Source organism: Corvus kubaryi, unplaced genomic scaffold (assembly GCF_017639235.1).
Source record: "Corvus kubaryi isolate FWS band 111438036 unplaced genomic scaffold, C.kubaryi_AGA036_p1.0 37308, whole genome shotgun sequence".
Classification (NCBI taxonomy): domain Eukaryota; kingdom Metazoa; phylum Chordata; class Aves; order Passeriformes; family Corvidae; genus Corvus; species Corvus kubaryi.
This window is the reverse complement of record NW_024581096.1, coordinates 11,807,144-11,865,316: the sequence shown is the minus strand read 5'-3', so window position 1 is coordinate 11,865,316 and position 58,173 is coordinate 11,807,144. Positions and strand designations below refer to the sequence as shown.

The 58,173-nt window shown below is 38.4% G+C and overlaps 1 protein-coding gene across 4 annotated transcripts; it reads right to left on the bottom strand.

Annotated features, from left to right (window-relative positions):
• Positions 1 to 5,631: 5,631 nt before the first annotated feature.
• RANBP3L (RAN binding protein 3 like) lies at positions 5,632 to 36,369 on the bottom strand. 4 transcript variants are annotated; one of them, XM_042028484.1, is made up of 16 exons: positions 35,916 to 36,369; positions 26,708 to 26,766; positions 26,411 to 26,447; positions 25,734 to 25,811; positions 24,643 to 24,717; positions 22,776 to 22,850; positions 22,005 to 22,129; positions 21,390 to 21,493; positions 18,641 to 18,761; positions 17,138 to 17,237; positions 15,892 to 16,022; positions 14,844 to 14,964; positions 14,158 to 14,300; positions 12,599 to 12,791; positions 8,502 to 8,566; positions 5,632 to 8,151 (listed from the first exon to the last, which is right to left on the bottom strand). In XM_042028484.1, exons 1-15 carry the CDS (start codon positions 36,166 to 36,168, stop codon positions 8,520 to 8,522), a joined length of 1,662 nt encoding a protein of 553 aa, XP_041884418.1. In that variant the 5' UTR covers positions 36,169 to 36,369; the 3' UTR covers positions 5,632 to 8,151; positions 8,502 to 8,519. The 4 variants fall into 4 exon arrangements, with proteins under 4 accessions (XP_041884418.1, XP_041884419.1, XP_041884421.1 ...); XM_042028487.1 differs by lacking the exon at positions 5,632 to 8,151 and adding an exon at positions 9,411 to 9,479 and having other exon boundaries at positions 8,512 to 8,566; XM_042028485.1 differs by lacking the exon at positions 8,502 to 8,566.
• Positions 36,370 to 58,173: the final 21,804 nt, after the last annotated feature.

The following is a 58,173-nucleotide window of genomic DNA, read 5'->3' as shown; positions in this document are numbered from 1 at the left end:
TAAAAGAAAAAAAAAAAAAAAAAAAAAAAAAAAAAAATCGATCCTGAGTTACTTTTTAATACTGTAAGCAAGCTGTCCAGAATTTCTGTGGGGGTTTGCATCATTATTAATAACTGCCTGCACAGGCATCGACTGCCACAGACGGTCCTCCTGCACTGAAGCCTTCACTTAGACACGCATTTCTCATTACTCACCTTGTTCCTGATCTTCCCTGGGGGAAGGGATTGAAGCAGCAGCTCTTGCCTGTCAATGCAGCACTCCTCTACAGTGCTTTGCCAAGGGTCTAAGGAAATGACCGTAGCTGCAGCCATTCAGCCCTTCTCACAAGACAAAGGCTCTCTCCTTGCTGGTGGGTAGGAGGATTCTCTATCTACTGATTAGCTTAGCCTTGAAGGATACCGTCATAAAACAGATTACCAGGAGACCAGTTAAACACAACTAATTCCCTTGCTAACCAGAAAATGCCTCATTCTGTATAACCATTAACTTTTAGGTTGTACAAAGCAGTAGGAAATACAAGATCTTGGAGACCAAAAAGATATAGGAGATTTTGAAAATTTATGACTCTGTTCTGAATAGTATCTATTTTATAACTTGTTTGACCACTTAGCTGCTCCTCTAAGATTCTGTGTTTCATGTATTATCTATTTATATTGAATTGTTTTGATCTTTGAAAAACAAATCAGCTTCAACCACTAAGTTTGAATATGGAACAGTATTTTATTCTGAAGTCATGCAATTATCATGTTATGGTCTTTTGAATTAATTCCCACAGCAAGCTTGTAAGCATAAAATATGAAATATCTATTTTAAAATGTAAATTTAGATCAGTAGATGATACCTTAAAGTTCTGGAAACAATGCTGAAGCATGGGGCATGAAGTGATTAATCCATAGTTCCCCAAAGGAAGTCTCTGACAGACTAGCTCTTTGTCAGAGTACACAGATTTTCTGATACCCCATTGTCTTTGCAGAAAAGGATTTAAACTTTCTATAACATATAAAATAAAGTTTGTGGAATGTTACTTACAGTTTGCATCTTAATTTGGAAATGGACCTACTTAAAAAATGTTCATTAGACACTAATCCTTCCCATACTACAATTCTTGATTTGAACATATAAACAGGAAGAAGACATGCATATCTGTCAAATGACCCTTTACTTATTTTGAGATATATTCAGTTTGTGACATATGACATGTCTTCATGCCCCATTTTCAATGACTTTAAAACAATATACCCAGTGGATTAAGAGACAGATTCATTTATACAAAATTAAACTAATAAATATAAGCATTTAAACCTTGTATCCTTATATGACACAAATATGGACTAGGAGTGAATTCCCATTGTAATAACTTACGGAACCCCTGTCTGACCACAACCAGCTTTGGTTTGGGTACAGAGTACTTAAAAATTATTCATGGAAATGGATACTCAATACTGCCTTCAGTTAGAAAAATGCTTCAGAAAATGCCCATTTTAGGCACCAAGGAGTGTCTAAAATACATTATGTAAATTTCAAGACACAAATCCATAGAAAACCAGGCACCCTTAGCTCTTCTATATGCTTCAAATTATATAGTAAAGTTTAAAAAATCCCTACATAATACACAAGATAATCTATTCTGTGTAACAAAGTAACTGAAAAAATTTGTACATAAACAATAAATGGTTCCTTAAATTATTTCACTAGCTGCAAAACTGGCAGTGCACGACTGCGCCAGCTGTTTTACGTAAGATGATCTCCACATGTAGCCTATTTCCACCCAAAAGAATGTATATGTTGCTTCTAGTGCCATTACAATCTAAGACAACTATTCATTTCTACTCTTTCTTGAAGTCTGTGAATAATGCCTTCTTGTGATATTTTAATTAATAACAGGCATATAATTAACTTATCCAATTATTTGCATTGTGGTGCATCTAGGTGACCCTCAGTGCTACTGGTAACAGAAAATGATTGTGGTTAATTTGTGTTTAAAATGGTAATGCTATCAGTGTTAGCTGCATTCACAGGGGAGGAGGCAAACACACCATCACTGTAACATTTCGTGAACCCAAGTCCTTGGATTTTGAGGCCAGCTGACCACAGCTGTTAATTCTGATAATCCAGAGGAAAACTCCAGACTAATGCTTAGAGAACATGTCATTCATGTGACATGTCAGAGTCTTACAAGGCACATAGATGAATGCATTAGCAGGTGTAGTCCGATTGAATTTCTGATCCCAGATCCTATCTGTGTGCTTGCACTTTGCTTGCAAAGTATGTACCCTCATCGCTGATTACATAGTTGAGTCATATAATTTGTTTCATAAATTCCAAATTACAAAATCAAGGAAGAAGCTTAAGAAAAAGCATAATAAGTGCAGCTATTCTTATGAACGCAAATTACTGAATTTTTTTACACAAAACCAATGAGATGAGCAAGCTTTCTTGTCCACACTTTCATTAGAACATACTTTAATTTACTTTTCTACTTTTCTTCCCACTCTTTACTTGTGCAAAGCAAACTTACACCGTCCCTAGTATAATACAATTGACTTCAAATTTCAGAAGCAATTTGAATATGCTCAAACAGCTGCAGACACATTATTTTGTATTAATAACTTTCGTGTTTGTGAAACACAAACTGTTCTGATTTGAACTCCACTTTTTAGATAGACAACTGCTGTAGAATGGGCCATGCTTGCTTCTTCTAGATTTTCCTGCCAGCACACCCCCGCAGGCATGCTGTTTGAGCAGGGGAATTGTGAGGTTGTCATGGGTTAGCTAGCCTAGTCTCAGAAGTGATGTTCTCGCAAAGGAGTGCTTACAGTTTTCCCCATGACCTGACAGAACCTATCAGATGGCCAGTTTGAATATGGACAATTCTTTAAGCCACTTAAAATCATTCTGTGATCCACATTTAAGAATAGACAAACTTCCCCCCTAAGCTCTCTCTCATTTCCGGTGCTGGGACAGGTGGCTGCAGGCCCTGTGTGAGGGCCAGTGGGCCCAGTGCAGGCCCTGCTCGGGCCAGGCCAGGCCGGGCCACGGCCATCCTGGAGTCGATGGACCTGTTCCACCCGTGGAACCCCCCCCACCCCCCCCCCCCACTGCCTTGCTGTGGGCAGTCGGAGCAGTTTGGCTCTTCCCCCTCTCCACTTCGATAAGCCACATTCCAGCTGCAAGGCCAAGGTGAAATTAACCCTTTTATTGCTGTGAAGAGCTGAAAGCCTGAGGGATGAGAAAGAGGAGATGCTTAAAGCTGAAATTCTGTTGTGAAGCTATGATATATCAGAGTACCCATTGCAATTTCATGAAGATATGGGGGGGTGGAGTGTTCAGCTCGTAAGCAAAAGCACCTGCACTCAGATAGGCAGATGCTGAAGCAGCTGTAATTTCATGAGAAGTTGGACAGGGAGAGATGGAAGCGATGAGGACTTTTGCTCCAAATGGGAAAGGAGAAAACCTCAGTTCCTAGAGATGCTCCCAGAGATAGTCCTAACGATGAAGATGAGGAGGACCCTTTGCTCCCAGGGAAGGAGAAGGGCCTCTGTTCTTAGAGATGAAATGCTCCCAGAGATGGGTGAAGAGAACTTTTGTTTCTGAAGGGCTCAACCTTAAAATTGTACCCCAAAATCCTTCAAGAGTGGACCCTCGAAAGCAGTTGTGGGAAAAGCTGCAAGTCGGGGGAAGGGACTCACATGCGAGCAGAGAGACTCCTCTTCCAATGGACTGAACAGAGTTATTTGGAAGTGGGCAGCTGTCTCGTTGTGATAATGTTTTCATAGCATGAGGAAGAAGAGACTTCTCTTCCTAAATGGACTGAACAAAGTTATTATGGAAGTGATAAACAGACTGAACATCTTAAGGGGTGTCTTTTTACATTGCCAGTGGGAGAAGGGAGGAAGGTGGGGGAGGAGGAGAGTTCTGAAGGTGTGGTATAATTTTTTTTCCCTCTTTTAGGTCTGTTAATAAACTTCTTTATATTCTTTCAAGTTTCGTGCCTGCTTTGCATTTCTCCTAATTCTTATCTCACAGAAGGTAAATAGCAATGAGTATTTTGGACCAAACCACTACACTAAATTGGTGTTTCCGCCCGGTTACAAACCAAATCCGCTACAGAGGTCAGCACAAAGGCCTCTCAAACCCAGCTAAGGGAAATGAGGATGCTCTTTCCCTCCGTGTCCATGTTGTACTGGGTGTCACTAACAGTGAAAGCAAATGTGCTATTAGTTTTTCCTATTTTCATTCACTTAATAGAGACATTACCTAACTTTAAACTTCATACGGTCTCCCAAAACTGTTTCAGAGGTCATTGAAGAGCATGACACAAAAACCTGAAGGACAAGATTTATGAAGAGAAGACGCGGTGCCGTCCGGCTAGCATGCTGTCCTGGCACCGGGCAATCTTCTGCCTGCTCCGAGCGGGGGCGCGGGAGGGCAGGCAAAGCTCCTGCTCGGGTTCGCCTTGCCCACCGATGGCGAGGGCACGGAAAGGAGGAAGGAGAAAAGAAGCGGAGGGACTTTTTCCTGGGCAGGAAGGGCTTTATTGGAGACAAAATCCACGCAGAAAACCGAAAAAGCGTGGCTTGCAGGGGGTCTTGTACCCCCACAATATGGGCGTGGAAAACACACAGTAACCAATGGAACATCAGCCGGGGGGGCTACCAAGGCGGGGAGATGGAATTACAGCAAGTGGGAGAAGGGGTAGGCGGGGAAGCGTAACAAGAGCCAATTAGCTACCGAGGAACATAGAACTCTCTGGAAAGACAACCAAATATGAGAAATAAGGGGAGGGGAGGGCTGCAGCCAATAGTAAGGCACAGATTTATATATTTTTCACAGCCTTTTGAATGGTTAAGGCTTTTGGGCTGTGGAAGCATCAAACCAATGGACCTTTTGGTTCACTTGATTCGGCTGATCATGGCTCACCACAACATCGAGATACAAACACCTCCAGAATGTGAAGTAGGACAATCAGTCTGTGCCATCCAAGTAGATTTTGCTAGAAATTCATAATCTTAGTAGAAAATATTTGTATATATATAATTATTATTATGAACAGTTAGTTCTCCCTCCTTGGGGAAATTACTACTGCATGAATAAATACCAAGATCTTCCAGCTCTACATCCCTTTATAAATCAGTCACTGGAGTTTGTCATAAATAAATGCTTATCTGGGAAAAAAAAACTAATGATTTCTGGTTTCATATGAGTTTGGGTCATGTCCCTACACCTCTCTTCAGGCCACAGGGACTCATCCTTCCATGGTCTGTTTCTCCTCCCTCCCAGAAAATGCTGCAGCTTGTACAGAAGCAGGAATGCACTATTCAGCCCCATCACCATCGCAGAAAATACCAAGCTTACCCTGCAACTTTTTCCTCAAAGGATGCCTTTCTCTGATTTCTGTCACTCAGCAACTGCCAATTTTGAAGAAGAATTTAAATTGCCTTAGAGCATTCTAGCTCCTGTCCAATTTTTTGAAACTGAACAGTGGACTCAACGTGGATCTGACAGATGGGTGGATGGAGTACACGACTGCTTACATCTTGTTTCCTTAGGAAAGAAGACTTGAGATTCTGCAGCAGGGAACTGTAGAAGCTCTAACTGGGACACAAAATAAGACTACTAGTTACACAGAAATTTAAGTGGTAAGAAAATTGTTTATTGTTGAGGCATAGAAATTGCTCTCCAGGTGTCATAAAATGACAAACTTTACATTTTTAAAACCAAGTTAATATATTACGTAATGGTGTACTTTTCAGTCTTGAGAAGAGTGAATTTTAATGCAGTGAGACTAAAGAGAACACATACTTAGGTTCTTAAGAGCAAAAATTTGTCCTCTATTACCAAAGCATCTGATCTCTTTAAAATAAACATCTCTTTTCCTCCTCAGCTTTTAGGAGATAAAGCTTCATGTTTGAGTGTGTGTGTACATGAGTGCATGTGTTTATATGTATACTTGTGTATATATTTAACGATCTTGGGAAGAGGCAGATCAAAAGAGCATTTATTTATAAACCTTGTTCTGTATGCTGTGGGAGCAAATTACAAAGTGTGAGTCCTGTGTCTGGAAAAAGTTCTGTTGTCCCTGCCCTGGAACCCTCCCTCATTTGCCAAGGATTTTACAGCTGTAGCAGCATTTAGAGGGGTATCATGACACTCAGGTGCTTCAATCCTGTTTCACAGAAAGCTCTGATTATCAGGACAGACTTTGAAATCAAACTCTGCATTCAGTCCATAGCCAGCTGAACTCCAGGGCAAACTTACCACCATGACCTGTTGCTAAATACATAGGGCTGCTGTGTTTTACAACTGCCTGAGTTTTTATAACATGGAGCTTTGTCCCTGACGATGAGTTGCAGCAATGAAATATGAAGGTCAGTGAAGTAAATATTGTTGTGGTCATGAGTGTGGCTGATAACAAAGGACACAATGTACAGCTCGTTATGGAAAGAATATTTTTGTTATTGGCAGACTGGAGTCAAAGAGAACCCCAGTGCTTCACTGTTTGACACAGGTGCTCTGTTGGGAAGCACTCCTTTTTTTCTGAAGGCAAAAATCAAGTTCCATTTAAACTTACTGTCATCCAGATGCCAAATCAGTGTCAGACAAGTGCCAATTTTGGCGGGCCATTTAGGATTCAGCATAATCCAGGTAACTAGTTCAGCTTCAGCTGGATGCTAATCTTGGCAGTGCACTGAGAATGCAGGAAGAAGCCAGCATTGTTCCAACTTCATACACATGTTCAGATGGGGAAACTGAATTTAACTTGACTGTTCAGGTGTGATGCAACTTTTTAGATTGAGAAATCGTTGCAATTACCTTAATTAAAAGGACTTGAGATATGTCAGAACATTGTTTCAGCTCTGAGGATGACAAACAATATACAAGGCAGCAGGGAAGTGGCAGTGGAGAGATTGCAGACATACTCTCTCTGTCTTTTGATAGGATGAAAACACGGAACATACGTGGTGGGTTTCACTGTGCATGGGCATATGAATGACCCTGCGAATCTTGATTCACAGGTGGTGTTAGAGAGAATTGGGGTTTTTTTCTCACAAAAATGTTTAGGTAGAAGGCAGTAATTTGTGGAATGACTTTTACAGACCAACTGTGTCTTGGCCACTGTTGGGATTATTGTGCGCATGAGGATGTGTAACATACTTATATGTATCAATGAACGATGCTGTTAGGAATAGCGACAGCTAAGGCGGAAGTAATCTCAAATAATCTCACACATTTAAGAGATTTTTTTAATGCAGCTATCCTATTGTACTGTGCATGCATTTATTTGTGTATATCAAATGGACAATTAATAGTGCAGGTGCTTGTTTTGCAGCTAGAAAGGTGTTCATGAGCAAGAAGATATACTTTTTTATTTTAAAGCTCATATGCCCCTTAGAACTGCCTTGTACTTCTTCATGGTGAATTCTTTTGGTGCGTACAGCTGAAAAATGTAGATCATGGTTCTTTTCCCTTAAACAAAATTCTACAGCCAGTATACGACTCCAGATATTTCCAAAACAAACATTAAATAAAATGTCTTGTAGGAAGGCTGGTTTCTCTAGGCCTTGGTCAGGCTAAACTGCCAGCCCAGGTTTTGCTTGTATGTTCTTACAAACAGGATGCTGAACTTTACCACACAATTTTAAATAAATGTTTTCAGTGAAGCCCAATTTAAAGCTTTCCAAATGTATCTTTTAAATAACAGATTAAAAGTAACAAATATCTGTTCACATATATTATTAGTTCATGCTTATGTGGTATTATGCATCAATATGATGAATAAGTACTTATTCCCTATAAAATTCCTTACTCTAATAATGTGTCTAAATATATTTAATTCTAAAATTGGAAGTCTTTGTAACAGTTCTTGACTGTTGGAAGCCATGGTATTATTCACAGCTCAGTGCAAAGCAGGCTGCCTGAAATCCTCAATAGTGCATCTGAAGTTCTTTCTCAATGTGTTAAACTTAAACGGTCTCTAAAATTAATCTCTACTTAAAAGTCATAAAGTTACATGCATCTGATTTCCTCCCCCCAGGGGCTGATGAGTCAATTTAGACATTTTGAGAAGATGAGTTCCCAACTGAGCTGGTGTAACCTCTGGCAGATATCATGAGCAGACAACAGACTGCCTGCGGTTCCATCTAGAATGATCTGAAAAAGAATTTTTAAAAAAATCTTGCTTATTTGAGCATTTCATGTTTTGAAACAATCAAGCATTTCATAATACCAAGGCAGTAGGTTAAAGTTTGGATATGATCAGTTCCTGGTTTAGGTAAATAGCTAACTAGATAACACAGGATTATTGACAAATATTTGAGCATGTGAATCGTGAATGAAGCCTGTGACCCTCCATGTCAATAAAGACAAGCACATAAACACTAAGGAATCTGATGTCTAGTAGGGCAGTGTACCTGGGATGCAAATTATCTCACTCTATGGAGGATACACTGTCTTAAGACTTCATTACAGATGCTCAGAAAACTGTGAGAAATCCAACATACCTTCAGACAGCTCATTGGTTATGACAAAGTGGTTTTGGCGCGTAATCCCTGTGACTCTGACTCATCTGCAGAAAGTAGGTAGAGCTGACTAATAATACCCGACACATAATATCACTATCACAGTATCTGCTTAAAAATTGCTGCTACCATCTGGCCACCCCTAAATACTTACTAAGAGTTTTAAATCTCTTACAGGTGAAATGAAAGACTGTTTGTCAGAAATTAAATCTGATTTTCCCCCTTCTCTTTCCTGATACGAGAGCATTTAAAACCAATCACAGAATGTCATTTTTCTCTGCTTTAGATATTACTGATGCCTGCTGAAAAGAATACAGACACTCAAACAAAGAAGTTAATTCTTAACTTTTCCTTTTTCCTCATTTTTAATCACTAACAGGTGTGTGTGTGTTAGCTTTATGGTTTGGAATCCTTAACAACTGATAAGAATTTAAATGAAATTGACAAGAAATGACAAAGATGGCAGCTTTTCAGGAGTCACTGTGGTGTTGCTGAAGAGTAGTTCCTTTAAGAATTTTAAAAGTGCTTTACTTCAAAATAGAAAGCAAGCTCTTTCAACATTTTAAATCTTGATAAACTCCAGCAGATGAGAGAGTCCTAATGAAGCTGAGATGGGAAGTGCATATATAGTGGACCAAAAAATGTCTCTAAAATAAAACATTTTTCATTTCTGCAAATGCATTTCCTTTTGCATTTCTGTGGTATGATGCTATCTGGCTCTCAGACCAACACAGTACTGGTGTTTGGAGACTACTGGCTCTCAATACCAGTAGTCTCCAAAGTCCATGCAATTCTTTGTAGATCCATATGGGATACACTCTTACGTCTTCGCACACTGTGATTTTCTCTTAAGGTCTATGGCTGTGTATGGAGACACTTCTTGAGACTTACCTAGTCCTAGATTCCAGAATCTTTGAATTCATTCTAATAGCTTCTAAGATAAAATTCCAGAGAAGACACCTCAATCAAAAGAGAGGATGCCTCAATAAGAATGAAGTTAGGAGATTTCAGATGGGTGAGGTGCAGTATAAGGAGTAATGCATAAAACTTTTCTTTGCCTAGTGACACTGTCGTCCTTGTACCTCCCATGTACTTTACTTGTTTGACTTTGGTCAGTCTAGAAGTTTACTGTTTAGTCTAAATTCATTTCCTCAGCTCACTTTATAGTCAGAGGGAAAAGATGAATACTTTCCAAAGAGTTATTGATCTCATCCACTCTCAAAATCTATTTAAAGATGAATTGTTCTATTTCTCTCCACTTAGATTTACAGAGCAATTTGTTGGTAAAAATATTCAGGCTGTAACTGGTGAAATATGATCTGGTAAAAATATCAGGCACAGCAAGTTTTTTTTTATGGACTTTATGAAATTATTATCGCCACTTGAAAGTAAAGCAATTCAACAAAGAATTTTTAAAATATTGGAATAAATGTCTATAGCGACCTCATAAAATCTTAGAAATATCTCTACTACCTTATACATTGTCTGTATACAGCATTAAGATACTGTAGATTAAGAATTTTCTATAAAAAATGCTTACAACAGTCTTGCAAATATACAGAATCACTTCAACATCTGTAATGTGTCACTTACTATGTATATCATACTTGCTTTCTTCTTCAGTTTTAAGCACTAAAGACAATTATTATAAAGATACTATAAAGATAAATATCCAATTTTTTATGTCTTTTACAGTGTCATGAAATACATAGCATCATCTAGGCAACTGTGTGAGTTCAGTTTAATAAGAAGGAAATTGCTATATTAAGAAAACTTTTTTTGTGGGGTTGAGACAAAACAAATAGAATGGAACGAAATAAAATGCAGGCATGTTTTGTAAATTGTATTTCTTGTAAAGAAACACTCCTTGAGGACTTACGCTTCTTAACATTTATATTAACATTATACTCTTAAGGAGAGATAATCTTCGAAACTGAGTTACATCAATAAAAAGAAGATGACTTATTCACATACGCCCTTCAATGAAAATGAAAGAATGAAAATTAAAAGATTTAAACAAGTGCTCTTAAAAAACAGGATCTGTTCTCTTGCATCTAAATGGACATTTCTATGCTGAAATTTAAAACTGACCTCTTCCTGTTCAAAACCCATAAGGCCTATTTTTGTTCCATTTTTGTAAATGGGAGTTCCAGGGACAATCATGACTGAGATTGAATGTCTGAAGGTAAAGAGCGACTTGGATACCAGTAACTGAAATGTGTGTGAATTAAAACCTTGTGGCTCTGAGAAGAGATTAAGATAGGCAGGAAATGCCAGAAGCCATTAAAAAACCATTTGAAAGGGATTGTTAAAACTGTTGTTACAAACTGGACATAAATGAGGGACAGATGCTTAAACTGAAAGGACAAGAAAAAACAGCACCTCACACATTTCAGAAACTGTTTGCTGTCTGCCATCTGAATATTTGTATCAGAAGTCTCTGGAAATCTAAATATCTAACTTGTATATCTGTGTTCCTACATTGCTTTGACATTCCCTTTCCCCTCTTTTTTTTTTTCTTTTCTAAAAGAAGAAAAAGTTCTTATCATTAGCAATTCTGGGAAGGAATCAAGCTCCCTCCAAAGCTTCTAAGTCACTAGCAACTGTGTGCAGTTTTAGGTCACCTCAATATAAGAACGATATAAAGGTATTGGAGTCTATCAGGAGGAGGACAACCAAGATGGTGAAGGGCCTTGAGGTGCAGATGTATGAGGAGCAGCTGAGGTCACTTGGCTTGTTGTCCCTGGAGAAGAGGAGATTGAGGGGAGACCTCACTGGCATCTTCGACTTCCTCTTGAGGGGAAGAGGAGTGGCAGAGACTGGGGTGACTAGTGACAGGACCCAAGGGAATGGCCTGAAGTTGTGTCAGGAGAGATTTAGGCTGGATATCAGGGAAAGGTTCTTCACCTAGAGGGTGGTTGAGCACTGGAACAGGGTCCCCAGGTCACAGCCTGACAGAGCTCAGCAAGCATTCGGACAATGCTCTCAGGCACAGGGTGGGACTCTTGGTGTGTCCTGTGCGGGAGTTGGACTCAATTATCCTTAAGGGTCCCTTCCAACTCAGGATATTCTATGGTTCTATGATAAAGGGGAAAATATTTGTTTCCTTAAGGAAACAGTACTTGTAGCTGTTACTGTTCATTACTTGATTCTTTATAAATAGTTGTTGAAAGGAAGATTTATAATATAAGGACAGTATGTTACTTAGCTGCAGAGGGAAATTAATCCCGTGAGCAACAACTCAAAAGTTGTCTCATGTAGTCCATCTGTTGGAAATTCACACATAATTGGCAGCTCCTGTATCCACTGTAGCAGTTTGACACAAGCAGTGAATTTGTCCCAGAAATGTGACTTGTCTTTTGCTAAGATAGAAGAGCTTTTAAGTCTAACAGCTGTTTCTGCCTTGCTTTCTGCAGATGTGACCGCAGTTCTGTTGTGAGTTGCACTAACAGAAGTGTTAAGTCCTTAATATCTTATATCTTATTTTAGTGGCATTTTTCCCTCTGAGGAACCTACATTTTTGTTATGGTGAAGAAAGCTGGCAAAACTGGTGTGTAAATGTTGCCCTGCAGATTTCCTAGTTGAGGTAGTTGTTACAGCTGATCAAGAATCAGTGTTTTAAATAAAGTTAACCATGACATAATAAATATCTTAGTAAACACACTGTACTCTAGGCTTTTAGTAACAAGCTAGTCTCTGATGTGAACGGACTTATCCTTCACTTACTCAAGGTAAAATCAGTATCTCAACATCTCTAGTAATTTCTACTGAAATATACTGAAAAAACATTTAGGTAATGCTTGATAATATAAAATTTCTTAAACCTCAAGCTTTTGTCAAGGGTATACCATGGCTATAAATATATGTAGATGCTTAAGCTGGCAAAACCGTACATTTTAGTAACAGTAAGTCAAAATACTGAAAGGAATTACCCTATTCTACCTGAAAAAGGGGTATCTGTATCAGATAAAAGTTATAGTCAGCATAAAAAAAAATTAAAAAAAGAAAAATCCAATTTTCATTACTTTAAGCAAATAGCCTGAAAGGATTACAGTATTTCCAGGAAAACTTCTGCTTACCAGATCCAGTGCTGCTCACTTGAGTTAGTTCTTCATCATCTTCATCATCACTATCACAGTTTAATGGCTGAAAAGCTGTTTCTGACTCTGTGTCTACTTGATGAGCATCTGGCTCTTGCTCAGCAAAGCTTCGCAAGGCCACAAGGCGATGATGTATTGCTGCAAACAGGTGTTCAGTGTCTTTTGAGCTTGCCTGCAGAAAATAAAATGCATACAATCCAAACCAACTGAGAAAAATCTCTATTTTTAAAATTTATTTTAAAAAAATAATGAAATAGTTGTATTTTGTCCTTTCTAATCAAAACAATCAATTTAAGATTCACACGTAATAATTAACATCCAAATATTAATGTAAATACAAATAATGTAAAGTTTCCTTATGTAGTCTGAGTTTTATGTGCAGCTGTTGATTATTTTCTTTATAGTTACAAGAAACATAAGCTTAAAAATTACTTTCCCCGAAGAATAGGTCAGTTTGTACGGAGCACTTGATATTCTGGATGACTCCTGAGTATGACTCTAGAAGTAAGAAAGCACTAACATTAACATATACAGTCGCCAGGTGGATACTGTAGGGATGCACACCAGCCTCTTCAACGACTGCAAAAGCAGCTTCCTGCAACCTCTGCCACACCCACACAGCTCTCATATATCGTGGTTTCCTCATACATGTCTATTTTTACTGCCCAGTAGTGCCAAGACGTAATTTACAGAATGTAAATTATACACTCTAGCAAAACAGGGCAGCACATCTGGAAATCAGGACATTTTTAATTCTCACATGCAGACCAGCAGTCCAGCACAGCCATAGTTAAGTCAATCCCTGTTAGGAAGTGACAGACTTACAGTACTTGCATATACAGTGCATGGTGCTTTGCTTGTGTAAGACATGTGACACTTCCTGGAAATGATGATTTATTTTTCTTTCCCAGCAAGCTGAATCCTTTCTAGAAGTATCTACTGGGGAAACTGTAAACATCCTTAAACTCATGCGGATGCTCTCACTTTCCAACTTGGGACATATGTGCTGTTTATTTGCAAATAAGTCTATGTCATTTCCATTTCCAATTTAGCCCTTGCTGGAGAAAACCAGAGTTCCCAAGACTATTGTCTTACATAAGGCAATATTGAAACTCTGTATTCTTCTCAACTGAGAAACACAGGTCCTACACTGGATAGATTTATTGCAAGTGCTGTGTTGAGAACCATGGCAGAAAGCTGCTGCCTTTTACCAGAGTATCTTAAAAAATTGTAACTACCTGTGAAGAAATTCTGACTGTATTGCTTCCATAAAAAAGCCATTTCTGCATATTACTGCAATGATATCCATTCCATTGGTGGTATGTGAACCAGTCTGGAAATGTCCTAAGGCCATATCACATCATCACCTGTTTTTTTGGAATATCATTCTAATGCATTCCATAATAAAACCCATGTAACATCTAAGCTGAGCATAGTCTGACAGAGCATGAAGGCCATTTGCCAAAACTAACCTTCAGCAACTCCTCAGAATTCTAGATGAAGTGGGGATTTGGCTGGAGCTGTTGGCTTCTACTCACCTGAGTTAAAAACACTTGAACAGAGTGGTCCTCTTGATCTGTCGCAGTGAAGCACAGACTCTTTCTGTTTGCTCTCTTTATAACCATTTGTTCCCAGAGTCGGGTGTTGAGAATCAGCCTCAAGCTACCTTGATTTCGCATAACTCAAATAAGAAGGTTAATAAGATACGCTGCAGCATTTCTCCAGCATTTGTATACAACTAATATTTTCAATTTCCTTCAATTATTCTTTTTAATTTGGTCTAAAACCCTGATAATAGTGAGATCTTTTTTTTTTTAGTATCCATATATATTCGTTTCTTTCAATATGTCTGGCACACAAAGGAAATAATCTGCTGCAACTGTGCAATACAGTACAAAAAATGACAGCACAGTAAAAAAAAACATTCCAAAAGTGTCTTTAAACAGTGCTGCTGAAAAAGCAGAACCAACAAAGAGCAAATTGTCAGATTGGTGACTGAGCTGAAGACACAGTGCAGCAGAGAAGTACACAGAACCTAATGACGTATGTGAGCCTAGTTCCTCAGTCTGTAACAGAGAATTTTATCAGGTAAAAAGATTCTCAGCAACTTGACTTAAATATAATTATCTTCTCAGATTTAACTGTTCTGAAATAAACTCTGGCCAACAATAATACAGGTTATTTGGCGTTTTCTGTATGGGATATTTCATTATTTAATTCTTACTTAGCCTTGACCGCAACAATCCATGCTTATTGCTAGAAGTGTCATTAAGCTTCAGGGATCCTCTGCCTCTTTCAGTCCAGGTTAAAGAAAGCTTATTAAATACGAAGAGCTTGCAGTTAATCTGAAAGAGAAATACATGACGAAAACTGCCAGCCAATGCTAGTTTTATTTGCTCTAAAGCTTTATGGTTCTAAAACTTCTGGTATGACTTTTTATACATCCATATGCACATGTAGAACAGTAGATATATAGATACATCACCATTATTACTTAAAATGAAATGGCTCCTAGATCTGTGCTCAACTCTTTTCACATCATAGAAAACATTCAGCATGAATCCCAGTTGACTTTTTCAATTATTTCCTCTTCATTAACTCTTCATCTATGATATCCACCAGTGAAGCTGAATTTGTTGCAGAAGTTGTACAACCTTATTTTCTCACTCATTACAAATGTTACGCAGCCCAGGATACCAGTACCACTACTAGAAGGGTACTGCTCCAAGTAAAACTTTTGTGTTCTGCCAAGACAGAAGAATTAATCAAAGATAAAATAGTGTTAAGATTTTTAAAATCATAATTGCTATTTGCTGAGAAAATAACATTCTGAAGATGAAGAATAGCAAGATATGCCCTTCCAGGTTGGAAAGATAATTGCTATTTTAGCTGAACTATAAAACAAATTACTTTAACAACACATTGCTATTTTCCACAAAAAAGTTTTTTCATAAACCCCATCTTTACTCAAATCACTTCCAATTCTGAGGTTTTGGTTACACTGGTATACTGTGTAGATGCTTATAAAATACCACTATAGAAGGACATTCTGAAAAAGACGCTGATCGAAAGGGACTATAAAATGAACAAATATAATATGAAAAAGAAAATACCAACCTACAGAAAAATAGGTTAGCTGAGGCATAGCTTAAAAAAAGCAAAAATTTAAAATATAAATTGAAGTTATTTTCAGATTATTGCATCTGCAACAGATCTAGATGTTCTTTTCAAGAAAAAAACTAGTCACCATCAGGGTTTTATGAAGTACACACCTGCAATACATTGTGTTCTGCTTCTTCTCCAGTTATAACTTCAACTTTATCTAACAGGATTTTCTCCACTGGCTTGGAAATACAAGCAGCTGCTGATTCAATTAGTGTTGCATTCCTCAACAAAGCTCTCTCTGTAGGGGAAAAAAAAAAGAAATTCTTTCTGTACGGGGAATATTTTTAGGATCACAAAACTAGTACAGAGGATGACCTGTGACCTCAGTAATACCTGTGATATCTGACATGGTTTAGTGTTATTAGTAAGTTTTTGGCCAAAGAAATAAACAGAATAGGAAAAGAAAAGGCAGAAATGCAAAATACCTCACTAAAAAGGCTCATACAGAATTGAACAGGGCTGTTTATAGTTGCAGAGGTTCATCCCAAGGGACAAACAGAAACAAGCAGAAACAAGGCCTAAATATTTAGAAGCTGATTTTCCAAATTAAACTCATGTGTTATATTGCTATTCAGAGTAATACATATCCCAATATTCAGTATAATAATACATATACAATTAATATTTAACAGTAACACAGAAGGACAAGATTTAAAAGGAACGGCATTATTACAAAGCTTTGTACATTTGCATAATCTATACACATGTTCCAAAGGCTTTATTTTTATAATTTTTTTACTTGTAAGAATGCTTACACAAATCATAGGCTCTAATACATCTGTTAGTAAAGAGGAGTGTAAAATTTGTAAAGAAGGCTCACGATAGGGGTCTCTTGGGGATTTCCTCACAGCCTAGGTTTACATGGCTTGTTTAGTAGAAAATCTCACACCAGTCACCAACAAGCCCTGAAATCTGTCTGCATAGAACTTTGAGTCTCACAATTAGCATCCCAAATAACAAAGTCATTTATATGAGAATTTGCAAAGTGCAAGCAGCAGACAGCTTAAAATTGTAGTTCAAAAATGTGGTCCACAAGGCATTCATAAAAGTTGCTGCATTTATTTCAAACAATAAATAAAAATCTGTAAAACTCTGTGCTTATGAGCAAACCAGAAACTCTTGTGCTTATGAGTAATTTAGATCATACTTTCTGAAGTTAGTCCAGTTCACATGTCATAAACCAAGCTGTAGCTGCTTTCTGAATATAGATTTTGGCACATACTTTAAGTGTACTCGTGACTGGATAGCTTGAGAATAGATGAAAATTATTGACCACCACTTATTTGACATCCTCTAAAATACAGTGAAACATAACAATAAAGCTAACTGTGTTTGTTTGCTTAGTATGCTTACTTGTTTGTGGCCCAACATGAGAAGATCCTAAGGACATGGATGTTATTTCTCCTTTGTGTAAATCAGCTTCATTACACAGCTTGGGATGCTTCTCAGGACTCTAGAGAAACACGGGGGAAATAACAATTCCTATTTAAATAAAATGGTATGTAACTTTATATCAAACAGAACATTGAATCATTTAATGCATGCTAGGCTGAAGATTAGCAATTTTAATAGCTTCGGAGTAAAAACTGGCCCAGATGATACAATTTCCGTCTCTAGAGGAACTAATATTATTATTGTAGAATCAGAACACCATTCTTCCTCCAAGAAGAATGGGCTCTTTGTATGGATCCTTGAGTGATATTTAAATCCACCAAAGTACTTAGATGTTAAGGTACCAGTTCATTTCCAGTTCAAGGCCATAGTTCCCAGAAGAGTAGTTTAAAACTCAGTCAGCACAAATTTAACCTCAGAGGACTTAAAAATTTCTATCACCTTCAGTTTTGCAGATAAATTTTCTTAGGTGTGTCTAAATAAATGCTTGTGGCTTCTGACAATGCTCAGTGGCACAACTCATTCCTTATACATAAATCCTGGCCAGAAGTCATAGCCCAAACCTGTGGTTGCCAAGCTTTTTACCTGGTAGATAAGCATACAGTTTTCATCCTTCTTCTATTGAAAACTGAATTTTAATTCCATTTTCAAGGGTGTAGTCCTCAGCTTGGGAACCAACTTTTTGACCTAGAGTCCTTCAGGACTTAAGCTGTTTCGCGGGCACGCACAATATGCTTTAACATGGACACTCTCTACGGTGGGTGTCCAATTTTTCCCTCATACTTATTTATTACAGAATCACAGAATGGTTTGGGTTGAAAGAGACCTTAATGATCATCTGGTTCCAGCCCCTCTGCCATGGGCAGGGACACTTTTCATTAGACCAGGTTGCTCACAGTCCCATCCAGCCTGGCCTTGGATGGTCACCCTGGATGACCTCCAGGGATGGGGCATCCACACCATCTCTAGGCGATGTGTTCCAGTGGTGTCACCACCCTCAAAGAGAAGAATTTCTTCCTAATATCAAATCTAAACCTGCTGTCCTTCAGTTTGAAGCCATTTCCCCTTCTCCTGTCACTCCATGCTCCTGTAAATAGTCTCTATCCAGCTTTCTTAGGCTCCCTTCAGGTACCTGATCCCTTCAAAGTTATGATGGAAGTTATTAGAGCAATAGGACCCACGTTCTTTTATCTTATGTTGTGGCTGTATCACTTTACATGGATTAGATAAAAAACTTTTTCAAGTCAAAAAATGAGCAAACCAGAAGCGCGTAATGGTATGCATTAGTAATTAAAGAACCTGTCTCAGGTGGTGAAGGTAAGAATGCCTACACCTCCAGCAGCACATTCTTAGATATTTTCTCCTCAAGAGTCATTGAACCATATTTACTCCCATCTTTAAAAGAAAGAGGACCTAAAAAGAATCAATATCTGAAAAAATAATTATACTCTTAAGTATACTAACCTTGATAAAAAGTCTACCAGCATGTGCAGATCCAACCAAAACTCTTTCAACCATGTTTTCCCCAAACACAAAATCAGAATTGCTGCTGTTTTGTACACTTCTTTCTTTGAGCAACTGACTTCTGTGGGAACAAGATAATATAAGACTGTGATTTAGAACTATTTAAAGCATTTTAAAGATTCACCACATCTAACATTAAAGAAAAGCAAAAAACAATCACGTAAGTAATCGGGCGAATTCTTTAAGAGAATCTGAGAATATTCTCTATGCAACATTTCACAAAAGGAACAAAGAGTATCACACTGTATTTTATTACAATTAGTGACGATGTTCCTTAAGACCAAAAAACAAGCAGCAAAACAACATGCCACTTCCTCCTCAGCGAAATGTCTTACTCAAGAAAATTTAATGAGCTACTTTCATTTCCCTGTTTCCTTTTGCTTCTCCAAAGGACTACCAACAATTAACAGCTATCCTTTCATGTTGGTGAAGCTCTGGTACCCTGCAGAATAATGTACACCCCGGTGCCTTACAGGCACTCCTTGGTCATCCTGCTTACATCTTGGAAGGGCAGGAAAGCAGTGTGTTCACATACACACACAAATACTGAAAACATATAAAGATATGATAGCAGATGGCTTAAGATGAGGTATAAGTAAAACAGGAGAGAAAAGTGTTTCCATTTCTCAATTACCTGTTCCATAGATATACTTAAAATGAGAAGAAAACTAAATATTTGCAATCCTTTGGTACTGGACAACTATATTTTGGAGATTACACTCAAGAATAATATAAGTAGAATTGTGATTTGACCTACTAATTACATAGCCACTTTAAATTAACAGGTCCATTTTTTGTAAAAGTCACTACAAAAGTCTTTGTAAACTCCTTTATGTGGAAGTTGTTCCTGCTGCTGATTTGGTTTTGGTTTTCGTTTGTTTGAGTTTTTTTTACACAAGGGTTATGGGTTGTTTATGCTTTCTGTAGAGCTTAATCCTACATGTCTTGCTGGCATAGGCAAAACGATGCAAGTTCTTTTCACTTTCTATTCCAGAAGAATGACTTGGCAGGAAGGCGACATGATACTGTGTCACAAACTGCATACTTCAGCACCACTTACTTTTCTTTCACAGTATTTATCACCCTTGGAAGAGCTTAACATAACATATGTCATGCAGAGGATATTCCTGTTAATTAGCTGGGCTTGTTGGCAGAACCTTGATGATTGCCTCTAAAACACAGTTTCTCTGTTCACAACTACACTGTGCTTTAAATCTCTTCAAGGATGAAGGGCTTACCAAGTACCACCTATCTCAATCTTACACTTAATGAGAAAAATATTCCGTAAAATTCTCATGCTTGATGTGTTGCTAAGACTAGGAGCAAAAAAGAGAAATTAGAAAATACTTGTCAGCCTTGAAAGCTTCTATGAATGTTTTGGGCCATGAACAGGGAATATGAAGCGTATTAATGAGTTTTTTAACCTTAAACACACCCCTCACTAAAATTCACTGAATTATGATCAATTTCCATACTGACATTTCATCTGCTACTTCTAGGCTGCTCCAGTAGCAATTTCTTAAGGACAGCACATCAAAAGAGCTAAAAAACAAGAGCTAGAGGCTAATTTCTAAGAAAAAATGTGGGAAAATATTTTGATTATATTCAGAAATGTCAGAAAAATTAATCAGTGCAGGATCTTTCTTTTAAGAGAAAGTTAACTGGAAGTGCCAGCCTTAAAATGTTATTATAGCCTCAATAGCTATAATATGCATGTTGCTGCATGACAAGAACAAAGTGTACCAGGGATGGCATTGTCATGGAAATACAAAACACAGTCACTGATATCAGGGAATGATCACTAACAAGGAACAATGGGAGGAGAAATGTGGTTAAGGTACTGGTATGGGATTATGGAAGGGGAATAGATTCAGGTAGTGGCCTTCTCAGTGTGTCCAGAAAGGTCTGAGTAGCCACCAGTGCCAGTGCTGGCCTTGAACCCTTTCAGTTTTCCAGGCAAATCTTGTGCAAAGTTGAACACATGACTGCAAGCCTGAGTTTTCCCACTGTTGTATTTCTGTCACTTATGACACAAGCCTTCCAAGCTTTTAGTCAGAATTTGATTAATCTCCAAGAATGGGGCTCTTTCCATCACATACAGTGTTGAGATGATGGGGAAACATCCTAGTCCAAGGAAGTCAGCTTCCTCATACAAAAATTCTGAAGTCCGTGCTGCACAAAAATGCCAGCCTATCACAGTCACCACAGAAAGCTTTTTGTGCCAGAAATTCTGCTTTGTGAAGGACAGTAGAGCATCAATTGCAGCATTCACCTGGTCTTCCAAAAATATCCTGTATTTTTTTATTTATGCCTCATGTCCAATATGCTGACATATATTGGTAATTCCTCAAAAGAATGAAACTTCCTGAGCTTCTCTGCATCTTTTTTATGAGATGCAGCAGACATGCAGTCATAAGAGAGATGGCAAACCAAAATAGTTTCTGGCTTGGTGGTTGCCAGTGAGAAACTGCCTATCCCACAGAGATTAATTACAGTTAGGAGTCCATTTTTTATGGTATATGAAGCTCATGTCCGCACACAAAGATCTTGGCACCACACAAAGACACGACTGAGCCCTGTGTGGGTGCAGATAGCATGGGCTTAGTACCATGTTAGACATGCAGGACAAAAGGGCATGCCATCAGCCAAGTGACAAAATGATGTAGAAATGTAATAAATAAAATCTTACTGTGTTTTTTGAGAGCTGGAAAAACTCACAGTAGTAGATGACCCCACTGCTGTTTTGGAATTTACTGAATTCTCAGCTGATGAATAAGAGCTGTCTTCAGATAGCTAGGAATAATAAAATCAAATGGATTAATTAGAACTGCTATATTTTCTGCTATTAACAGATCTGCTAGAATCCAAAGTCACTGAGGTATAGACAGACAGACAGATATAGATTGTTACAGATATAGATGTGGTAGTTGGCAGAGCTTCCTCCAGCTGTGTACTAAGCCAGTGCCCTCAATTAAAATACTAAAATCTCACTTTCTAAATAAACAAAATCCAAAACACCCAAAGCTGATTTGCCCATAGAACCCTGATATCAGAAAGGTAAGACAGCCTGCAGAGAAGAGATGATTTTTCAAACACAAACAGTATGAGTTTAACATTTCAAATCACGTCAGTGATACATCAATTCCACTGAAACTCATATGGGAAGTTTCTTGAAAATCACACAGTGGAATAATTAATTGGTTTAAAACAGCACTGGTTTGTTTGGTTTTGGTTGTTTTGGGTGCTTTTGTTTGGTTGGTTTTTTCCTTAATTTGAGGTCCAGTAAAATTATTTTTCTTTTTACCTGAACACATGCTTCTTTCTTAGTCACTAGAGATACTACAGGAATTTCAGGACAGGTCAGGGCTTGTGGGGGCTGTAAAGTGGCAGGTCTAATGACATTCCACAATTGACTTGGTGACAAGGATCCTTGCAAAATACAAAGACAAAATATTTAAACATATACTTTTTCTTCACATCTATTTCATACCTATATGTCTTGCCTCCTTAACTGAAAGTTTTAAAATATTTTTAACTAACATTTGCTGTTGTTTACTTGCTTCATATTCTGAAAAATTGTAATGGTTTCTAAAATACACAACTCTGAAGTGAAACCAATGCGTTATCCTATCAGGATTAAAAAAGTAATGTGTTATATACATAAACATACTCTTTTGTACTTACAAAATATATTTATATTTATATATTTAAGTATATCTTTATACTTATATTTATTGCTTTGTTTAGATATGTCTTCTGTCGTTTCAGATTTAATTCTGCATCTGCAGATGCCAGGAGGTTTCTTCATTACCTTCTCCAGGAGCAGGGGTACTCAAAATGTGAAATTTCACTATGCAAGGTTATATTTAGTCCACTCAGGAAATAAGCAGTCAGAGTAGATCCTCAGACCAGAGTTCATAGGACATTTACACAGTCAAACGAGTAAGTTATGAACTGCATAAAGATACCTAGCCTATCATTCATTCTGGAAAAGAGCTGCTATTTTTATGTTTTCCATATCTCTAAAGAATGTCTTTATGGAACTATAGCAACTAAATACTACAATGACAGTTACCTTCTCTTGTACTTTTGGTGAAGTCAGGATTTCTTTGAAGAAGAGCTGAGGTCATGAATATGTTATTCTTCTTTACTACAGAAAAGGAATTTAAAATTGAATAATGAGTAAACCTAAATTTTAACCATTAATTCATGTTTCTGTAATTCCTCTCTGTTTTGGTAGTGCTTGACAATATTCCAACATAACCATTTGAAAAAGATCTTCAAGAAAACTGTTACTATCTCAGTTTTAACAGCTGGACAGACTTTGGCACAGAAAGCACCAGAGGTTTTCTGGCTTTGTCACAGTCTTTTGGATATTAATGAATGTTTTAAAGGAAAAATCTTTCTTCAGCTTTTAAAAGTAGGTGTTCCTGTTTTGTAGAAATCATTGAAATGGCAATGTTATCTGTTCGACTTTTAGGCCTTTTTAAGATTATTAAATGAGATCCAAGTATATAGGAATAAATAAGTAAATGTACCCTGCCCTGTTCTGCTAAAAAGGCCTTCATGACTTTCTAGAATGATGGTAGTGCACTATTGATGCTTTCACTGTTTTAATAAAGATATCAAACACCAGTGAGAGGGTGATGGCAACCATGTTGTAAAAGCCTAGAAGGTAAGAGGGTAATGTGTGTTCACTGACATCCGGATAGCTGTGGAGCCAACCAAGGACTGCTGGTAGTAATGCGCTGTGAGAAAGTGCAGGATGTGGCTGGAGAAGGGGCCACACAGAGGTAGGGCAGCACTTTTCCAGGACAACTGTAAGCGCAACATGGCTCAGCACAGCAGGAATGAGGCCAAGATGTGGCCATGGACTGTAGGGGCATCAAGACCAACCAAGACCTCCAAAGCCTCTGACCCATTTCCAGAAAGAAGGAACTGCACATGAGAACTGATTTGCATAGAAAGAGAGAAACTTATCCCCAGGGTGGGGAAACCTTTCTATGTAAGGGTACCCCATGAAGCCCAGGTGTGTGCCCCAGGATCCTGGCCATGCCTTCAGCCAGAACAATGCTGATGCTGGAATCAGGACTGGTGATCTCTTTCTCTTTTTCTTGCTTTCTCTCTTCTCTTTAATTCTCTCTCTTCCCTTTCACCTTACCCCTTCCTCCAAAACCCACTTCTATGTGCTTATAATAGATCAGGGGCGGACTTATACCAGTTTTCATGCCAAGTGTGTAATGTACCAGTAAAACTTTGTAAGCTTTTGCAGAACCTCTGACTTCTGTCATTCCTTTCCACCATGACCACCTACAAATCTTGGGTGCTCCCTTCCCCTTAAGGGTGGGATGCCACACGTGTACCACATCCTCTGAAATGGCACGCTGATACACTACCTACAATCACCACTTTTTCATTGCAAGAGTATGTTTTGCTGCTATTACAGTGCTGTGAACTCTTAACATTGTTTAGAAATCCTCTATGCCAGTGTCTGTCAAGAACCTGTCTCTGGTAAGAGACATAGACTAGGATTTGAGACCACTCCATTGTTCCTGCTAGCACTAGGAGTGAGGATATTCCCTGGGTCCCTGGTTAGGCGGAAAACAGGCTTCTAGGATAGAAAATTATATTCGTGTAGGAACAATCACCATTAAATTGCAAGCAAAATATTCATGTAATTACTGTAGCTTTTATTTTTTCAAGTATAACTTGTATCACACTCTGTAAGTGCACCCCTGCCCCAGAGGATTCCCCAACTACAAATGCAAAAAACATTTCTTGTATTGAACTACCAATCCTCCTTATGAAACATTCCTTTCTCCCATCTAAATACCAGACTAATCCAACACACTTCAGCTCTGTCTTGCACAAAATGCATTTCTGCATGCATCTTTATTTTAGCTAATACTTGCTTTTCTACATAAATATTTCTTTTTAATTACCTGTCTGGGAGGGAGGGAAAGTAGGAAGGATGTTAAATGAAGATGATCTCCCTCTTTTCTGAGTGAGAGCTGTATCTAAAAGAATAAGAGACTGAAATTATCACTTGTTTGGAGAATAAAAAAGACCAGTTTTAGGGTTAGCTAGGCTGATGTCATGCTTTCATTGACAGTAGAATAAATTATTATCTGCTACCTACCATCTTTCTGAAGCAGACTGTTGTGCTGCTGGTCCCTGGAGGTCTCTCAGGCCAAGCAGCACAGCCTGGCTCAGGCACACAGCTAATCCCCTCTGTGGCAGCTCTGTCCTGGAGACCACCAGGTGGAGAGGTTCAAAACAGAACCAGAGAGGGACCTATCACTTAAACAGTGTGGGCAATCAACTCCAGCTTCCTCCTGCATTCTGCTTTATTTTTTGGTATAGGCATGCCCTAAAATTTCTAGCATATAACTTTCAGAGTAAACCAAACCTAGCTTATCTTATGTCCTCTTAGGTACATTCAGATGTGTCACAGGACTACATTAAAAAAAATACACTGGACACATATTAATGCCTCAATTCAGAAGTACCTTTCTGGTACCATCCACATGTTAAATAAATATTGTGAAAAACAGATCAGTCCTTCTGCACAGTAGCCTCAGTGATTTGTGTTCATTTCCCATGGAAGCAATACACAGTCTTTAATGGGCCCTCCCAGTCAGCTCTTGGCTGGATAGAAGGGGGGGCCCTTCTGGAAACTGCTTTACATTTTAAAAGATTGCCCAGGGGACACTGATCTCTTCAAAAAGCCAGAGAGTATTCCTTTCCAGCCCTCATCCTCCCTTGACTGTGTGAGCAATTCAAGAAAATGATATGAAATTTATAGATTTTTCACTATATGTAATATTATGTAAGTATGGAAAAAATAATATATTTTTAATTAAAAAGGTATTTACTGGAAATTACCAGCAAGTATCAATGTTTAAGTTTTCATGACTTGCAGCATGCCTACAATGCAGAAACACTTTTTAGACAGGAGAATTCATTCTTTCCTTCACCAGATGAGAATACAGAACTACAACAATTAAAACATGACTAGAGCTAAATGTCATACCAGTGTTAGACTGAGAGTCAGACTTCTGCAAAGTCAAAGATGATGATCTTGCACGTTTTTTAGAGCAACTCATGAAATCTGGAGAAAAGAAAATATGATGTTATGCAGGAACAGGTTGGCAGGCGGCATCAGCACGATGTTATGATACAGAATTAAGATCTGAACACAATAAATTCCAGGAGTGACTTACAGAACAGCATTAAGGTGGTACCTAAGAGCAAGAGGGCTTTGGAATCTCAGTCAACACCTGTCACAAAGCCCTGGGGAGTCTTCTTTATTTCTACCAAGTTCAGGGAACCTAAAGCAAGCACTTAAAATCAGTTCACAGCCCATGGGCTCAGAAACCATTAAGAATGAGGAGCTACATTATAACATTGCCTGAGCAAATAGAAAAAGGCAGTTAGGAGTTCATACAGCTGATGAATATGCTTGGGCAATTTCCAGAGCTTCTGGAGTTTGTCTTTCTGGTAAATATGAGAGGTAGAGGAACTCTTGAGGTAAGAGAGGGACATACATATTAGGACAGAGTAGGTGGCTCTACAGTCCACAAAATCTTAGTCTGGTAACTCGGATTTGCCCCTGCTCATGGAAAGAGTCCAAACACCGTTTCCATAGGCAACAGGCAGACCTATGAATAACCCAGTTATATTATGCTGTTTCAGGGAGGTGGTCATTACCATTTTCAGCTTTGCAAACTGGGTCTTCTGCAGGCCGCTGGAAAAAAAATAAGCATGGAAAGGTCAAGGAAAATAGAAGAGTCATTTTCTAGACAGAGACACGAAGTATAAAATCCAGCATATATGCATTAAGTCTTGCTTCTGTTTTCTATTCTTCCTTGCTCTATTTTGAGACCACTTATTACAAGTCTTAACTGGGGCTAAAATCTCATACTACTACTAGGATAACTGTGTATAGAATCTCTATTTCTCAGCACTTTTTATCAATAATGAAAAAGGGAAAAAAAGGCTTTTTACCTTCAAAGAGTGGTCTTTCTTTTCAAAAACAAATGTTGGCTGGGCAAGCACTGATTTCTCTGGAAAAGAGGAGAGATAATTTTTAATAACAATTCTGTAATAGTACTTCTCAACCAGAGCTTTGAAAATGCTGTGCAATAACAAACAGGAATTTATCCTTTTGTTACAAAGGAAGAAAATATACAGATGCAGTGATGTACAGCACAGTACATAGAAAAAAAAAAAGCTATAATCCTCAAATCTGAGTGTGAGTTTTGCCTAACTAGATGCCATGGGATTTGGCCTCATATTTTTAATACTTCTTTTGGTAAAAAAAAAAAAAAGTTCTTTTAGCCATTACAAAAAACATCTGCCATCCTTTAAGAACAAGGGTGAATTGCATCTTTGGGTAGCAGAAAAGAGCATGGATGTGAAATGTAAAATATCCCTAAAGGAAGGAAAACAAGGGAATGTGTTACACTTGGCCTTTCAGCTACATTCACACATTCTGCTCTTTAAGCTTCAGGTAGGTGGATGTCTAGTGTCAGCTTTAATGTGTGAGTACAATAAATAAACATACAGAGCTCTACAGAGCAAATTCTAGTCTCAGCATACCTCTGCATCTCTTAGGCATTACTAAAAATATCTTGGATCTATGCTCTTTTTTTCTATGAAACATTTTTCTGCATACATTTGCCTCACATCAGATTTCATACTGATTTAAGGTTCACTCCTTCTGCGAGTCATACAACTTCTTCAAGCTGTTTACTTTGTTAGGCTTGTGACCTTCACAGCCTGTGCAACTCTAATGGACTAAATTTGGTTGTCAGCGTACAAGAAAAAAGCTGTTTTCACCAGCACCACTGATTAATGGCACATTTATTACACTAATTAATGGCACAATTAATGAGCAAAGAAGCAGACACAAATAGATCTTTTTTAAAGACCACTCCATACAGGATTCATCTCATGCTAGCTTGATACATCTTTCATGTGCAGTAAATAGAAACAATCAGCTTCTGACCATGAGAATATTTTAGCTGTGTACTTTAGATGATAAATGGAAAGCTAAATGCATGTATTTCTCTCCATGGCTCATAAGTACAGAGTACAGACTAGGGTGACTGCTGAGCTATTTGACTGGCCTCTAGCCAGAGAAATCTCACACTTGATGCCTTGTTGGCTGACATTTGACAGAATATTTGTCACATACACAACATTTTTGTAACACTCTTTTCCTCTGTTACCTCTTCAACAAAAACATCCAAGTGAAAATATGTGGCTAGATATTTTTATCTAGAATTGCACATCTATCTGTGACCAAACAACTCAAGCTTTGGTATCAATTACTTAAAGGTTTAATAAAGCAAACATCAGCCCATCATGGAGGAGTTAAGATTACTACACAAAAATGTATTCAACTATCAAGGAAAAAGTAAACATTGTTAAAATAAATGCTTCATGTATGCAAACAGGGACAAGGAGCATGAAACTATTACTCAAACTCAGGGATATACAGAAACAGGAGTAATAACTATACAGTTTTGCTGTTGTTAATTTTATATTTACTTGGGCCTTATGTGTGTGCAAAGGACAAGATTTAGCAAATCTAGCATGCTTTGCAGTGAAAGCCTAGTTCTTCCTTAATAGAAAAAGCAGAAAAAAGTTCACATTGTTTTCCATTGCAGAAAAGCAAACTCTGTTATTGAAATTTGAAGAAAAATTCCGTAACCTGGTTGCAGCTAGGGGCTCAATGGCGTGGCATGAGATGGAGCAATTCCACTTCTATTCACTAGAGGGAAGTGGCACACATTAACAATAGTATTTCACTTAAATATGATTTTTTTAAGAAAATAGGCTTTTTTCTGTTCCCTTAAACTGCCATTCTTATTGAATTAAGGAAAAATACAAAAAGTAAAGAGTGACTGTAGAAACCTTCATATTCCCAGTAATCCTCAAGCTCAGAAGCTTGCAGTATTTTTAAAGGTACATTTTCTACTCCAAAGAACAGAATTAGCAAAGGGTGAACTGCTGCAAAAAAGGAACTGGCTTTCTATCAGAATTAACTTTTGTGAGAGCTAGGGGATTTGAAGGAATTAAAAATGCTCACTACGTCTGAAACAGCAAGAAGATTCCAATAATATCTTAAAACCCAGAAGTTCCTGAAGAAAAAACCATAACTGGTTGATTACCAACAGAAACACATGAAGCTACAGTATAATGGCACCCTTCAAAGATAAATATGCATATTTTAATATTGCAGTAAATATAAAGAATATATCCCACCTACTGCTCTTGAGCCAAAGAGCTGCCGGTAGATTTAGTCAGTTTTCTGAGGTTGCCACAGTTATTTATAGTTTTTACAGTTCTCCAATGCTTCTACTCAAATCAAGAAAACCTTTTTGTAATTCCTGAAGGGTACTCCACAAAGCTTATCAGTAAGATCTTCACTCCTCAATCAGGCTTTTCATAACAGGGTTTAAAAAATGTATTTGTGTTAACTATATATGTATCCTAAGCATAAATTTCCATTTACATTGTCAGCTTCTCAGATATTCAGGCACAAAATATCTGGAGCTGATGCCCACATAAAAAGACACCCAGAACTTATTGTGGATGTAACACAAGGCCATCAAGGAGTTACCACAGTCATGTTGACGTGATAATTTTAACACCGGTCAGTACCTCTGCATCTCTCCCCTTCATTTTCTGCACGAAGTCTGCCACTGCCAGGGTGGCTGTTCTGGGCAAAAGAGAAGTGCTCCTGCACCCTCTGCTCCAAGCAGCACTGGGGGCACCCAGCCACACAGTGCCAGACTCTGTCCCAGGAACAGGCAGCAGCAGCCAAGAGGAATGGCAGATGCAGACAGAGGAACAGGAGCAGGTGGGCCGGAGCCATTCCCCCTTATCATCACTACCAGGACACAGACAGACACGGGCTGGCTAGTGCCTGGTTCAGACTGGGCCACTCCAGTCCTCAGCAGCTTGGCACTTGTGGATAAAAGAGTTTGTTGGAAAAGTTACCAGAAAATAATGCCAAATGAGCTGCCTCTGGCTGCAGGGACTGGAATAATCCACCAGCCTCAGCCAAGAGTCCAGACACAGAACCTGTCTGTCTGCCCATGAATAATCACCACAGATCGGGCTCTCTTTTTCCTTGCTACAGTTCCCCTGAAGCTGTTGAATTAGAAATGTGTTGGCTTAATGTTCACTATATTCAAAGATCAAAACAGGCCCTTGCCTGGAAGATGCATTAGGAACATCCAGTTCCTTTGTCTGAGATCTCACCTGGAGGGTCTCCTGGCTCCAGCCTCCTGTCCTGCACAGAAGCACTATCAAATGTGCTCATACCTCAGGTACCTGACAGGGAAGGCACCCAGGTTGGTGCCTGCACACAGGATGGAGACTGCATTCTATTTGAAAGAGCATTTTGGGAAAAGTAACTGCTGGCTGATGCCTTGGAAGCACTTGCCAGGATAACATACAAGAAATAATGTAAAACTGGGTTTTTGTATGTTTTTTTGATTTGCTTGTATCCCAAAAGCCAGCATTGTCCATGAGATGTAATGGTCCCTCTGTCTTTGCTGTGACATGCCACTCTTCACTTCCATTGCTATTGCTTTTTCTAAAGCTATTGAGACTTTACAAAATACATACATTAAAAAAATAAGTGGGACACTGATGGTTTGGAAAATTTTAGAGTTATTATTACTATTTTTCCATCTTGCCCTAAAGACACATAAATGATCCTTAACCTTTGAGGGCTAAGGACACAGTGGAGAGAATATAAGCCCATATCTGTTTCTACTTTTCAGGCAATCCTATGCCTGAAATCATGTCAAAAGTGGTCACAGTATTTTGTCTCTATTCCTCTCAAAGAGATGCCAAAAAAACCCCTCAGATCTTTCAGAAGGTAAGATAGGAATTGTGGTCTCAATAAAAGTTTTTTATTTCTGATGTTGAAATAGATAATTTTTATATTTTCAATTTAAAAAAAATAAATCTGTTGCATCTTCACCATTACCAAACTGGCCAGAAGTCTGAAAATGCTTTAATTCATAGCTGTAGCAAAAACTTTCACATTTTTTTATATAAAGACAGACCAGCTGCTTGGCAAGGCTGAGCCCACCAGCAACAGTGGAAGCACCTCTGGGGATAATGGATTTAAGAAGGGGAAAAAAATACTACACAAGGGCAATCGCAGCTGTGAGAGAGGAGTGAGAATGTGAGAGAGGAACAGCTCTGCAGACACCAAGGTCAGTGAAGGAGGAGAGAAAGAAGGTGAATGGTGAGGCAGCTGTGCCCCTGCAGCCCTTGGAGGTCCATGGGGGAACAGAGATTCACCTGCAGCCCCTGAAGGACCCCAAACAGGAGCAGGGGGATGCCATCAAAGGAGGCTGTGACCCCATGGGAAGCCTGTGCTGGAGCAGGCTCCTGGCAGGACCTGTGGCCTGTGCAGAGAGGAGCCCACACTGGAGCAGGTTTGCTGGCAGGACTTGTGAGCCCATTGGGGACCCACACTGGATGAATTAATGGAGAACAACAGACTGTGGTAGGGACTCAAGTCGTAGAAGTTCATAGAGGACTGTCTCCCATGGGAGAGACCCCACACTGGAGCAGGGGAAGAGTGTGAGGAGTCCTCCCCATAAGGAGGAAGAAGTGGCAGAGACGACGTGTGATGAACTGACCACAACTCCCATTCCCCATGCCCCTGCTCTGCTCAGCAAGAGGAGATAGAGAAAGGAGGGAGTGAAGTTAAGGCTGTGAAGAAGGGAGAAGTGGGTGGGAAGAGGGTTTTTTTTAAGATTTAGGTTTAGTTCTCACTACCATATTCTAATTTGATTCGTATTAAACTAAACTGATTCCCCCAAGTCGAGTCTGTTTTGTCTGTGATGGTAATTGCTGAGTGTTCTCTCCCTGTCCTTATTTCAACCCATGAGCCTTCCATAATTTTCTCTCCCCTGTCCAGCTGAGGAGGGAAGTGAATGAGTGGTTTTGGTGGGCACCTAGAAAGCAGCCAGGGTCAACATACCACAACATTAAAAAAACAAAACAAAACAAACAAGCAAAAAGGAAAAAAACCTGCACAAAACCAAAACCAAACAGAAACACCCATCTTAATCAGAAATAATTTTTCTCAAACAGAACATGATACTTGAAAATTGTATGATGTCCAAATAATGTCACTGAGTTACAAAACCTTTAACTACATCCAGCTTTCCTTCACAACATCCTAGGAAGTGCTACACAACACACAAAGACTACATGAAAATTTATAATCAGCTTAGAATTTCATCCTATCAAACAATGAAGCCATGACATAGAATTATGAAGTCTCTGTGCTCTAATATGCTATAGCATATTTTGGTAGCTTTGCACGTTACTGCTATAATTTTTAAAACAGAAGCAGAAACACTGCTGTATTTTGATGTTACAGCTTAGATTGCTGGTTCCCACAGAACTCTAACCAAAGTTAATCAATAATAACAAATCCTTGCACATACAACTGCCATTTTGATTGTTTCACATCTAAATTAGCTCAATGAAAACATGTAATTTGGGAAGATGTGGAGAAGAAAAGTAGATTTAATGTAACTTTGGTTGCTACATCCCCAGAAGTAGTTTTATATCTCTAAAATAGTAAAAAAAAAAACCAAACCACAAGGGAAAGCTTTGACTAATGAATATACACTGTGTAGAGCTGTTACTCGAAAAACCTCTAAGACAAATTCTGTGGTATTTTTGGCAATATACATGAAGAAAAAGAAAGCAACAATGGACTAGCATTTAAGCAGGAGACATGGATTGCGAAAACCACTGATAAAAGAAATTAGTAAAAAATTATTTGCACTCTGCTAGGTGATGATGTGTAAATTAATGGCCTCAAGGAGCACCGGAGTTAAACTATGGAATAGTAAGACCAATTTTTGTTCAAAATGCTGCAAAACCATAGAAAACTACCAACTACTTTGCAAAACTGCAGGAGTCAGAAGAGAAATACATATAGTGCAAACAAGAAATAAGATAAATTAACAAAATACTTAGCTCTCTAAGCTTGTTTAGATCATGTTTAAATATTGCTTCTGGCTTTTGACACAAAAAGACATCTGTCAGTATTTCCAGTGATAGACCATTTTAATCTAAAATGAGGTGGAAAATAACAAAAACCTTCTGGCTAAGAACAGGATTTTCCAAACCTGCAACAAAACCACAGTTTCTGTTTAAAAAATACTCACTGAACTTCACAACATAAAATAGAGTCAGTTCACAGCCAAGAGAAAGTGCCACAATGCTGCCAGCCAACATCTTGGGTCCCTCAGCGACCTCACTACATAAGCCAGGCTTTCCTCTGCCAAAACTTAGACATCTATGACAGATGACATGAGCCAAAACGTGGATGTCCTACAACAGTACTTCATGTAACCAACCTAATAAAATGGATCAACTTAAAATAATTTTGGGAAGGGTTTATAAAATTTCCCATTGCTGATCCTGAGTAACAGGTGTGTTTCTGGAAGCACTGGGCAGCTGAGCGTTCTGGTGGAATTCACATACACAGCTGCTCAGCACCTTTGAAAACCAGGTCACTAATTAAAGCTCTAAATATGGACCTGGAAACCTACTTTCAGATTCTCATTTATTACCCTCCATACTTTTGATCAGTTTTAATGACAAGACTGGGGATTTTCCAAAGAAAGTTACTTTTTCTTTTTTTTTTTGCTAAGACATTGAAATGTAAGATTGATTCATTCATTTGCATCTAATTATATGTACATAACGCATTTTATTTAATCTGTAAACACTCAAAACAAAATGAGAAAATAAAATAGGGTCATAAATCAAATGAAGTTCTAATCTGGTCAAATCTCCAATGTTAACCAGAAGAGTTTTCCATACACAAAGGGTACGAGCATGTTGCTATACAGCAACATGCACGTCCAGTGTCTTAGTTGTAATTCCAAACGTGAATGCTAATGGATTTTTTTCTTTTATAATACTCTTCTAAATGTCAGTGAATCAATAAATTTGCAACAATTTCCCACAAATTCAGATTTGCAAATATGTTCAATAGAAATTTTTCTAAATAGTTGGTCCAAAACCATGCTGAAGTGTTTTATGTGAAAAAATACTTCAACCTATTGAGATGAAATCTTTGACAAAGTTTTTATTAATTGAAAAAAAAGAAACCACCCATTGTTGAGAATTTTATTTCTAGAGAACTTAAACATGTATCACTGATTATTTGGCCACTGGCTGCGCTTGCTGCAGAAGTGACTGTGGCCCAAGAAGAGACTGCTGGACACAGCACTGCGTGCTGTATAAACACCCTGTACTGAACATGAGGTGCCCATCACTTATCTTGGGTTCAGACAGCGTCCTGTAAACACAGGTTGAGGAACCAATAAATAATTTCACACCTCCTTGTTTGGATCAGCAGAGAGTACATCATCAAAGAAGGGAGTTTCTGTTTCATTGCACTCAGAAAGAAAAAAGTCATCTAATTGACTATTGCAAAATAAAATTTCTGAAGGAATTTTTCCTAGGACAGCTTTACCACATTGTTGGGACTCCAATACTGTACACTCTTTGTTATACAAATAGTTCATAACCCACATAAATAATTTCCCTGTCATCAGTGACACCAGTTATGAGACCAAGGATTCTTCATGCAGGCACAGTCCTGCATAATCAGACTCTTAACATTTTAAGACATGTTCACCCTCTCTTAAGTCACTCTTCTCGATGCTACAGATTCTAAACACAGATAGGGATCAGGGTGGAATGGGTTCTTCTATCCAAAAAATTCCATCTAATACTCCTAGCTCCCACTGTGGTTTATAGCATTCCACATAAGATATGAGATTTAAAATTTAACATCTCTTCAGCCATGGCAACTCAGCTGACAGCCTGTGGAAGTGTCTATAAATACAGCATATGACACACTCACTCACCTTTGTAGAGCACAGTCCTCATCTTTATATGGGCAAAACATAAACAGGCTTTAAAACAGCCATAAAAATCACCCTATCTCAGAAATACTATAACATAATTTCTGAGAGAAATGTAACCCAGTTGGCTTTATTTCAAAGATTAGAGTGAAGAAAATATTTTTGAGAGTTTCATCACTGGAGTGTAATAGAAATGATACAATACCAGAAGTAACTGTGTCACTAGACCAGCAGGACTGTGACAAAGAGTATAACCAAAAAATCATTTTAGAAACACTGAAACTTCTGACTAAGAAGTCTTATCTGTTGTAAAAGCCTGTAAAATACCCTATGCAAGGGCAATAAAATTCATAGGCATAAAAAATGTTATCCTTTTCAGGGCGTTGTACCAAATTTAAATTTCATAAATCCCTATGAGGTAGCATAGAAGTAACCCTCAGGGGCTTTGTGCGGGAATTGAACTATACAGGTATTAAGATCATGATCCAACAACACTCACGCACCCTTAAATTTCAGTGACTAAACTGGACTGTGTGCTCAATATTAAGCACAGGCTGAAAAGGTTGTCACCTGAAAGGCTGGTCACCGATAAATTGGCCCAACTGCTCTAAAATCTATCAGTCATAGTATCAGGCTTAGACCTTGACAGTGCGCATTTCCTCTAGGTAATCTGGGTTCATTATCAACCCCTGTGGTAAAAAATGGCTGGTGGCATCATCTGCAAAATGTCCTTAATGTTAGCACTTGTTTCATTATGCATCCTCATCAGTTTTTAATGATACTGATAAATCACTCTTAATTCATAGCTCACCTCGCTACCTCAATAAGGGATTTTACTGTCCACCTCTGTAGTCAGGCATCTATCTGAGGAGCTAGAGCAGGACAGTTTTGCTCTCAAGGTGCAGGCCACGTCAGGGCATGAATGTCCTGGAAAACGAGTGTTGCTTCCAGGTATGGCCAGGAATGCAAGTGCTATTCCCACCCATTGCCAGGCCCAGCATTTAGGAAGCCAGCAGAAAGCTCAAATGGCAGGGGAGTTAACACTGTCAGAAACATAGAGAGACCGCAAAGACACATCTGATAGTGTCCTTTCCTCAAGTGAAATACAAATTGGAGATTTCCGACAGATTACCAGTAAAAACGATGCAATAAAAATGCACAGCCAGCCAAGCTGTTGTTTTGCATTATGCACAACACTGTTACTAACCAGGCACATCCTTTGTGTTTATCCCATTCCCCAGGAAAGAGACATGCAAAAGATAATAGCTAACAAAACCTACCTGTAAAGCATTCCTCCTTGGGATCTAATATGCTGCCACGGGAGACCCGGCAGGGCCTGAGCATGGTCCGTTCTTGCAGGTGAGCAGCTTGGTGCATAGGCCAGGGACCACCGGGCCAGTCTCTTCTTTTGGGGAGGTCGGGCACCTTCGCGCCCCGCCGGGGTCTGACTGAGAGTTCACAGTCAGCACAGGAGCATCGCGTGCCTGCACAGAAAACATTCCCTTTGCAAGCAGGAATTGGCTCGTTTCTCATTATGAGGTCAGCCTAAGTACCCTTTTATATACATCTATCTCTCTCTATATGTGATCATATATGTTATATACGCCGTAGCTGGGTCTAGAAACCTGCCACCCTTCGAGCCAGCCAGCCCGGGCTCCGGGCGGCGCTTCCCGCAGCCAGGCAGGGATGGAGCGGCGGCGGCGGCCGGCGGGGACAGCTCGGGGATGGGGCCGGGGCCGGGGCCGGCTCCTCGCCCGAGGGGCGGGCCATGGGAGGGGACATGAAAAGCCGAGAACGGGAACGTGGGGAGGGAGAGAGGGCGGGCTGCGAGCTGCTCCGTCAGGGGTGGGCTCCTGTGCCCGCTATGGGGGTTTTTTGGCTTTTTGTTTTCAAAAAGAAGCTGAAATATCAAGCAAGGCAGCAGAGCACTGTGATTGTTTCCAGGCTGACGTGAACCAAGTGCAGCGTCTGCACAAATAGGTGTTTCGATCCCTTCTTCCAGACGCGCTGTGCTGCAAGTTCTAAAGCTTCGCCCGTGCCTCCTGCTGTTCTCTTAAATGGCAACAGCCCCAAATTCTTCAAGTGTAAGCGATTTCTGGCCATTATATATTGCTGGCCTGGTGTCAAACTGCCTGTAATCATAACAGTTCAAGACAAAAAGGCAGGAATTTGCTGTAAGTTCATGAAAATCATATGTCTAGTCTAATCTAGTGTCTTCGCACAGCCAATATCAGATGTTTCAGAGAAAAAAGATGCAAGAAGTCCAAGAGCACACAGATGCTCAGTGACTTTCCCTCATTAGAGCCCCAATGTGTGTTGGCATAATTTCTGAAGTGTACCATTTAACTCTTCTGCAGTAGAATCAGAGAAACTTTTAGACTGGAAAAGACGTCTAAGATCAAACTCCAACCCCTAACTCAGCGCTGCCAAGTCCCCCACTAAACCCACTACCCCAAATACCACATCTATACATCTTTTAAACATCTTCAGGAATGGTGACTCCACCACTTCCTTCAGCAGCCTTTTCCAGTGCCTGACAACCCTTTTGGTGAAGGAAATTTCCCTAATACACAATCTAAATCTCTCCTGGAGCAACTTGAGGCCATTTCCTCTTGTCTTTTTGCTTGTTACCTGGAAGAAGAGGCCAAGCTCCACCTGGCTACAATCTCCTTCTCTGGACATGCTCCAGCACCTCATTGTCTTGTAGGGAGAGTCCCAAAACTGAACATAGCATTTGGGGTGCAGAACCCTCAGCCTTAACTGTTATAACTTGGTATTTTTGTGACCTCCAATTGTATATGCTACCTCTGTATAAACCTTAATATGTCCTTGATTTGAGGTGTGCACTTTGTCATCACGTTCCACAGTCACAGTACTGCATGAAGTTTGCAATTTTTGCTTTGCAAGTTTTCAGTTTAAGTTGAATACTGCCTTGTTGCTATTACGTGCAACAGTCCTATTCTAGCTTCCGAACAACATTTCATTGTTTTATACTTTTGTCATATATTCTAGTCATCTTCTGAGATCACTGTTCAAAATTTTTCAGTCATTATTCCTTTTGAATTCACAAACACCCTGCTCCAGAAGGAGGTGGCCCATGGGCAGTTGCAGAAAAGGTAATGGCACAGAGCTATGTCTATTTCTCCAGTGAAACCAGCTGCACTGTCTGACAACAGATATAGACATTTGAAATTAACCCTTTTAACTCCCTATGACAGTCTTTACAGAGTCATGGGGGATCAATAGATACCGTAATAACAGCTGCTGGAGAAAGAGAAAGTATTCTGTGGAAAAATCACATTATCCTATCCTGTTCTCGGCCTCAGCATCCCTTGCTAGCCTCTGCTCAAGAGAGGATCCTGTAGTGCAATTCAGCATCGCCATTCTCATATCCTTGCCCTAATACTGTATTCATTTTCCTTGCCAACTTCTTTAAATAATAAAATATTTAATTTAATTTAATATGAATTTAAATATCAGTTAAATTTAATTTAATATGCTGTGACAGCCAAGTAAGTGCACAACATCATCTGAAACTGTAAACTAAAAGTAAAACAAAGGCAAAATAATATGAAAATCACAAAACACACATATCTATTATTTTGACATTTCAACTATGAATATGGAAATTAACCAACAGTTGACTTCTCCATAAGTAGTTTTTCCATTACATCATGATGAAATTAATTTTGGATAAGAGAGAGAAAAGTAAAAAGCAAAGTAGTTATCTGGGTCTACTCCTGGCTAGGTCACAAGATAAATTCCTTATTAGTTCAAGCTCCAAATGGTGCAAGGTTCTTTGATAGGCAAAGTAACTATGAACCCTAGATCAAAGTCATTATAATTTAATTATGAGTCTAACACTTTTGTGAACACTCAATTATGATAAACAAAACCAAGCATTTGCAACTAGTGTTCTGACAAAATCCTGAAAATGCCTGCATGTGTCCTGCTGTCGTGGATATCTCTGGCAATCTTCCCTGCAGACCTGTTTCTATCAACAGAACCTCCAAGGACAGCACAGGTTTTGGGAATGCCAGCATGATGCACTCACATTACTCCTATTTATCCAAAAATAACATCTGAGAATTCCTTATTTAACATGAATAAAGCAAGCACAATACATTCATTTTAATTTACAGATACATTAATCACTCAACCAAACCCTTGATGTGAGCACTCTCCACTTATTAAAATTTTAGGAGGGAATATAATTCATATCAAACTTGATAACAGTGCTGTTGTAGTTTAACCCCAGCCAACAACCAGGCCCCAAGCAGCCTCTCACTCTGTCCCCCATTCCCCAGGATCAGGGAGAGAATTGGAATGGTAAAAGCTACAAAACTCATGGGTTGAGATAAAGAAAGTATAATAAGGAAAGCAAAAGCAAAGCAAAACAAGGAATTAAGTCACCACTTCCCATGGGCAGGCAGCTGTTCAGCCATCTCCAGAAGAGCAGGGTCCCATCAAATGTAACAATGACTTGGTAAGACAGACCCCATCACTCCAAATAATCCCCCCCTCTTCTTCTTCCCCACACTTTATATCCTGAGTATGATGTCATATGGTCTGGAATACCTCTTTGGTCAATTTGGGTCCACCTGTCCATTTTTTGTCTCCCCCCAACCTCCCAGGCCCTCCCAGCCTCCCTGCCAGCATTGCAGTACAAAAGCAGAAAAGGCCTTGGCTCTGTGTAAGCTCTGATCAGCAATAACAAAAACATCTCTATATTATCTGCCCTGTGTTCAGCACAAATCCAAAACATAGCCCTACCATCCAGCCTGTTCTTCACTTGGCACGCCATGAACCTGCTCATCCCACTGCTGGACAGCTCGCCCAGTAGGATGCTGTGAAGGACAGTATCCAAAGCCTTACTAAAACCCAGAAAAACTACATCCACTGCCTTCCCTCCACCCACTACACAGGTGAACTTCTTTTAGAAAGACACCAAATTAAATGACCATAAATTTCCCTCTGTGAACTCATGATGCCTATGCCTGATGGTTATATTGTTCTTTAAATGCCTTTCTTCACACTCTCTACGCCCTATATGATCTATTTTCATGGCATGAAAATCTAAGCAGACAAAACCTGTATTTCCCCACAGCACATCCTCTGAACCTGCAGGTCAGGAGAGCAATGCTGCTGTAACACTGCACTCAAGTGCACATAAGTGCACACATAGTCCTCCCAGAGGCAGGGCTGTTCCCAATACATTTCTCCACTCTCAGCAGATGCACAAGCTCCCACTGCTAGATTTTTAACGCTGTATGTTTCCTTATTATAGCATTTATTCTTTAAATAAGCCTGAGTCACAAAGCCAGCTAGACAACCCACTCCAAAATCATTATGCCATCTGTACACTGTTGGTGTAAATGCAGAACAGCTGCAGGCTTCCAATCTCTAGAAAACCCAGACATGTTCACTGGTGATTTTCCCAAAGATGACTTCCCCAAGGACAGCTACTTTTTGAGCAACACCAGCCAATTTTTGACTCATTCTACATGAGCTCTGTATTGTAGAGTATGCAACTATTTAATCAGGACGATGCAGTACTAAATCAAAAGACTTGTAAAACTTTATCTGAAATATGTAAGGCCCATATCATTAATGCAAACACACATGTACAGAACAACTGTTACTCCAGAGCCTAATTCTATGATTAAATTTGAATTATTTGGACCTTTATTTTAAATCATTCATGGCAATTTGCAAGAGAACAGTACTTACTTTGACCTAACACTTTGGAGTACATCATGAGTGAGTATTCAACAAGTCATTCAACACAGTAAAAACCTAGAAAAATACTTCTGACATTTCTGGATTTCAAACAGGAATTAAAAAAAGAATCGTCAACAAATACTGTAAGATATGTTAAGGCCTCCAGGAAAACACATTCCTGTTTCCTGTATCCAAATCCCTGTTTTCTGAAGTTACACCTTTCTAATTTTAGACACCCAAGTCAGGCATCTAAATTAAGAGACCCATTGCTCTGCTTCTACTCTGTACCTCAGAGAGGGCGACTGCTGAGATTTGCCTCCAAGGCAGGGCAACCAGGTTCCTTGTTAACAGATCCTTTGGGGTGTATTAAAGCAAAACAGCATTGAATAACTGATATAACAATGAACAACTCCATTGAAATCATAACTGGAAAAAATAGAAAGGGGCATATAGCTGTTCTGGAGGGTGTGATCACCCTAAAAGAGGAAAATTGGAAAGAGAAAAAGAGGGAAAGAGAGAGAAGGGAAGAGATATCCCTACCCATGGCTCCAGTCGTTTGTGGGTGATCGTGGTGTGTGGTTGTGATATTCAGCCCTGGTCTATTGGGGGTGGGGACCCAGATACAGATCGGAAATTGGGGTTTTATAACCCTGGTTCTCCCCATAAATGCCCCAGAACTCCACTAGGAGTTCTGGCCATGCAGAGTCTTATTTCTGGAAGATTCTAGAAGAGTGGCAGCACCAAGAGGAGGGGGTGAGAGTGTGACTGTCTGTGCATCTGTGTGTGCCTGGACAAAGCTCCTCAGTAAACTTCCTGAGTTGTGCGTCGGCACAGTGGTGGATCACGGTGTGGGAAAGAGACCAGCAGAGAAAAAACCTCTACCCTGCCTCTGCAGGATCTATTGCTTAATGGCAGCTTGTCTTTTAGTTCAAAACCAGCTTGTTTAAGGCAAAATTTATCTGCAGGATGCAACTGTTTTGCTACTGTGATCTGAGTGATTCCAGTGATCTGAGCTGCCTCTGGACAGACACCGTCCCTCCACTGACTGTGGAAGGAGCATGGACTCTCAAGGATTCCCTTCAGAAAACTTCCAAGTGAGAAAGATGAGTAATTTCTTGTATAGTCCACACTGAGAGAACTGTCCCTCTGAACTCTGTGGAATACTTTACTATAGCTTGTGCATAAAAATAAATACATTAAAAGCCAAAAGCTTTAAGTATTTGTAGAATCATACCTGCTTTTCATATACATTAAAATTCTTGCCACCACTTATTATAAAAGACAGTAGACGGGCCTCCTTCTTAGGCTTTTTTTTTTTTATTTGTTAGTCATTTGGAATATCTTTGTATTCAAAAAATACACAGGTGTAAAGAATAACTTCTTGTTATTCTTCAACTACCTTCCCTATCCAACTGATGTGTTTCACAGGGTATTAACAGCATCATGGCATTGCAAAATGTCAAATCTGATACTGTGCTGCATTGTTGCTATGACAATACTACTCGTTCTCTGTAAGTGACACATTAAATTAGCTCCATGTGATATCCTGGCAACTTTCCAGTGTTTCTGTAATAGATATGCTTGGACATCATTGACATTACTTAATGCTATGTACAAAAGGCTTGGTTTTAATTAACCTGCCTCGTATAATTATTGAAAGAAAATTGAAGGAGAACTAGGACATAAATATACTCCTGCTGTGCTCAGCAGGACAGGATCAGAACATGGACTGTCTTGTTTGCTCTTCAAGAGAAGGAGAGGACAGGAAAAGGTCCTCTGTCTGCTCTATCTGCTGATCTCAAGCCATTTTAACAGCCACCTCAAAGATTTCTCTAGGAGCTAGTAGAGAGATGGAACTGAAAGAATGAAAAGGAATGAAGAAGAGACAGGTAGGAAAGCAAGATATTACTCATTAAAACAAAAGAAATGAACGTGCCATTAGGTCTTGTGGTGCACAGAAGCTTAAGGCCTTGAAAGCTGTAATGAAAACCTGCTTTTGCTTAGGAATAACTGGGGTTTTTTTGCCTTGCTTTTAACAAATACTGTATTCTCTTTTGGTGTCTGAGTCTTAATACACCCCTTTTTCACTGAGTTTCCATTATATTCTCTGTTGGCATTGAACTCTCATTCCTCCTGGGATAGGAAATGGACTCATTACCATCAGATCTGTAATCAAATACAGAAGCACAATGGTCTACGAGACTTACATATAAATCTCATTTTTGTGCTGTAATTTATATATGTGTTTCAAATATTTCAAATATCTGTAAAATTTTTTTTTGTAGTGCAAAGCTACTTTTGAGTGGCAGAAAATTCACTGATTAACAGGCCACTTAGGTTTAACGACGCATATTATGAAGAATGTGTCTTAAACTGAAACCACTACACTCTTTGCAGTAGGTTTGCTTCTTCTCTACCAATGGTTTGTGTTTTCCTTTCTTCCATCAGCAATGTTTCACATCTTTGTTAGCAGCTTGAACAGTGGTGTAGAGGGCACCCTCAGCAACTTTTCTGAGGATGCCAAGCTGTGTGTAGCATTTGAGTAAATGCTAATAGGCAAGAAAATTTAGTTTAGCATCACAAAAAATAATGCTGGTTAATAACGGATGAAGTTATGCTACTAATACAATTATGCCTTGAAAATGCAGATATTTTAAGGACAAGAATTAGAGAGTAGGATCCCTATCACTTCGGTTATCTGTCAGGACAAGAGCAAATGGATGATTTTGATAGAAAAATTGTTTTCTATTGTACTATGGTGTTATGTCAGAGGAGCAATTTCCCAAAAGATTCCCACCCATCAGATGAAAGACAATTACACTCTTCATATTTGTTGGGGAAAACAAAACAAAAAAAAAACGAAACCAAACAAACAAACCCAAAAAAACCCCTATCAACCAACCAACCAAAAAAAGCTGCAGGCCTTTTTGGTCCTGGAAGGGTTTGCATTTGGCAACTCAGTTAGCAAGAGCTGTCAGCAGATTATTGTGCAGTAGAACAGACATTTTTGATGACTACTTCAGACTTCAGGCAAAACTAGGTTTTATTATCCATTGGTTTATCTTTCTAACATTTGCAAATTAGATGACTGAATTGTAAGAATCATTCAGTTGCTTGTGGTCCCATAATAATACATTTTTATGTGTTTTCTTTTGGTTCTTTGCAAGTACGAAGTGACTTCCCAGAGCACAGGGCAAGAATAACTGAAATTCTTTGCCTGAACTATGCAGGAGGTCATGAAATGTTCAGGATTACCCCTTTTAGCAATAATCTGTATTAATCTGTAAATCAATGAATAGGAAAAGCTGCTTCAGCTGTTAGGACTCATTAGTGTTTAATTGCATGCAGAACAATCCCTTCTCACTTCTTTTGCTTCTGGAGACATGCAGAGGAAATTCTTTAGTCCTTTTCTGAGTGCAAAAGTTGTATCACTGTAACTATTCAAATGGCTAAAAGTAGTATTTTTCCCCTGCTGGGAAGGAAATCACATTCTTCAACTCAGTTCTCATTTACCTAAGAATTGGGAGAGGAACATAACCGTAAGGTTCCTTTCTACTGCTGCAATTAAGTCAAACTTGGTATGATCAAACCACAAATATATAGTGTCTCTGGCCAAATCTGATGCTATGCTACAAAACCTGGGTAAAAACAAAGCCTTAATTCTACAATATAACAAAGAGCCTAACTAAATGAAACAGTATTTCTCTAAGAGTGTTGGCAAAACACCTCCCCGCTTCAAAGGTGATTAATCAGTAATTTTTTTAAGCAGAATTGTCTGTTGGTAACACAGTACATGAAATCAGTTAGCTAGCCATGGTCAACATGTTTCACAAAAATTATGACTAGAACTTGAGGCATCTAAAGGCCAGAACCATATAAACTTTATGAAGTCTGGGAAATACTTTTTATTTCAACACGAGACTGTTCAAACCCTTAATAAATCCTATTAAACATACTAAGCTCTAATTCCTTGAAGCAGGCAACCTGACAGTTTTGTGATATGAAACATGAAGTTTTATTTATGTCACTCTTTCACCTTGCTTAAATAGAGATTAAGTGTATAGTCCTTTTAGTATAAAACAGGCATACACAATCCAGTCACTGGTTTTTTATTACTTCCTGTCTCATTAAATTATCCAGGCTTATTCTGTGGACTAGGTTTCCTTATATGGAATTCATATTCATATCAAAACATATTTTAATATTTTTGGAGTCTGAACCCTTTGGAGTTCATTGGAAGCTGATACTCAAAGCAAACCATGGGTTGTTAAAGCGTACATTAAGTGAAATGATGAAAAAAGCCCTGTGGAATGCAGGTGTCATATATCACACATCTCTGATAAACACTGAAATCTCCCTCATTTGCCTCCTGTTTAGGCTCAGTTTCAAGAGTGTGCTGCTGTAGTTTGTATATTGAAGAAATGGGAAGGCCCCAGTTGAAGAAAATGGAATTTCAGCTGCTGCTGTATCATGCTGGCAGGCATTAGACCCAAGAAGGATTCCTTCCTTGGCAGACCCTATCCTGCAGCTGCCAGGGGTACTGCAGGACTGCCAGTTTTTAAGCCCAGATCCTCTGCTTGTCTGTGAATGATTTCTCAGTGTTCAGCACAAAGGATAGAAGAATCACTTCCCACATCCTGAAGTGGCTGTTGGACCTTGCTGACACAGACATGGCAAGGCTGCATTTTGTTGCCCTGAATTTCCTCTTAATGAACTAAATTATTGAGCAGAGAAACTTCATCAAGCCTCATGAAAGCTACTGTGCTGATATAATCTCCCTATAAGTGAATAATTTGTTTTGGTTTTCAGTGTCAATATCTTTATATTACTTTACCTTTGTGTGTACAAGTAACTAACTACTCACAGCTGCCATCTCATTTTAGAGTAAAAAAGAACTAAAGAGAGCATTTCTGCATGAATATGTTTTTATGTGATAGGTGTGATACAGTATATTAAAATTACTATAATTAATGTTGCTACTGTGGAAACTATTATCTTACTATCAGATTAGTTTTTCATCATTAGCCAAACACAAACAGGAACTAAGTTACAAATGCTGTATTTTTATTATCCTTTATTCCAAAAAAATCAGAGTACCAAGCAGGCTAATACACAAAGTAAGGGCTGAAATCAAAAGCTATTGCTCAAGGCTAGAGTCAAAAGCCTGATTTGGGTCACTGGGACTATGGCAAATATGGGGATTAAGACATTGGTCTTTTGTGTAAGACATCAGCAAGTGAAAAGAAAATCAAGGAGAAAGAGAAGCACTTATGTTCTTTTAAGAGAAAACTAGACAGAACAAATTAGGAGGTAAACTCAAGTAGTTTTGTCTCTCCTAATCACAGATGCTTTGTCAGTTTCTTCTTTGATTGCATGGAGATTATACTATATATATAAAATTATATATATAATATATATAATTAGATATATAATATATATAATAACAAGAATAATGGATAATGACAAATTTCTCTGTAATCCAGAAAGGTTTCATTTTTTAATAGTGTTCACAGAGTTCCTCCATATGACTGGACATAAATTGCCAGGGAAATGAAAACGATAAAACCCACAGCTACTGAGGTTAAATGATAAAAGGTAAAAAGGCAGCATTGTAAAATACATTATTGTGGGTTTTTCCCCAGGAAATATAATGACAGATATCTCCCTTTGTGTCTGACCTATAAAATAAAATGTCTTTCCATAGTCTTAAAACATAAGTAACTACATACCTTTGTTTCTCCACAACTGTACTTAACTTCATTGAAAATTAAGTTTGAGATACTTTACTTATGTAAAACTAGTGAGAAATGAGAGCTAGCCAGTGTTATACACTATTGCACAACTCTATTAAGCAATTCAACAAACCAATTTACTGTTCAACATTTGTCCTGAGAATAACTACATCTGTGTATAATAGAGAGCTGAGTGTTCCTGCACCAGGCCCCAGCTCAGATAACAGCTGCTTATCCTGAAACTGCACAATAAAAACCCTAAAACTGAGCAAAAACATTATTAACAGAATGGATAAAGACAACTTGGAACACTCTGCCACAAGACAAACTTCTGGCAAGACATTAGTAAGTGTGTAAAAGTACTATATATAGGAATAACAATTATATCGAGTCATAAATGAGTAAGGGATAAATTCTTACGACTCAAGGCATGGATCACCAATGCATCTGCAAGAGGTGGGAAGAAATACCGAATTGAGGTGTTATGGTATTGCACATTCCTCTGAAGTTCACTCAAGCTACCTTCATGGACAGAATGACAAACCATTTATCTCATATGTGTCTAAAAATAAAAGCAGGATCTGGATTTTTTTAAGTCCTGCATTTAGATTTGTGTGAAACCTTTTGTGAAACACTGGACTTCTTTTGATTTGGAAAGCTGTGTCACTTCCCTGCATGTTAGGAGCTGTCATATGTTAGTCACACAATGTCTTTCCTCAAAGAAACTGTTTCTGCTTTCTATCAAAACATAAGTTTTCTGATTGTGTGATTTTGTTAATACTCATTTCCTGACTTCATTTATCACGTGACTTTTGCTAAAGACCTGAGCATACTCTGATAATAATTAGGTAAAAGGATAAAATAACAAAGTAGATTGGGAAGAGATGGAGGAAGCCAAACAACTGAGGAAATCATCTGCACAAACATTCCTCCTCAAAATTGATTCGCATATAAGGGTAGGGGGACAGGAAGAAGTTGTTGAAATAAATAAAGATTTGGAGGAAGAAGAAAACCAACAATTTAAGACATAACAAGTTAATGAAAACTAGATGCTTACAAGGCAAAGGATCCAGGCCAAGGGCAGGGATAGAAATCCATCTGCTAGGGACCACTTCTAGTTTGCTACACTGTGGAACAGTGCCCCATAATGTAAAAGCCCTGAATTAGTACTTTGTCAACTGGCAAGACTTCCACAGAAATAAATGGGACTTTATGATTTCCAGGGGTTTATCTGGAAGTCATATCTAGTCCTAGAAAAGAGTACATACAGAACCCTAATAAGGACACAGGGAGGTACTTTCTTTACCTCCCTAGTTCAAATAAATCATACCCTTTTACTATATCTCTTTAGGTGTGCATCTTCTTCCTCTTTTGAGGCTACAACTCTGGTTCCTCACTTGGACTAGAATATGCACTTGTTCTTGCCTAGGTCCTTCTCTGACTTTTTTACTTCTGCTCTGAGGCAGAAGTAGAACTGTACTCAGAACTCGAAGGCTTACTTACTTCTTCAAAGAAAGTTATCTTGACTATCAATTTCATGTCTGGACACAGGATTACGAACTCAAGTTATATAAAGAGCTCAATCTATAGTGTTGCATCTGCTCTAAATATGGAAGACTGCTCGGATCCAATGCCACACACACTCTGCAGAAGTGAGGTGTACAAGGGTGAGCCCATGAAAATGTTCATCTGCAGCAGACTAAAGTTAGCAGTGTAATGAATATTAAGAAAAACAGGGTTTTGGTATGTCATAGTCTGTCATGACTAAAAACGTCCAAAGTCCAAAGCTGGCCAGCACCTGAAGGCTGTCCAATGGAATGCTGACCAAAGGCAACATGTGCAAAGTCACAGGTACTGAAGCAGAGCCATCTATGTGATGGAAAGCACAATGGCTTGGGGTACTTACAAGCGTGGAATCCTTCCAGACATTTTTTTAAGGATATTAAAAACCCTAACTGTATTTACATTCCAGTTAGCTGTTAGACACTTGTTAGATACTTGTAGAAGTGTCCTTTGCACTTTTCTTTACACATCATTATTGACTACCTTTTTAACATCAGAATTTGTGTTTAGGATTTCTGGAATAGAAAAAACCCAGTAGCTGCTGTTACTGTTTCAAGAATCTTCATCACCTTCTGACAGTCAGTGCAAGATTCAATTTCTTGACTTTGTGAAGCTTTTGTGAGAGTGTCTACATGAAATGTTGAAGTATATTGCCAGTATGTTCCAGTGAGATGGCAACAACAGCGAAGATCTATGATACAGCTAAAGTGTTTTTATTATGCAAACGTGCTGGCTTAGAATTTGCTGTGGTGTACCTATATTGTGTCAGTTCATTCAGATGGAACCTGTATCTATAGATATGTTCCTTTCTCATCAATGTTAATGGTAAAAAACCTTTCCATAGCTAGAGAAACATTTCAGTTCAAATGCATTTTAATTTGAAATTGCCTACTTCTTTCATGCTGTAATCTCACTATCTTTTTTCCATTGAAAATGAATTGCCTGTAAATAGAAATGATACCATTTTTCTCCTAACACAAATAACTGAACAGTCAAGAACAAAATAAAATGTAAAAAGAAATGTCAACTTCACAGACAGACAATAAAGTAGCATGGCCTGTTTCTTTTTTCGGAGTTGTGCAAGGCAGGGAATTCAGATTGTCAGTATTGTCAGATCTCACTACCAAAACCAAAAGGGACTGTTCAAATACTCAGATTTTTTAAAGTACATTCAGGATCCTTCCTCTTTTAGGTTTTTTCAGGTTTAAGTATTAAAAAAATTTGCATGCCTCTGTAGATCAAAATGGGAAGAGTAAGTCTGGAAAGGTGGTCTTGATTTATGGTGTGATGGGAGTGTATTACAGCCATCCAGAAGACTTCTGTCCTTGCTTCTGAAAGGTCAGGAAAGATCTATTTTCATTCTGTGTAGTGCTGTGCATATTGTTTTACTTTTTTATTGAATTAAAATTTTCAAACTCTATTCGTATGAATGTTTTTAATGGTATCCAGGAGAGCTCCTTGTTGTCTGCAAGGGATTTCTTAGTTCCCCAGTAAAATATTAAAAGAATCAGAATTCATTTTGCTTGCAGTTTTAGCAAAAAACTTATCACTGGTGACTAATAAATATTTTGTGTTTGTATATCTGCCTGGAACAAGACTTTTATTATTACTATTGTATCAAAAAGACCTACTGTTTCTCCTCTCCCTGTAGGAATCTTTAAGGGATTTAACCCCCTTTGACATCCATTAGGTGATGAGTACATAAATGGTTAGGCTCCTTTGAAATCCTAGCCTTACTTTCTGAAAGGCTGACTAAAACTGCTCTTTGCAGAATTAATTAACCATCTAGTGCTCAGCCTTGGAATTTACAGTGAGCTGATACACAAAAGCTGAAGGAGACCCAAGAAGAAAAGGTATTTATTGGCCATTAAATTCCTAAGCTTAATTAGTTTTATTCTTCTCAGGAATTCCCTAGTGTTAAATACAGACACAATTACTTGATTCAGAATAACTTGGCTTGTATTTCACTTTTAGGATTTGGAAATGAGATTATGCTTGTCTCAGTGAAGGATATACAAGTATGAGACATTTTTCCTCTCTAGTTTTTTAAGCAATTCATAGTGTGTGTTCCTTCTGTTCATTTTAATGTAAATAAAATCTCATTAAATAAACTTCTAAAAATGTATTTCCTGAAGCTTTGGTCCTAAGTCAAAATTTATTAGCTAATCAAAGGACATGACCTTCTGCCAAGAGTCCAGCAGATTTGTTTTGGGAGTTTACCTCAAAGAAGATGAAAGATAAATTAAAACTGGGCAGAAATTTCATAGATTTGCAAGGGATTTGTTTTCCTAGACAATACATTGTGGACCTAGTTAAAAAAAAAAACAAAACCAACAACAATCCAAAAACCACGAAGGCAGGTATGAGGCTAAATATGTAGAAATACACTTTTTAAAACTCTCAAAGATCCAGAGCTGAATGTGTTTTATATCTCCATTAGGTTTGTATTAGATCACTTCCAAGAATTGTCCCAGATATTAGAATCTATTCAGATAATTTTCTGATTATTTATATAAATATATAAATATGAAATATTTTCTATATACAAAAAGTATGAAATATGGAAATCGATACACTTTCACAGTAATGCAGGATCTATATTATTGAATTTTATAATTCTGCATTATCATAAATGACAATTATTCATATTTGATAGACCAACCATATTTATACCTATGTTAGATAGAACAAAGGAATATTGTTAGGAAGAACAGCTAAAAAGATAAAGAAGAAGTAAAAGAAGAAAATATAAAAGCAATAAAAGTAACTAAGGGATGAGATAATAAGAGCAGACTGTGAGCAGGAGTGTAAAACCTCTTACATGTTTATTCAAGCACCTTTAGGTGAAAGTATCCCCTATCCTCCAGGTTGCCCTGGAATAGCCATGTCCATTGTGAGAGTGGAGCTGGAGGAGGGATAATAAACTTGGGCAGAAGATACTCTGTGAGTGCCCTTTCACGGTCCTGCTCATATTGCAACCAGGTCACTGCTCCTCTTTGGGCACTCTCAGAGGTAAAACTTCAGCCTTGCTGAAGTGATTTCATGGTCTGTGGACTCACTACAGATGCCCCCCTCCACAGGAGCTTACAAGATGGAGCTAGCCTTCATGCTGTGGCTTATTTATCCATCTATTTTCTTCTATTCATAAGCAGCCACTTCAGCCCATACATTCATGGCCTCTGTCTTCACTGAGAAGCTCTTGCCTGTGCCTTACTGCCCTGTGTCTTCCCAAAGCACAACACAAAAGAATTGAGAATGATGTATACTGAGAGATATTGGGGGTCCTGTGAGGAATCTGGGAGCTGTGTCTCTCCTAACCAAGTCAATTGAAATATGAAGACTTGGGAATGACTGAAATGAATGATCAAAAACTTCTTTGTAGACCTAATTTGACACTCTCATGCACAGTGAGTTCTGGGCAAGGGAGAAAGCCTAGTGAAATCCTCCATCCAGTAGGATTTGGTTTTAACTTCGAAATTTTTCTTCTAGAGACTGGTTACTGTTTTTCCTAAACTGGACTGCTCTCAGACAGCCTTTTATCTTCTCTGGAGACCAGCTTCAAGTGAGAGCATTGGAAATGCTTGTCTTTGGTCCCTGTTTTACATGTCTGGGAGCCTGTTCTGCTCTTACTGTAGGCGCTGTTAGAAGGAAAACAAAAATCCTTCGGCCTTTGTATGGCTTTTTGGGATTCATCAGTAAGCAGTGTGGTCTTAAATAATAGAGATTTTCTCTCGTGAGGTTGTGTCCTACCTTATGTGGGCTGTCATGACAGACAGTATTGAGATGGGGCAGAATGTAGAATTCTGATTTCTCAGAGAAGCCAGTCCTTCTGATTTTCGCTGCATCAGTCTGGTAGATGAATGGAGCGAGACAGCATCTTTTATATGTGATAAAGTAAATCACCTTTCAAATGTACATAAGAAGTGGGGTCAAAGTGGTTATTTAAGGGCCTGGATGAGGTCATGCAATGACTTTTGGATGAAATTTATCACCCAAGGGCATTCAAGGCCACTTTGCTCTGTGTATGAGACTTAAGAAAATGCAAGAGCCTTATACCTCTGGGACAGTACCCCCGTGAAACCAGAGTGTGTGCCCCTGGATCCTGGACATCCCAGTTTCTGGCCTGACACTGATGCTGGAACCAGGACTGGTGATCTCTCTCTCTCTCTCTCTCTCTCTCTTTCTTTCTTTCTACTCTGCTGTGGGAAAGATCCAAGCAGAGTAGTAAACTACACCTGCATGAATCCCTGAAAAGCAGGTGGAAACAGCAGTTTAGTTGATCCTCTGCATGGACCAAGCTTTTTGGTGCCTCTGCCAGGTTGCTTCATCAGGGATACCCTGGCTGGTGGGGTAATAAAATTAAATTTACTCTTTGCATTTCATCTGTGGTTGTTCCTTAGTCTTGCCTGTGCCAGTTCACACACTCAGGTTATAAACATTACCTGTTCATTTAGGTTCTCCAGTAGCAACTATCACAGACAAACCAAATCACTTAGGATAGATTCTCCCTCTCTCTCATGCTTTCTTTATAAGGAGAATCAGTTACCTGTCAGTGTTGATCAAGTTTAGCTAAAAGACTGAACGTAAATTATCATTCTCAAGCATAAATTTATCAAGAATATCTCACTTTTTTGATTAAACACATTTCAGTTCTGGAGTGCTCAATAAATGTGAATATTAAATATATATACACATATATATTAATCATATCAGTAGTTATAGTGACTTTGTTTACTCCAGAGAATGCCAGTCATAAAGACAGCCATGGTCTCCAATGTTTCCCTATTTTCTTCTGGGGTACTTCTCATTTTTCAAATATAAATGCTTGCGTGACAGAGAGAAACTGATGCCAGATTTACTTTCTTCTGCTTCTTGCAAGTCTTGTTTGAATTCAGGATGATCCACTGTTTCACAATAAGATTATTGCATAACTTTAGATACATGATCTCCCCATGCATTTAACTCAAAAAGCATCTATTTTAATAATGTTCTTTTACTACTGTTCTATTATAAATAATTGTGACTTTGCAGTCTCAGATCTCTTCTTAGCTTGCAGTGGTTTAATGTATTGATTTGTGTCCTTCCACTGCCCAAAGTCCTGGGTATCTGTAAAATCAGGCTTTCCTTTAATAAATCATGTTCTCAAAGACAGAGAAACAAAGAAATACAATGCTCTTGATACACCTATATTGTGACAAAATGTACATTGCTAGGAAAAATAGATTATTTCTGCTGCCTCAGCACACTGCCTCAGATACTGAAAAATCTAGATGTGTGTTTTTAAAAATAAGAAGGCACCACATGAATTACACTCAGTGCTGACTCATTCAAAGTGTAAGTCCTTTGACAGTTGTTCTTGTTCAAACACATACACAAATCCAATCTGTTAACAAAAAGGTCACAAATAAATATTGGTTTGTAATAGATCATGGGATTATCTTACAGTCAGCCCCTGTTTAGAAGTGTGCAGGAATACCTGACTGAGAATTGCTAAGCAGATCAAAGAAGCAATATGCAATTTATGTTAGTGAATTAGTGGATTGCCTGTTTTCCTTACTATGGAGATCAGAAGGTGCCAAGTATTACCTTATTCAAGTGTGTTGGTGAAGTAGGCATATCTGTCTATCTATCTATCTATCTATCTAAAGTAGCTGGCACAAGTTACTACAGCAATTAATGAATTTGCAGTTGCCAATCAGGAATTTGATCTATATAATATTCCTCCTAAATCAATAATTGAAATTTCACTAAATCCACCAGTTTTATCTGACCTGATCTATTTTGTGCCTTTGTAATATAGTTACAGTTGTGTCACCTGCATGCCATGCTGAAGACATCATGGTAGATTGTGTGGGTTTGGCACTCCCACGGGAAATTTTAGCATCTTGAAACTGTTCAATGTCATGCTCTCTGTGGACTTTGTCATTTGGTTTCTTTAGAAAAATTATATCTGCTTCAGCACTTCTTTCACTGAAGTCTTCATCTGTCTTCAGGCTAAGAGCCAGGACTAAGTGAAAATAGAGTTTTGTAATGCTATTTACAGTTACAAACAATGTTTCCATGGAAGTTTCTGCAAAGGAGAAATAAACTGAGAGGGTATGTATGATGCAAACGCAAAATAAATCACAACATACATTTGTGAAATAGCGATATGTGGCTTAAAGTACCATCTTTGCTGATGTACTTTCTTTACCTAATTTCACAGTCAAGCTGCCATTTTAAGAAATGGAAGGTCTTTGTTAGCTTCCCAGAATCAACATGCTTACAATATTATAATAATATAGCCAGCCATGCTGAATAATGGCCATAAAAATTATTCTGGCAGCTGCCAATTTCTGCACCAAAATTTAAACATTTGCTTAAACTACACAAAGGTCATAGAAATGTGCCCAGTTTGAATTAAAAGTTAAAAGAAATTGAAAAAAATCTATTATTAATTCTGTAGCAATTTTATTATTTATGTATTCATGGTTCTCATGTGCAATGGTTCTTTTATTGTTCAACCTGCCTTAGCTAAACTGAGAAAACATTTCTAAAGCTTTTTTTTTTCTATATGACTTCTGTATGACAGCTTTTTTTTTTTTTTTTTAAATATGGGACCACTCTGTGGGTTCTTCCTGAGAAACTTGAGAAATTTTGCTTGCTAGAAAATGGCAGGCTTATCTGATAGATTATAGGACGTACTGCATAACGTAGCAGAAGAAAAGAAAGTGAAAGATGTGAAGCTTCTCTTGTGCTCACCTGATTAATCTATGTCATTAACTAATTAATCAGTCCTAAGCATCCATAAGGCTGTGATGACTGAGATGCTGGGAAGCTGGGAAGGAAATGCCGTATAATAACCCACTTACAAATGGTTTTTGTAAACCCAATCAGCAACTTCTGATGACAAGTCAGGCTTACTGATAGTTCTCTTTTCTTACTTCTTTTTTCTCCATAATGCATGTGTGTAACATGTAATGGGGACAGGTTCAGCTGAAAACCTTAGTATCAGCTTAATGACTTTAATTTTTCAGTGGCTTTATCCTAACTGTACCCATGTGTATGCAAAACTTGAAATGCCACCAGGGGAAATCCAGCAGTTCTTTAGCTCTTACATCATCTCCAGCATTGCAATCAAGTCTGCAAATTCTCACAGCTAAGAGGGGCCATATTTTGAAAAGTTCAATCTCAGACACAATCACTATGTTTGTCTTATAGAGGGTGATTAAAAGAATGAGATCATCTTCTCAGGTTAACTCATCTGCCTTAGGTTCCAAATCAATGAACACCTGACAAATCTTATCTCCATCTTCAGTTTGGCCCATTCCTCATACAGTGGTGGCTGAGCTGTTCATGGAACAGATGTTTTGTGAAACACCTGACTTGATGTCAGTACAGTGCTCTACAACAAATTAAAATCAGTGGTAGGTTTACCTCAGGTGTGCTGCAGACAACTGCAGAGGGATTTGCCAGCTATGGTCAACACCCCTTCTAGCAACCTGATTCTTGTGCAGGACGCCACCAACTGGTATTTGAACATGGCAACTACAGCCTAGAGATCTCAAAATAATGCAGAACTGAGTTGGTCATTGTTGGTTTTAGTGTAGTGGCCTATGGACTGGTGCAGCTAAAAAACAAAACAGTTCCATTCAGCAACAAACAACATTTCTGCTACTAAGAAAGTGCTTTCTGGTGGCCCAGCAGACCAGAAGACTGGTAATTCCAATCACTTGAGCTGGCAGATCTGAGTTTGGCTGTGACCGTTGTCGGAACCCTTGGGTTACTCTGTCTGTGCTGGTATTACCATGTTGTGTAGGAATTATCCTTCTAGAAACAACCTGCTGGGTTTTTGTCACGACAGCTAAGCAAATCACCTGCCACAATCCTTCCTAGAGAGACATGGAAGATCTCCTGTGCCTTTATTGATGGAGGCCTAGCAGTGTTCAATGGAATCAGTAACTCTTCCTCAGAACGGCTGTGTTAGCTGCTGTTGGGTTGTGCTGGTTTGAGCCATAGTTCAACCCAGAGCATACAGCCAGCCTGAGCTGAAAGAAGAGTTGGGGTCTTTGAGTGAATGGGTTAAAAGCAGGAAAAGCACTCACATTGTGAGTCTAATGAACTCTGCTATAAAATTAAACTGAGGGAGGCAAAATGTCACTCAAGAGAATGCTTATTGGGATTTAATTCTGGAAATAACAGAGACTGTGATATGAAAAAATTTCTCTCCAGGATCCAGTTTTGTTTGCTGTTATCATTATTTTACTAGAACATAGAGACTAACTGACCATCAGCAGCGGGAAAGTACATACTTGGAAAGAGGGGACAGGTAGCTATATGACACATGGGTCATTCAGGTGTTTAGGCTACATTGTCACAGAAATGCACCTCAGAGATCAGCCATGCCCTGGCCTTACCCTGTGATATTTGTCCAAAAGTGTTGTCTTTCTGTCTCAGCTATTTCAGAGGGCCCAAAGGTTCCATCAGAGAGGGGAATGAAAGGTGAACATGCAAAAACATCATTATTCCCCTGCTTGCACAGAACTTGACAAGCCATGTTTGTTGAGGGTTACTATGTAGCTGTGCTGTAGCTATGTGCTTTTATGAAAAACAGTCTCATTTCTAATCTATTTAATATATTTCTGATCCTTTTCCACGCTTGAGCCCTGTAATTGGGGGTTGGAATACCTGGAAAGCTGGTCCTGGTTACAGGCACACATAGTGACAAGTAAATGATTACATTTTCTCTATCCCCACCTCTGAGCTGGGGATTTTCCACTACAGTGTCTTTGCTAAGGGAAAGTTTTAAAATGGTAGCAGAGTCTCAAGCTGTCTGATTTTAGTGCTGATAGAATGGTACTTGATTTGCTTGACTAAGGAAGCTGCTGGCAAAAAAATGTTGCAATTGGCAATTTACTTGTCTCCATGCATATTTTGGCTCCACATCAAGATTCTGAAGTGTTTTCCAGACAAGTGCAGAATAATCAGTACATCTGCCACACAGGCAAATGTAAAGTTGATGAAAATATTTTATTTATAGAAGCTAATGCAAAAATGTAGTTTGATGTGTTAAAAATGTCAGTTCTAATACTACTAATTAGAGCTATAATCTCATTGTGGAATGAAAAGATTTTTCTCATTTACTGAGACTGTATTATGTTTTTTTAAAATCCAGGGTTAGGGCTTCCGGTATCAGAAACCTTTCTTACAAAATAATATTAAACACAGGACATCTTATGGGTGTAAATGTTTGAGACTTAGTCTCCCTCTCACCCTCAAATATAAAAGTTTACATGAAATGCCTTCTGAATGCAGATCACAAAAATAAAAGATGGAAGCAGTATTCATTACTAAATTACTGAAGATTACTTGTCATATATTTACACTCTTACAAGCATTCTTATTTTTTTTTCTAATGGCAAGTATATATTCTTTCTCTGCATGCAGCAGGTTTATACTACATATCATTTTTTATAGGCTACACAGGGCTTTTTTTGAAAGAAAAATCAATCATACAATTAATTTGGATAAATATACAGCAATCTTAAATCATACAAAAAGTATTTCTAGTCTAGCCTGACTTTTTATTTTTCATCTTAAATACATAAAATAAAAAACACAGGGAAGATACTATTAAGTGCAAGTAAAGGTATCAGATTCTAACTCTTATTGCCAGCAGACTGCCCATCCTAAAAATAATTTGCAAAATTCAAGTCAGAAAAAAGTGTAATTTAAATGAAGACTTGGAAAATACAAGAAAAGAATGTTGATTTAGTTCTAGTTGAACAACCTGCCCCCATGTGACAAAGCTTTTCAATGCATATATATCTATATCCATAGCACAAGCTCATGCTTAAATCCCATTTATTTCAACAAGATTTAAGCATACACTTAAGTTCTTTGCTCAATTACAGTCCCAGTACAGCTGGTGTGTAAAGCCAAAATACCATATAATATAAAGTAACTGACATTATGATTTCAGCTTTCCTCATCAATTTCACTTCCAAAGTTCATCCTTAAAAGAATTGAGGAATCCCTTAATTTTCTGCTGACACTTGTGACTAAGTTGAAACACGGTTGTTGTTATCAGCAATTTAAAGGATAATGATGTATGGAAAGGAGTTTAATAATTCTAACTCGTTAAAAAGCTTTATAAAGTGACAAACCATGAGATCCTTCTGAGTCACTGGATAGAAATCTAGTTTCTTTCTGTCAAATCCCCAATATTAGCTGAGAATGTTCCATCAAAGTTTCTTTGGAGTACTTCTTACAGTCTGCTACAAAGAGCAAGATAGACAATAATAGTTTGCATGTATTTTTAAGCCAGCTTTATTTTCAAGTTTTCATACCTCACACATTCTGTATATTGCTGGGAGAATTATTCCACAGATTGTTGAAGTCACATCTATTTATCCATCTAAAAACTGAGCTTCTTGTTTGTTATAATTGCCAGTGAAATTCACATATAAAGAAAGTTCAAAAGTCTTAATACACATGCATACTTATTTTCCACATCTTCTTTATGTGTAACTGTTAAGTGTAT

Bases quoted from the DNA above. Each gene is read 5' to 3' on its own strand.
- RANBP3L (XM_042028484.1), bottom strand. From the start codon at position 36,168: ATGAGAAACGAGCCAATTCCTGCTTGCAAAGGGAATGTTTTCTGTGCA. The intron at 21,494-22,004 runs GTAAAAAGAAAA...TATTATTCCTAG, and splicing joins AGAAAGAAGCATGTGTTCAG to CTATCTGAAGACAGCTCTTA. The intron at 14,301-14,843 runs GTAAGAATTAAA...TTCTTATTTGAG, and splicing joins ATTGTTGCGGTCAAGGCTAA to TTATGCGAAATCAAGGTAGC.